General features: G+C 42.0%; 2 protein-coding genes across 2 annotated transcripts in view; both read right to left on the bottom strand.

The window, feature by feature from the left end:
- The window catches only part of LOC311040540 (inactive dipeptidyl peptidase 10-like), a gene marked incomplete at both ends in the record, with an annotated part of 104,540 nt that extends 73,091 nt beyond the window's left edge, over positions 1-31,449 (bottom strand). The window contains 3 exons of the mRNA XM_084050871.1: positions 9,577-9,672; positions 11,727-11,841; positions 31,378-31,449. Coding sequence (XP_083906997.1) covers positions 9,577-9,672; positions 11,727-11,841; positions 31,378-31,449 — 283 coding nt within the window. The remainder of the gene's footprint in view (positions 1-9,576; positions 9,673-11,726; positions 11,842-31,377) is intronic.
- A 12,594-nt stretch (positions 31,450-44,043) lies between these two features.
- LOC311040461 (sodium/hydrogen exchanger 2-like) lies at positions 44,044-63,965 on the bottom strand. Its single transcript, XM_084050765.1, has 13 exons — positions 63,262-63,965; positions 61,654-61,979; positions 59,726-59,863; positions 55,513-55,763; positions 54,217-54,434; positions 51,347-51,546; positions 50,246-50,335; positions 49,980-50,050; positions 49,632-49,799; positions 48,725-48,845; positions 48,446-48,562; positions 46,757-46,844; positions 44,044-46,179 (listed from the first exon to the last, which is right to left on the bottom strand). The coding sequence occupies exons 1-13, from the start codon at positions 63,533-63,535 to the stop codon at positions 45,776-45,778; spliced, it is 2,466 nt and encodes an 821-aa protein (XP_083906891.1). The 5' UTR covers positions 63,536-63,965; the 3' UTR covers positions 44,044-45,775.
- Between the last annotated feature and the right edge of the window lie 8,124 nt (positions 63,966-72,089).

Below are 72,089 nucleotides of genomic sequence, written 5' to 3'. Positions count from 1 at the left end.
CCGCAATCTGCTGATGATCAGGGTCCGGACCCCCAGATGGAAATAGGGCCCTGGTTGGAGTTCTACGATGAAAACAAGTACTATGTTCCTGTGGAGAAGTTATGGGATGCGTGTGACAATGAGACATTAGCGTTTGTGCGACTGGGGTCATTGGAGCGATCACCTTACGCAGGCAGAGCTGAATATGGGACCCTAGAGTGCACGGTCGGAGACTGCGAGGGCAGAAAGGCGGCCCCAGGTCTGCTGGCCACGAGCAAATTGATAAAATGGACACCCAGAAAGTTTCTCCCCAGATGGGGAGGGGTGACACAGTGTGACTATTTCGTGATGAAGCACCTCCAGAGTAGATGGGCGTGGGTCTCATGCTGGCACCCGGAAAAACCCACTGTGGTTGCTGAATACATGGTGTGGGGAAAGACCCCGTAGAGACATGGAGACTATGACTTGGGGTTGAGGGTTTTCGTTTGCCTGGACAGGACTATGACTTGCGCGCGTTGAACTCTCCGTCGCTTTTTGGGGGAAATCCTGAAGAACTCGGAGTACAGAGACAATTTTATTGTAAAAAAAAAAAAAAAAAAAAAAAAAAAAAAAAAAAAAAAAAAAAAAAAAAAAAACCTTTGTAGTGTAATGATTTTGTGTGTATTAATAACTTTTCTTTTGCAGGTGAGGGTGCGTCGGGTATACTAACCTTTTTCTTTCACAGGGTGGTGATTTTTATTATTTGTTTTGAGATTTTGACTCCGCGTATGGAGTACTGGTTCGTGACATGGGTATGAGTTCTATTTTTATGGTGGTGGTTGAAAGTTTCCAGGTAATTGTCCCGTTATGTTAACACGGGTATTGCAGGGAAACTTCTGAGTCCCTTCAGAAATTCATGAGGGGATCGCTTCTGGGGCTTTGGCCTCTTTTTGATATGGGTTTATATGAGGTTGTATTTCCGTCCTGGGTATGACGTTAAAATGCAACCAGTCTTGGGCATGACTATAATCTGCATCCGCAGGGGTGCGGTGTGGTCAATGCTTCAGTTCTAGAAGGGTCATGGAATTATTCCTGGCTGTAAAAGTGATGTGCCTTCGTAGAACCTGAAGCTACAACCTTGTTTTCCTAAAAGGTGTGCTTCCTGGTTCTCCGAAGGTCTTTACTGGGACCTGAGCCCTTGACGAAAGGTGGTACATGTTATCCCTGCGTTCTTGGGGATTTGCGGCCATGAGGGCTCCGGGGGTTTGACCATTGACGTCTTCTCCTTTTCATTTGAGGAGGACGTTGGTGGACATTCCTTCGGGGTTATTCACACGAGGAGTTTATCTCCTCTGATTGGGAGCCTATGACACTTCGAATGGTCACAAATATCATGCATTTGAGCCTTGAAACCGCTGCAACTCTGTAGGTGTGTTGTACAGTAGTGGTAGGTGCAATCTCCTCGAGATATACCAGCGTCGGGGGGAGCACCTATCACTGATGTACGGTGGATTTGACATGAATTGCCAGAGAGGGTGTTGACTACGTCTTAAAAAATTAGACAATCCATGTCAAAGGTCGGCGTTGCTGCCGATTAACAGTAAAGATGGCGTTAAGCCAAATAAATTCCTGTGAAATTCAGGGGTGGGGACTCGAGGAGGTTTGATAGTGGAGTGGTAGGAAGAGTTGTACACTGTACAGAGATAGGAAAAGCAAGAGGCCCTGGTAGGAGGGAAATTTTTGCTGACCTCTGGGAGATACTTCTAGAGGTTGGTTAGAAGGCCTCTGAATAAAAAAGTAACAAACGAGATAAAATGCTAAAAATCGATAAAAGAAAAAATAGGAGAGATCCTTAAAGCAAGCGCCGACAATGTAGTTGTCTGAGTTAAGTATGCTGTTCTTGGAAAGATGGTTTAATCTTTTATTGATAAGTGAATCATTGACAATCAGTCTTCTTCTTTCACTCATTTGGATGAGCGAGGTAGATCGTTTGTATTTTTGACCTTGTAGATCGGCTGTTTTTCGCCGAAGTATATCTTTTGTATTTCTGACCTTGTAGATCGGCTGTTTTTGCTGTAATAACTATTTTTGGTTTATAGGCTTGTAGATCGGGTGTTTTTGGCGGTTGTGGGGACTGTGGAGTTTAGGCTGGTGAATCTATTGTTTCCACCGGGCTGAAGTCTATAGTCTTTATAATCGTGGAACCATTGGGTTTAACTTTGTTGATCTGCAATGTTTTAGTAAAATAACACCTGGGCTCCCAAGAGGGTATTAAAAGTCCAGGGTATGGGGAATCGTATATAATGGGCATTTGTGGGCATTTGTGCTATTACCCCTGAGTAGGCAGAATTATATGACTTCTGCATAGGTTGACAGGTTCATACATTGTTTGCAGGCAACCATATATGCTTTTGCTGACTTTCTCTTTTCTGTATGCACAAGATACAAACCACATGTAAGGTGTTAGATGTACTGGAACATTTGTCTGCGAGCCAAGAGGCCCCTGTTTCCTGTTAGGTTGGTATTGTCTCAGCTACCTGAGGTAGCTGAGACAATGCAGGCATGCTTTATGGTGTTGCATGCAATGCAACCCTCTAAGAGGAGATAAGGTTGACCATTTCCCTTTGTGAGTCATGACAAGTTAATCTGTGGGTCTCCAAGGCAGGACGAGGAAGTTGATTGATAATCACAAATTTTGCTGTGTTTGCTAAAAAAGCCCTGAGAGGAGGGGTGGGCATATAATCCAATTTCTGATGCGTTGGCTAAAAAGTTTCTTGAGTGACCCTATATGGGTAATAAACATTAGTATATGACAGGTGAAGAGGAGGATCACAGGGTTCCACATGAAGTAATGTCTGGCACATGTCTGGGTTTTTGGGTATAAAGGTGCAGCCCTTTCAGAGGACCCGACACTTGCTGGACCTTTGCGGGCTGGACTCTTGCTGGACAACTTTATGCGGTACTCTTATGGACAGATAAAAAACTTAGAATCTGAACGGAGGGGAGATGAATTACTTTAGTGCTTAAAGGGGGGACATCCTGCTTTTCAACATAGCCAGTCCTTGGCTGTGCAGGTAGTATTAAATATTTGGGTATCCAAATTTTGTAGTAAGGGTTATGAATTAAAATTTAAAAGTATTATTTTAACATAGATCCTTCACTTTACCTTATTTTAAAATAGCTTTGCATATTTCAAAATTTTTACAGGTTTTGAGTTTATGTACTTCAATTTTGTGGAAATGATAGAAGTATAACAGATATTTTTCTGATTATGTGCCTTCTGTAAATTTCCTTTGCTTACTTTGATCCAAACATGACATGAGTTGATCTTATTGTAAAGTTACTACTTTAAGTTAAACCTTTTTGTTACTGGAACCTTATTAAGCCTTATATTTGGTAAATAAATAAAAAGCGTGTAAAAGTCCCTTCCAGTCCGCCTCTCCTTCTTTTCTCTTAGTTAGCAAAACAAACGGACCTAGGTTAGGTTTTCTTCAAGACAGATCGTGAAGCCCCTGTTGGTAAGTTGACTGAACCTGCACCACGGCAACATACCTACACATTCTATACACACCCCATACAGGTAGAGATTTGTAACTGATGCTAAAGTTGATGCCAACGTTTGATGCAAAGCTGGGCGGAGTGATGTATTGAGCAAATGTTTTAGGAGTGCAATGTTTTGTATGCAATGAATTGTAAGCATTTAGGTGTATTGCAATGACGGTGTGCTATGACAATGTGCTGAGAGTTGGCAAGGTGGCTTAAAGAGTGAGATGGTTTGCATGTGTTGACTCATTATCCCTGTGTGTGACTGTACGTAAGAGTGAGTGAAGGTCTGGGTAGCAGGCCATGGGGATGGTGGGTTGGTGTAACGCATGAGTTTCAGTGCATTTCTCTAGTCAGAGGAGTAGGATAGGTTGTTTCAATGGTGTCTTTTGACTGAGTGAAGGTCAAATTGATTTTCTGTTGAAGCTGGCCAGTAAGTGTAGGGGGCCCCTCTGCCCCCTGTCTTTCTTATAACACAGTTATCCTCATATCCACAGTTTTGTCTTAAGTCGGGGACTGGGTATTGTGATAGTGGATCTGGTTATTAAAGAGCTTACGGATGGTGACCAGACTTAGATCAAAATTTAGCCGCCATTTCCCCGGAGGCCAAGGGCCTGCTAACACGGTCGAGTTTGTTCTGAATTCACCATGGCGCAGAAAAGGTAGTTCTCGCGTCGCCGCAAGTAAATATACAGTTTTCTACACTTCTGTGTGTTGCTTGTTTTAAAAGGTCCCTGAGTGAAGGGGGCCTCCTATCTGTTGTACACCGCTCCAGTCGTGGTTCTGGAATGGTTAATAGAATAATAAAACAATTAGTCGATCATAATTCGACTAAGAGATTGGCAGTCGACTCAGACTCCCCTGATTAGTCGACTATTCGAATAATCGAGGTCAGGCCTACGCTGTAGTATAGTTTACAAAAAAACACAAAAAAGGTAAAATATTTAGATAAGAGGTTTCTGCCCGACAACAGCGATATGCAACCTGAACACACAAGTCGGTTCCTGAAAGCAGTGGTTCTCAAAGTAGGGTCTGGGGTCCCCCCCATGGGTCCTTGAGAGGGTTTCAGGGGGTCATGTAAACAGTTGGGTATGAATCTCTGTTCGGAATGAGTTCATTCTGAATGAATAAATATTGTCCATGTAACCGCAGCCATTGTGAGCTTGTAGCTATGTTTTTATTTTAGTTTTTGTGACAGATAGAAGTCAGTTAAGCTCAAATACGCGACGCGTCGTGAGCTTGTAGGTCTGCTATTTTCGGTGCGCGACGCCGTGGTGCGACGGAGCATGACTTATAGGCTTCACTAATTAAAGGCGCTGCTAGCCATCAACTTCAGAAACCTCTTATCTCCAGCGTTTCGAGCGTGTAGATCTGATACTTCTGCTATTTTTGGAATTTGAATGATCCTGAAAAGTGACCGTTTTGGACATAATATGAGGTTTCCCCCCGACAAGACGAACAAATAAACAAACACATCAAAATGGATTCTGTGTAAGGTCGTTTACTGTGTGTGTGTGTGTGTGTGTGTGTGTGTGTGTGTGTGTGTGTGTGTGTGTGTGTGTGTGTGTGTGTGTGTGTGTGTGTGTGTGTGTGTGTGTGTGTGTGTGTGTGTGTGTTTGTGTGTGTGTACTACGTGTGTACGTGTGTACTACTACACGTGTGTGTGTGTGCGCCAGCCGGTGTCTATAATGAGGAGCCACATGCCACAGGTCCAGCAGTCATTATTATGATCTCCCTACGGAGGGAGAGGACACAGCAGGCGCTAGTCTCTGTGTCACATTACAGGACAGTGACACCATCTGTCTGTCTGTCTGTCCCCTCTGTCCTTCTGTCTCCATGTAATGTCTGTCTGTCATGGATCTATCATTTCATTGCCACATTTAATGTATTAAAGGACGACTTCACCCATTTTCAACCTATCCTCATATAATTGGTCCTCACTAATGTTCATGATTATGGTACCATTTCTTTTCTCAAAGGAGGGCTGTGGACACTTCAGAAACCCACCTACCAGTGACATCATCGTTAGGCAGATTTGTTTTTGTCAAACAAGATTTATCACCCAGTACATCATTACTCTTCTTTCAGTCAGTCACTCAATCACTCTCTCTCTGTTTGTCTCTACTCTCCAATCTGTCTATTTCCCCATCTTGTCTCTGTCTCTCTATCACACACACACACACACACACACACACACACACGCACGCACGCACACACGCACGCGCGCGCGCGCGCACGCAACCTCGCTAAGCAGGCAGCCCCAAGACGGGCCCACATCAATTAACCCTTAAAGACCGGGAACGCATCTGTGTCATTTTAAGATTTCTTTGGCTACTCAAAAATAGCACATCTACAAACTCATAGCGAGGCGCTCGTAGATCTGCTATTTTAAAAGAATCGTGAAAATGTGTGCAACTTTTTGAATATATATTTTTTAAAGCGAACATTTTTTTTAACTCTGTTATAACTTCCGGGGGTCCCTGGATCAAAATATTTTGACATGGGGGTCCACGGCACCCCCGGCCAAACACATATCATTTTTGAGAACCTGTGATATTATAGCAACATACGTTTTTTCAAAAAACCTGTTAGGATTTAGAAGACATTTGTAGAATCCGCCAGAAGCAAAGATTTGAGTTACAAATGTTTGCTTTAAAATATATTTATATATTCAAAGATTTGCACACATCTTCCACGATTCTTCCCAAAAAATAGCAGATCTACAAGCTCATAGCGCGGCACCGAGTGCCCCGCTATGAGCTTGTAGATCTGCTATTTTTGAATAGCCCAAAGAGATCTAAGAATGACAGAGATGCGTTCCCGGTTTGAACGGGTTAGCTACGCCTCCTGTCTGGTCTGTCAGCGATGCAGAAGCTGCTGGCATGATGATGATGATGATGATGATGATGATGATGATGATGATGATGATGATGATGACGACGGCCGGGGTCCAGCCTCGCCATGGGAAGACAGACTAAGCTCTGTGAGCGTTGCTGCTCGTATAAAGGGGCTGATCCCACGCCACACTGAGACGCCATCTGTGTCTCGAGGGGCCTAGCCGTGTCTCGTGGGAACTTGGTCGAACAGCGCGTGCGCACACACACACACACACACACACACACACACACACACACACACACACACACACACACACACACACACACACACACACACACACACACACACACACACACACACACACACACACACACACACACACACACACACACAGCGGGGTTTTGCAACAGGTGCCATTTCAGTTATATTTAAAAAGAATCTCTGCAAAAAAACAAATAACAAACATGGCAGAAACCACGTATTTCCATATTTTTTTTTTGTAAATTAATGCTTTACTTCTTCATACTACAGTGTCACACAAAAGTAGCAAAAAATAACTGATCTACAAGCTCACAACGCATTGCACTAAAGTGAAAGCGGTTACTTTCCTCTTCTACCCCGGATTTGAACCCGGTTTCCTGCGCAAGTGCTGAATTATTTTCTTATTTACCATTGAGCTAATAGAGCCTGCCTGCTTGCTCAGGTGATAAATGTAATCTTCAGACCATCAGGTAAAAATGTATGTCAGATCCTGTGTCTAGGTGAGACATGACCTTTAACACGATCTAAATGTCATGTCTCTATAGAAGAGCAGGGAGACTAAATACAACCACCCCAATTGTATAAGTTATATTGTATTAACATACTCTACCATACAGATTGGACACAATTACATTTTATTCATAAAAATAGTCTGTCTGTGTATGGGGTTCTATAAATATTGAACAAAAAGTATTAGCAAAAGTTTGTGACTAAATGAGAACTACATTGGATCCATTGAAACCCTATTTTAAAAAAACAAAGTACTGCAACAGTTTTGGACATACAAAACAATAGTAGCGAAAACTGGGAAATTCAGACGCAAGATGAGCCTTCCTAAGCCAGAGCCTAAGTGTGTGTGTGTGTGTGTGTGTGTGTGTGTGTGTGTGTGTGTGTGTGTGTGTGTGTGTGTGTGTGTGTGTGTGTGTGTGTGTGTGTGTGTGTGTGTGTGTGTGTGTGTGTGTGTGTGTGTATGTATGTATGTATGTATGTACATACAGTATACATTGTTTTGTAATAATAATAAAGACCTACAAAGTAACTAATAATTGTAGTGGAGTAAAAAGTGCAATAGTAGAAATAAAAGTACTACAAATTGAAAACACTCCAGTCAAACTTGTACTTAAATAAATAACTTTTTTTTAAATGTACTTTCCACCACTGACCTCCACAACACTGTCTGTCTGTCTGTCTGTCTGTCTGTCTGTCTGTCTGTCTGTCTGTCTGTCTGTCTGTCTGTCTGTCTGTCTGTCTGTCTGTCTCAAGAATGAAAACTTCACATGCAAGCTGAACCATCTATGCGCTCTCCTTCAAAAGGAGGGGAAAAAAATCGCTACATTTTTCGAGGTGAGGAAATATAATGGAAAAAATGTCATTGATTTGAGCGACTTTGAAGTTGTGCTCTTCTTATCCATTCAATCCGGGAAAGCATCTGAGTCATTTTATATATATATATATATATATATATATATATATATATATATATATATATATATATATATATATACTCAGATCCAAATATTTTGAGATGGGGGTCCGCGGCGCGGCCAAATACAAATCATTTTGGGGGTCTTTGACATGGAAAGGTTTTGAGCACCACTGATAGCAAACGGTTAGGATTTAGAAGACATTTTGTAGAATCTGCCTCAGGTTTCTGCCTGACAGCAACGATTTCCACTTTATGTGCTCCGTCGCACTGGGGAAGGGCAGCAAATTCCAGTCTATCTTTCTAAAAATCATTTCTTAAAGAAGCACTTTCATTCACCCATTCATCCCCCTCGTCTCCAGATAATTGGTCCCTCAAAAATGTTCCTCGGTTGGAGATGGGTGAAGTGGTCCTTCAAAAAGTCTGCAGCAGTGTTTGTCTGTATGAGTGACGTTATTACACGAGGAAGGACATTTAAAAGATCGACCTCAGACTTGGCTGTCTGACTGAGCCACCAACTCTTTCAATCTCATCAAGTCGCTCCCTTTAACAAAAAAAACGGGTCCTCATCCGTTTCCATTCCCGAAAAAATATGTCAAAATATCTTTTATAAAACATATTTATGAGTTTTCGTTTCTGCTAAGCAGCAAGATAGGCTTAAACTAAATTGATTTACAGTAGGCCTTAGTTATGTGACTGCAAAGGTGAAACCGAAGTGGGGTGAGAGGTGACAAGCGCTTTGTTTTCTACTCATTTTTCGCACTGCTGATGTACTGTACATATACTGTTGAAAGACCTGGTAAAAAGTAATTGAAAAAACTATTAGGAGGGCAGTATGAGTCACCAGAACCAAGGACGGATGTTTTCGATGAATCTAACATGGTTAAAATGGAGTTTGAAGTTATAATGGGTTTGTATAGGAAGTGTCTGATAAAATTAATATCAAATAAATACTGAATCAAGCAACTTAAAAACTGTTTGGGGTGCTCACAAAAGACGTTTAAAATGACCCCAATCATGTTTGAAAGTGAAATATCCCCTTTAACCACTTGAACCCCAACATCGCTATTCTGGGGGGGAACATTTGCCAGAAATATCTGCATTTTCTGGCGAAGAGATTTATTAGAGTGAAAAAAGGGTGTACCAAGTACAGTTACAACTCAGGTCTGTTTTACTAAGCATAGAGGGTTAGCAGTAATAGTAGTAGTTCAGTCAGATAACTCACGAATAGATTGAGCAGGGAGATAGATATATAATAATAACCCCCCATGGGGAACAGAACCAATAGCAGAGCCTGCACTGGTGGTGCTGGGGTGGCGGTGGGAGCAAACAGCCGCATAACAACAAACCAGGACCACATAAAGCGGACGGAACGCAGATTTAGGTGAGCTTAAATAACCCGCCCAATAGGTCAGCTGATTGCCACGTCAGTGTATGACGTATGCGTCTTGCCTAACACTGTATACACCCACATAGTAATGAGCATGTGTGTAACCTCTCGAGTGTATACTGCCTGAACTAACCTCGCAAGCTACGTAATCGTTAGTACTCACCACTGATCCACTTGGCTTCAGGGTCATGGATGGTGAACTCTGGTTTGAACAGGTCGTCCACGGTCAGCCTGGACTTCCTGTTGTCTGGGACCTCCGCTGACAAAAAACACAGACAGCAGGTTTACACTGAAGTACTACTACTTGTTGTTAACTAGTTGTACGAGCTCTTGTTTTATTATTGTATTGTTTTATTGGATCTTCTTTAGTCAATACATTTATTTGTTCTAGCTCTTGCTCATTTGATTTAGCTATTTGTCTCATCTGTTTAAGAAAGTAGGTAGCTGATATATTGCACTTTTACCTTAGTGTAAGGTATACTCTTGGTTGCCTTTTTTAGCAGAAAATGCACTTAATGCTTCTGGTGATTAGTAGTTTCGTTCCCTACCCATGTTGAATGCACTTATTGTAAGTCACTTTGGATATGTAATGTAATGTAATGAAGTAAGGTCAAGTCCGGTTTAACTATTACATGGGGTGTGGGGGGTTGCATATCGTCACTGTCGGGCAGAAACCTCCTACTGTATCTCCATATTTCAACGTGTTGTGTTTTTTTTCGTAAATTAACGCCCCACTTGATCATACTACAGCGTCACACAAAAGCATCAAGAGTAGCAGATCTGCAAGCGACGCGTTTCGAGCTTGTAGATCTGCTACTTTTGACGCTGTTGAATTTGAATCCTGAGAAGTAACTGTTTTGCAATAAACAAAGCAATAGCCAGCACTCCGAAGTCAAGCGTCAAGCCTTCCTCAGCGTGTATGAGTACACGCTGAGGAAGGCTAGACGCCGAAACGTGTCCGTGTGTGCTGTGCTGTCCGTGCATATGAATTAAAAGTACCAGAAGGACCTCGGAGTGCTGGCTATTGCTTTATTTATTGTGAATCTTTGTGAGCCGTGCACCCGCAAACTGCACCATATACAGACTGAAAGTGCTCGTTGTTATTTTCTAAAGTAACTGTTTTGGACATATGAGGTTTCCACCCGACAGAGACGATATACAAATTGTATATGTACACACCTATTGAAACAGAACAAACAGACACTCAAAACACTGTGCGTGAATCTGAGTTTTAGCGCAAGCTTTCGGTCGTGTGTCCTTCTTCAGGCACACATGGAGTGAATGCAGCCGTACATAATAATAATTAGGGTTCAATGCAAGACACCTGTGTCCAACATTCCATTGACTACTAGATAGACAGGGAGCTGTAGTCCCAAATGTAATGTACGACAGAGGCCATGCTCAGCATGAAGGGAATTGTAGTCCTAAACCTATAGTGACTACAACAGCCTTAGACTCAAGTGTGTGTACACCTATTAGAAGATTATTATAATAAAAAGGTAGGGTAAGTGATTTTCTTTAGTTAAAATAAGTGTTAAATAGCTCTATTCTGATAGTACTCATTGCTATAGAGCAGTGGTTTTCAACCAGTGGTCCAGGGGGTCCCCAGACAATGTAATAGTTAGTAAACACATTGACCCTTGTGTGTCTGTAACTCTGAGAGTGTACAAATGGAACCAAATGGACCCTTACGGGCCCATTTGGTTCCATTTGTACACTCTCAGAGTTACATTAACACTGATGATGATACTACAGTGTAGATTGGGACCCCCAAGGAATCAAAATGGTTGAGTCCCTGGCACATCTTTTCAAATGAGGGTCCCTGGGGAAATATCAGTCAATTTGGGGGTCCTCGACGCAAAAAAAGGTTGAAAACCACTGCTATAAAGTGTTTGTTCAGTAACAGGAGTCTCCATGTCTCTTCTGCTCTTTATTAACCAGAACTCAGACAGGATACAGATTTAAACAAGCGATATTAGGAGTGAAGAAAGGAGCAGACACAATTGGAACTGGAACACTATAAAAATGAAGCTGATAAATGGGTACTCTCTCCTGATTGGCTGAAATTGTGCAACCCACCTGAAAAGGTATTTTCTGTTTATTAAAGTGCAGCGCTACAAGCTTGTAGATCTGCTATTTTGGGATTTTTTAAAACATTTTTGCAAATACTTAAATATATATATTTTTAAAGCGAACATTTGTAACTCAAACCTTTGCTTGGGGGAGTCCCTGGAACAAAAATATTCTGAGATGGGGGGTCCGCGGCCGGCCAAATACATATAATTTTGGGGGGTCCTTGTACTACCGTCGTACCTGGCGTGAGGACGACCACCGACATGGTGATGAGAGAGCAGACCGCCACGATCACCAGCAGAGAGATGGCGATCCCCTTCCAGTTCCTCTGGGGAGGGTTAGGGTCCACAAACTGCTCCTGGAAGAAAACGCACAGATTGATGGGACAAAAACAGACAAGATATTTCAAAGTTATAGCAGTGGCGTGCACAGACATTTTGAGGGGCAGGTGCTCAAGTAAATTATACTTTTTTTGGTTTACTTGGTCTGCTCTTTTTTCCCTCTACACGTATACCTCTTTGCCAAAAATAGCCGATCTACAAGCTCACAACGCCTCGCGTTGCGAGGCGTTGTGAGCTTGTAGATCTGCTATTTTTGGCTAAAGTTCTCCTCAGAAAAGGGATGCTAGGTTTCGAGTGGTTATGGTAAAAAGATAAATCATATCACATAAAGATTTGGCGGACCCCCTGTAGTAACTCTGAGGACCCCCTAAGGGTCCCGGACCCCCTGTTGAAGACCCCTGCTGTAAACTGAAAAAAAGGGCACTTCTGGTCAAGAGGGCAAAGGGCAGGTGCTCTAGCACCACCTAGAGTCTATCTGTGCACGTCCCTGAGTTATAGAAGCCAGGTAGTTAGTCACAGCAACAACTTCATATATCGTTAGTGTCGGGCAGACACCGCTTACCTCTTTTTGTTGTTTTTTCATAAATTAATGCCATACTTGATCATACTACAGCGTCACACAAAAAGTTAAAAAGTAGCAGATCCACAAGCTCGAAACGCGGCTCAAAGAGACGCGTTTTGAGCTTGTAGATCTGCTACTTTAGCCGTTTTTGAATTTGGTTAGGTTTCCACCCAACAGAGACAATATGCAGCGAATAATGACGTGTGACGAATATTAAACATATAAATACTGCAAATTTCCTTAGAGCCTGTGAATCTTTAACATTTAGGGGGGTGTGACAGGCTACAAAAAAATACCTTTGAAATCACAAGGTCTTTCCACAAAATGACATCAATCCTGTCTCGAAAGAACATTGCTTATCCACAGCATCTGCCATTAATGTAGCATTAACTTAGAGTTCCCTTTTCAGCGAGTTATGCAAACCGAGCGGTTCTTGCTCAAGGACACCTGGCTGCTGGCGGTGGACACACGTCGGCTCTCACGGGGATTCGAACCTGTGATATTCCAGTCACACCCCTGGCTGCCGGTCAGACAGATGTCATCGTCGTCACGTTCTCTGACAGCTGGGGGGACTGGCGTCCTCTGACCGGCAGCTTAAATTAAAATGTGAAAAGGCGTGCGAGGACACGGTGGAATCATTCCATTGGTTATTTATTACGTGGCTAAAAAAAAGATGTGCCGTGGAGGTGTGGGAGAAATTCATAAGAAAGAATACAGAGAGAATACAGTGAGGTTTGTTTACTTCACATTTGCTTTGGCAATGTGAACGGATGTTTTCTCACGCCAATGAAGCTCCTTTGAATTGAATTGAATTGAAACAAAATATACTCTCTCGCCATGCCTTTCGGCCTGGCGGAGACAATGAATTGAATTAAGTGACAGACAGACAGACAGACAGACAGACAGACAGACGGACATATTGTGACAAATATAAAGGCTATTCCAAATTCACCCAACTCCAAATTCACAACAAATAACAAAAACACGGGTACATTTTTGACTCTGTCCAGGCAATCCCCTAGAGGTGAGAAAGCCAAATGTTCATGGTTGGCAGCAAAATATAAGTATAAAAAAGTAAGATTTTGATAGTGCCACAAAAAAAGGAAGAAGTTTTGAACAACCGAATAGAGAATAGTCAAAGCAAAAAAAAGAAAAAAGAAGAGAATGTATCCTGGCAGACAGGGAGAAATAGAGAGAGAGACAGAGACATAGAGAGAGAGAGAGAGTGCACAAAAACAACAGACAGACATTGAGCATGAGAAGAAAGAATGACAGAGAGATAGAGTTGACAGTCCCTGGCCACTGTGTACAGTGTCTGTCCACTGACTCCTGCCAACACTGTAGCAACACACACAGACGCGCGCACGCACACGCACACGCACACGCACACACGGCCTCATCTGAGCCTCACTTCCCTCTGCCCACCTGTCCTGGAACAGTAGTGAATCCACATCTAAAGGGCCCTCCACACCAAGCACAATTGGCCCAGTAAGTTCTCAAATGTTTCCGTGCCAAGGACCCCCAAATTGATATACTGTATATTTTGCCCACGCGGATGACCCATCTGAAAACGTTCTGTGCCAGGGAGGGACCCCCAGAAGAGAAGATTTGTGTTCAAAAGTATTCCAAAATTTCCAAACATTTTCAATATTTTTCGAATATTTTCAAAAATAGCAGATGTACAAGCTCGCAGCGCGGCACAAAGTGACACGCTGCGAGCTTGTACATCTGCTTTTTTCAGCCATTTTCAGCTCCATCTCTTTAATCAACAGAAAATGTCCAGATGGGTTGCCAATTTAAGCCAATCAGGAGAGATACGCCATTTATCAGCTTCAATTATATAGTGTTCCAGTTCCATTTGTGTCTGCTCATTTATTTGTGTCATCACTTAGAATTTCACCTGTTTATCCTACTGAATCGGTTCTCTCTCCTGATTGGATAGGATTGGTATCCCGTTCTGACAATGTATATTTCCTGTTTACTAAAGATCTGCAGAGATGGGGAGACTGAACAAACACTCTATAGCAATGATTACAATCAGAACATACAGTATACCGTCAGTATAAGCTATGTGTAATTGTTGCGTTGTGAGCTTGTAGATCGGCTATTTTCAAATAGCCTACATTTAACCCATTAAGGCCTGAGTCCGATTCTTAAAATGTTTTCTAAATCCTAACAGTTTTTTGGAAAAATATAAAAAATACAAGCTCATAGCGCGGCACTCGGTGCCACGCTATGAGCTTGTAGATCTGCTATTTTTGAATAGCCAAAGAAATCTAAAGTGACACAGATGCGTTCCAGGTCTTATAAGGCTGAAGTGGTTAATGTAGGCTATGTTTTGTAATAATAATCTAAATCTACAAAGTAACTGGAAAAGTTTTCAAATAATTGTAGTGGAGTAAAAGTACAATATTTGAGAGAGAGAGAGAGAGAGAGCCCCCCTGTCAAAGGTCCAGCATAGTAGGCTACTTAATGACCAATTGAAGAGACAGCTATAGGCAGAGACCTAATTAACATAAACGACCACTGGGCTTCACGTTATATTCCATTATGCAACCACACTGAATATATGGGACTGATAATACTGACATGATATAATGGCCACAACGCCCACTCATATAGGCCTATTAATACTTCAATGGTTTTGCAATGAAAACCACAACATGACACAACTTTTTCATGTATTTGGCCGTGGACCCCCTATCTGAAAATGTTTTGTCGAAATGTGTCAAACACTTTCAAGATTTGAGTTAAAAATTAGCTTGTATATCTGCTATTTTTTGAACAACCAACGTATTAAAATATTGATAAAGGAGTTAAAATGACTGTGACGCTGCAGTAACACATTTTGCTGCGGACCTTAAGGACCCCAGAGGAACCCCACTTTGAGAACCACATATCTTTAAAAATATTTTGACCAAAATATATACATTTTTATTTGAAATACATTTTCATAGTCCTTACTCCATGTATTGAGCATAGGCCTACAACATGTCAAATATAACGTGATTTAGTCAATATGTGATAGTTTTCTGTGGGGGGTGCAGCTGGGGACAGTTGGCTGCATGGGAGTCAAAATGATCGAAAACATACATTTACAAAACTGTTGCTGTAGCTACATATTTAGTCAACGTTTTGCCATGGTTCACATGACACTCGTCTGTCTGACACTCATGTTTCAGGGCTAGTCAACTTTTTGACAGTAAAAAAAACATGGACCCTTATATTTGTATAGGTAGAGTTGTCCAGACATTATGGGTTTGTATTATTTTACGTCACCAAAACAGCAGGACAGTAAATAAATCCAACCATGATACACAATTAAGTCTCAGGTTTATGACCCCCAACAGTGTCAGGTATAGGAACTAACATTACAATGTTAAGCAAGGGAACTGAAAAAAAAAAATAATAATAATAATAATAATAATAATGAAAAAATAATAATGAAGAGAATGCTGTTATATAGCCTAAAAGTAAAGACATACATAGCAGGTGCTATTTTTCATTTGATTTGATTTGATTTATTAGACGTGTTAAAAGAAAAAGAAACGGATGAAAAGACAATAAGGTCAGTGACTATTATGTCCACTGTGGTCCTTATTGGTCTGAGAAGCAAAACATTGATAATGGTCCTGGATAAACGTATTGTTTACATTAAAGGTGTAGTGAAATGAAAAATATGTTTTTCACACTTTTAGAGCATATCCGTGGTCATCATATGGGCATACCTAACAATAGATGCCAAAAAAAATGAAAAAAAAACATTTTTGTGTATTTTTACATCTAAAGTCCCTAAAAAGCCAATCTTAATTACTTCCTGTAAACGAAAACGTGCTGCGTGATGACATAACTCGACCTTCGTGAATATAAATGAATCTTGATTACATGCACCTGTTTGATTCCCATAGCTGCACGTTCTTCAAACACAGCTGATTTTAATTACAGAGATACTCCGTTTTGAATCTCATTGAAGATGAGTGTATTACTCATTTTAAACTTCATCTGCACACTAAAATATGTATCTGAAAACATTATAAGTTAGAAATAAGCCAGGTAGTAGCAAACGCGCTTCACTGGCCGTCTCTCTCTCACTTGTAAACAAACACTAGCCGTGTTGCCCACGGCTGAAGTGATTGAGATCCAACGTCCCATAGCCTGAAGGGATGGGACCTTCTGATTGGATTAGAGTCGTTGAGCCGACGTTTCGGGCTGAACCTTCAAAATAAAATGTCCGAAAATGTCACTTCAGTGCGTCTTTAAACAAGGCTACACGTGTTTAACGTATTTGGGAAAGGCTGCAGTCACTCAAGTTGATTTGGTCCACCTGATTCGCATCGCAGACCTTAAACCAAGGCAGTCATTTCCCTCTATCTACCAAAATGAGTGTCGTATGGTAGTCTTAATTACCTCATCAGGTGCGTCTTTCTGCTTCTTCTTTTTGGTGCTTTCTTTAGAAGCGGTCATTGTTTGTAGACACACTGTGTGTGAATCCCTCCGACTCTTCAGACAACCTGTAGTTTATCCTCTATACGAGACGCGCTGCTGACTGACTGAGCGACAGACAGACAGACACCAGGACAGATCTTTATGAAATCATATAACGATCAACTGAGCTTTTATGAATCGAGTCTTTTTCTTCCCCCCGTTGTTTTGGTCACGACTCATCCAACCAGACCGCTTCTCTCTCTCTGTCTCTCTGTATGCATGCGTGCGTGCGTGCGTGCGTGTGTGTGTGTGTGTGTGTGTGTGTGTGTGTGTGTGTGTGTGTCTCTCTCTCTCTCTCTCTCTCTCTCTCTCTCTCTCTCTCTCTCTCTCTGTCTATGCACAGTACACCTGTCCTTTATGTCTGTCTGTCTCTGGGGATTCTTATGGTGCTGATCTGGAATGATCACCAGTGTGCATGTGCATGCATGTGCGCCTTGTGCCAGTGTTAGCGTCCTTGTGTGTGTGCGTGTGTGTGTGTGTGTGTGTGTGTGGTTATGGTTTATTTGACACCTCTATCAGCCGGGGTCAGCACTCCCCAAAGCACCTCCTATAACCACAGAGAGATCTTAATGCAAACCGATAGGTGTCACTGAGAAGAGAAGACCCTCAAGACATCACTGCTCTACCATGCTGCTTCACTGTACACCTCTACCACTAGATATAAATAAACTGAGACACAGAGAGAGACAGAGAGAAACAGACAGAGACAGAGACAGAGAAACAGAGAGAGAGAGACAGACAGACAGACAGACAGACAGACAGAGCGAGTAAGAGATAGGAGAATGAGACAGTAAAGAATTATTGAGAGTAAAGAAATAGTAAAGAGAGAGAGAGTGAGAGAGGATAGAGAGAAAGGCAGAAGCAGAGAGAGAGAGAGAGAGAGAGAGAGAGAGAATGACAAACAATGGCAGATGAGCATGGGGACACAACAAAAGACACCGCCAGAAGATATTTGTCTGCTCTTGCACGCTTCATTTTTTCTTTCTTCATTTGTTATTATTAAAGAGCTCATATGTAGCTAGAAGAGAGCCAGATCTATTCTTTGTCTTAGGAGGATGGACACAGAGGGAGGTGGGGAACGAGGGATGATATGTCAGAAAAGAAATGATGCAGGCAAATGAGGAGGAGGGCGGGAGACAAAAGCTATAGATCAAGAGAAGAGATTCATCTCCTCTTTTGAAGAAAAGAGGGGTGATATGAGGAAATAAGAGAGTGGGCACAGAGAGAGAGAGAGAGAGAGAGAGAGAGAGAGATATGCATAAAAGCAAAGATCCTGCAGGCTTGGGTTTGGACTTGCTCTCTCTCTCTCCCTAGTTAAATATTTAACAGTTGGAACTAGAAACCTCATGGAAATGATCTATCAGTCTCTCTCTCTCTCTCTCTCTCTCTCTCTCTCTCTCTCTCTCTCTCTCTCTCTCTCTCTCTCTCTCTCTCTCTCTCATCTCTGGCGTTCCTTTCCTCTGTCTACAGCCTCTATTTATCAAAGGCAGTCATTTGTCATCAGTCAGTGGTGGAAAAAGTATACTCCATTGTTTTACTTAAGTGAAAGTATCAATACCATTATGTAGAAATACTCTGTTACAAACAAAAGTCCAGTATTCAAAATTTGCTTAAAGTACCAATACTCAATATGCAGAATGTCCCATTTCACTTTTTTTTATGTATGAAAATCCTTTGAAAAGCAGATCTACAAGCTCACAACACACCGCGTTGCGACGCGTTGTGAGCTTGTAGATCGGCTACTTTTAAATAGCCAAAGTATTTATGTGGGGCTGAGGTTAATGTATGCTTTGCAATAATAATCAACATCTAACTAGTAACTAAAGTTTGCACATACTTGAGGAGTAAAAGTGCAATATTTGCCTCTGAGATGTAGTGGAGTAGAAGTCTAAAAGTATTGAAAATTGGAAATACTCCAGTAAAGTAAAAAGAAAATACATCAAAATGGTACTTAAGTACAGTACTTGAGTAAATGTACTTAGTTACTGTGCACCCCTGTTCTCCAGTACACCAGTATAGCTCTGACCTATGCTGGTGTCTGGGAAGTTCACTCACGTCCCCAAGGCAGAGATATCTGTCCTCTCCATTCTCTTTGGAGCCGTCGTTCGTGTGCGTGTGCGTGTGCGTGTGCGTGTGCGTGTGTGTGTGTGTGTGTGCGTGCGCGTGTGAGAGCATACAGACAGCTGCTCTGGCTTGTGAATTCCTGTGGGGATGCAGGTCCTTTCAAAGCACAGTAGAATACACCAGGACACCCCATAGACCCCATGACGTTGTGGTGGAGATGCTTTTATCCAGAGTGCTTCACATCTGCTGTATACCATCAGTGTTTTATGGTCGCTGTCGGGCAGAAACCTCTTATCTCCCTTTTCTAATTTCTTGTGTTTTTTTTTCTTCCGTAAATTAACGTCCTATACTTGATCATTCTACAGCGTCTCACAAAAGTATCCAAAAATAGCAGATCCACAAGCTCGAAACGTGGCGTGAAGCGACGCGCCTAACTCTAAAGAAATTCTAACTCTAAAGCCTAACTCTAAAGAAATCCTTTTTAACCATGAAAATGTAGCTCTAAGTGTAAGTTCGATAAGGAAGATATCTCTCTCTCTCACACTTTCATCTTTATTGCTGGGGATGAATGCTCCACAAACATCCTTTCATTCACATCTTGGAGGTGTGAGCACTTCTAGACAATCAGCAGTCAGCCAATCGATTGGCGATTGGGCTCCGCCATTAAATATAACTGCCACTACTTCTGTCATTCTCTTTTCAGCAAGCCACGACGATAAACACTAATGATGATGATATACAGTGTAGATTGGGACCCTCAAGAAATCAAAATGGCTGAGTCCCTGGTATATCTTTTCAAAAGGGGGTCCGTGGGCTAACATGTGTCAATTTGGGGGTCCTTGACACGAAAAAGGTTGAAAACCACTGGTCTATTAAAAGCTAATCTTATAGTCTATGTCTAATCAGCGAAATGTTTGATCTTTAATTCAATAACAACTTTTTGTTAGCAACAACTTGTTCTCTTGGAACAAAAAGTTCCTCACAAAGTGTATTTCTCAAATTCTGCTATACGCATTGGGACATTTGGCGCACGCACGCGCACACACACACACACACACACACACACACACACACACACACACACACACACACACACACACACACACACACACACACTCTCTCTCTCTCTCTGCATGCTCTACTCTCATCTTTCTCCATAATCTACCATCAGAAACCATCACATAAAGCAACAACAGCATGAAGCAGTAAACATAGCAAACATTAGAAGTGTGATGTGCTGCACTTTCCTCAATGCCTTCCGCAGTCATTCATCACTCAAAGTGATTTGAATGAAACCTTGAAACACATGTTTTTCATGGCAGCAGCCAAGGTCTTCTGAATGTCATGGGCATTTATAGGAGCCAGCCATCAGACACTGGAGAACTGGAGAACACTAGTCTGAGTTTAACACTGATGTAAAACTATGTGTCTGTAAATGCATTTCTTTCAGGGATGGAGGATAAGAATCCTTTTTTTTCTCACACAGAAGTGTGTATTTGCTAAATGTTTGTATTAAACTGTGCAATTTGTTCGCACGCACGCACGCACGCACGCACGCACGCACGCACGCACGCACACACGCACACACGCACACACACACACACACACACACACACACACACACACACACACACACACACACACACACACACACACACACACACACACAGCTTGTGTCCTGACACACTTGGCCTCCCCCCGTGGAGCTGTGTCTGTTTCTAAGCCCCGCCTCCCCAGGGAGCTGTCAGATGCTCTGGGGAATCAATCCATGTCATCAAAACACTGACATTTCAACACGTCTGATTAGTGTCCACACTGTACAGATAGAATAGAGCAGTTGTTCACGTCAAGGACCCCCAAATCAATACGTATTTGGCTGTGGGCCCCATTTGAAAATATTATGTGCCAAGATTTGTGTTGTTAAAAGGTTTTTAAAATGTTACCAAAATAAATCACAATTGTAGGCCTACGTACATCGGCTATTTTCAAATAGCTGATGTACAGTTTAAAGCAGTGGTCCAGGGACCACCAGTGGTCCTTGAGGGGGTTCCAGGTGGTCCCCAGCTAAATGATGGAGAGTTGGTAACCAAATGGACCCTAATAGCTCTTTAACTCTTGAGTGTGTAAAATATTAATTTCATTTCATTTTATGCTCTCAAGAGTTACATTATTGTTAAACATCTGCATAACTTAATTAAAGAATTGTTATTTTGATCAACGTTTGCCTGTTGTCTCTCCTATGATACCGCATCAATACAGCAGAGGTCTGAGAGTCTAGATCTCATCAAATGGTGGTTCCGTAGCACAAATGCCACATAAATAATGGACCTTGATATGGAAAGGGTTGAAAACCACTGGTTTAAAAGGTGTCATGGCCTCTGTCCCTCCCATTTCCTGCTCCTAATTCCCCATCAGGCCAGACTCCTCTCCCTTGAAGCCTGGATGAGCCTGTTGCCCAGAATGCCCTCACCTGTGTGGACCAGCTGTGGCTCCGTTTGTCACTGACTAGGCCCCGTTCAGACATGCAGCACAGATCCAGCCCAAATATGATTTTTCAAACAAGATCAGATTGGTTTTATGCAGTCTGAATAAGGCTATGGGGAAGATGATTCAAATCTGATTAGCATGCAGCCCTGGAGTTGGGCTGCTAGTCTAAACAGGGCGGTTAGGCGGTACAGTTACTGAGTGTTTGGCTTGTATTCTAGTGTTGTGAGTGTGCTGTTGTGTGCAAGTGTGTTCTGGTCTGTTAAAGGTAGGGTAGGTGATTTACTTTGGTTAGAATAAGTGTTAAATATAGCTCTATATTCTGATAGTACTCATTGCTATAGAGTGTTTGTTCAGTAAAAGGAGTCTCCCATGTCTCTCCAGCTCTTTATTAAACAGAAAATACATTTTCAGTGCTCTCTCCTGATTGGCTTAAATGTTGTCACCTACAGTACCTGAAAATGTACTGTAATGTATATTCTGTTTACTAAAGAGCTGGAGAGACCCCTGTGACCGAACAAACGCTCTGTATCTGTAGCAATGATTACTATCAGAATATAGTACTGTACTTTAACCTTTTTAACCAAAAAATAAAAAATACCAAAACAATATCACTTACCCTACCTTTACGTTGTTAATTGTAAGTCCGTTGTTGACTTAATAAAGTCCAGTTTATTATGACCTCTGTCTGTCTCCTGCGTTCTTGTTTTGAGTTTCCAGTGTTCCTGCACTGAAGATCCATGCAAAAAATATCCATCCAATATATGCTTGTATTTTAGGACAACACCACAGACCAGACACTGAGTGTAGGTCCCTACCGATGTTTTACATTTTAGGCACAGAGGTGATGGCTGTGGGTTCATATTATGTCTTTTATTATAGGAGAGATTTGTAAACTGCTGCAGTGCAGTCCTAACACGGTTGCAGACAGACATTTTCTTTACAAGGCCCCCATATGACATCCCATTCATCCTCATCAATGTTCACTCCTAATTCATTGTGCCATATCTGGGTGACCTTCAACACATCATCCGATTCCCGGCAGAGCAGGTTATAAAAAAAAGGGGTTATGGGTATTTTGGTTGGACCTAGAAGAAGTAACTGCTCTGCCTTACTGATGCTGTGGCATTAAATACCACAAGTTGTTTTTCTGGTAATGAAATGTCGAATTTGCATCAATTATTTACATAAATGAGTTTTAAAGTTCAAGCTTTATTCATTCTTGGGGTGGTGGTGGGGTATTAGTACTTCCCAAGCTTATTTAGCTTTTCTCTGGCCGGATCATACATATGGCTGATTGCCTTGCGGTTGAGGTCTAAGTCTGAGACTGTAAGAATGGACCCTTATGAGTCCACTTTTACTCTTAGATTGGTTGGGGGGTGCTGTCCTACTGTTCTTCATTCAAAATGGGTATTTTGGTTGGACCTAAAAGTAGTAACTGCTCTGCCTCTGATGCTGTGGCATTAATGTCAAGTAGTTTTTGTCTCCGCCAGGCCGAAAGGCATGGCGAGAGAGTATGTTTTCCACCCCGTCCGTCCGTGTGTGTGTGTGTGTGTGTGTGTGTGTGTGTGTGTGTGTGTGTGTGTGTGTGTGTGTGTGTGTGTGTCCGTCCGTCTGTGACCAGCTAATCTCCGGCACCGTTGTCTTGATCGCAGCGAAACTGTGCACACACACTCCCTGGATGCCAATTCAGAACCTTTACCCCAATTCTTTCTCATGGCCCTTTTATAGCGCCACCAGGAGGCCGATTTGTGCAAAACATATTTTTTGTTTTGGTAATGAAATCTCAAATGTACATTAAGTATTTACATGAATTAGTTTTAAGGTTCAAGCTTTATTTGTTGTTGGGGTGGGGTATTAGCATTTCCCTAGTCTCGCGTCACCAGACTACTATTCCACAATCTCTGAATGCTATATAGAGTCTGGGACTCCACTTCCCGAAAGCTGTGTAACGGAAGTTGTTCAGACCGGAAAAACATTCGACCAATCACGACGCGGTGCCCGCGGACCTGTAGTCCTAGTGGAAACAGAACCGAGGCGGAAGCATAGTCATAGGAGCGGTAGATTCATGTTATTTGTGATAGGATTGTTTATCACAGAAAACTGAGAAAGGTATCATGGAATTAACGCCGAAAAAACTGTGAAAGAAGACACTAGTAGACATAAACGATATTTATGAGATTCGTTGATTCCAGTCGGACTCATTTGCGCCACTGCACAATGCTGAAACGGACGTGGGTAGGGGAGGGGCATCCGCTTTCCCCTTACACATGATCAGAGCTTCCGAGTCCCAGACTGTATGTCGGAAACATTTGTAAATTGTGGGAGGCAACAGTCTGGCCACGCGAGACTAGCATTTCCCAAGCTTATTTAGCTTTTCTCTGGCCAGAGTCCATACAAAAGAAAGAACAAAATAGAAAATGATCTAGACACCAGGTATCATCAGACTCAATGCAAGGCAACAGAAAAAAACAGACTCAACAAGGAGTATGTGGCTTGTAGATAATGTAGATATGTGATCATTTGTTTTTCTTTTATTGAAAAACAAACACACAAGGACCGCCAAATACACACCAATTTGGCGGTCCTTGGCATGAAAGATTTGGGAACCACTGCTATATAATACAGTGTGTTCTTAATCTGTGTCCTGAGCCAACAAAAAGACACCACTAGAGGGCAGTCTGACAATGCGAAGGACCATGGTATGCCCATGGAGGGATAGGTCTGATTCATATTTTGCTGTACAAAGATGTCGATCTACAAGCTCACAACATGTCATGGATGTGACACATTGTCTAAAAATAACTGATGTAAAATGATGTGCATAGCTGTACTCCCGGGTTTCCATAAAGTCGTATACCCTCTGGAAACCAATCAATTCCAATCAATCTGCAGTAGATAGATATGAACTGGAAACAAATATCAAGATGTCATATTTCAGTGGTTCTTATTTTTTATTTATTTTGATGCTATATTAACTCATTTTGCTGGGAACCCCTGGAACGCCCCTCAAGGACCCCTGGGGGTCCCCGGGACCCACATCAAGAACCACGAGAACCATTAGATCTGCAGCAGCCTATACCACACCACACACAGTCTCTGAAATAAAAACTGTGCCACACTGCCCTCTGCTGATCGAGACGAGTATCTGCATTCAATGAGAGGCACTGTGAGCTCAGCTATTTTCACAGTTTTTGCCTCTTTCTTTGGTAATATTTCACAATTTGGCAAATTTTGTATAGTATGGTTTGTTAGTTTCTTTTGACGTAGTAATAGGCTTATTATTAGTTTATTTTTTAAATTTTAGAGGTATTAAAAAGTCACTAAATTGTCACTTTAGAACTGTGCAGATACCCTGTATACACTTTATGTTGGTTTGTTTACTGTTTAGTAAGAAAACAATTCTTACATTAATCATATGGGAACGCCCCAAAATCATTTGGGGACCCCCCTGGGGGTACCGACCCCTTGCTGTACAGTAATTAGCTGTGATGGATAAGGAGCAGGCAAACAAGTTCAGCAAAACAATATTAAAACAATGAACTGAGTGATGTTTCATTCAGGACCATTTTAGTATCTTTGCATTAAGCCCTTGCTGTCAGGTGGAAACCTTGTATTTCAAAAAGGTTTTCCTTTTAAAAAAAATATTATTTGAAAATAGTGAAAATAGCCGACCTACGAGTTCACGTGTTGCCGTGCGACGCGCTGTCAACTTGTAGGTCGACTATTTTCACTCCTTTTGTGCGACAATCTCTGACGAAGTATATGTGTTGACCTGGCATCCTGATCCTATAGTTTGTATAGTTTCAACGTAGGCCTACATTGAAATGTTTAGACTGATGCCATAGGTTATTGGTTTACCTATGATCCTAGATTACCGAGGCACTACACTATCTAGACCAGGGGTGGGCAGCTTTGATGATAGAGAGGGCCACTATATTTCCACACTCACTCCAGGTGGCCACATTGCATATACTGTTGGGCAGACACCTGTAATGTCCATATTTTAACTTTTTTCGTAAATTAATGCCGTACTTCACCATTCTATGTCACAGAGAAGTAGCAAAATTAGCCGATCTACAAGCTCAAAACGCGTCGCAGCGCGACGCGTTTTGAGCTTGTAGATCTGCTATTTTTTGCTGGAAATCAGGAATCCTGATTTCTTTTGTTGCTGTTTTTGATTTGGAATCCCGAAAAGTAACATTTTTATTTAATTTCAAAGTAAGTAATTAAAGCGAGACATGTTTGGAATTGTAACAGCTGAAATCAATAATATATCAGTATTCTGATATTAACCTGGGGGCGCATTAAGTGAGAGTGGGGGCCGCATGTGGCCCCCGGGCCGCCAGTTGCCCATGTATGAGCTAGACTGTAATAGATGTATTGGTGTTTACCTTGCTTATTGTAACTCGCTCTGGGATTAAGAGCGTCTGCTAAATGCCTAAATTGTGAATTGTAAGTAGGGGTTATTCTGCGAAAAAACATACAAAGTTATATGGAGATATGAGGTTTCTGCCCGACAGAGATGATGTGCTCTGTGTGAGTGTGCGTGCCTGCGTGCGTGTGCGTGTGTTGTTATTAACCCACACTGTAAATTCTACTTCACTACTACTTAATAAGCCCAATATGTCCACATCCATTAGGAGATAAAAGGCTTACAAACCACTATGCTACCATTTCATCTCTCTCTCTCTCTCTCTCTTGTTTCTCTCTCTCTCGTTCCTCTCAATATTTCCATCTCGCTCGCGCTCTTTCTCTCAGTGATGGAGTGAAGTAGAATTATCAATACCACAATGTAGAAATACTCTGTTACAAGGAAATGTCTGGTATTCAAAATTGACTTGAGTAAAAGCACAAAAGTATTGGCATTACAATAATACCTACTAATGTAGGGTAAGTGATATGTTTTGGTGTGTTTTTGTTAAAAGGTTAATGCACTATATTCTGATATTATCATTGTTTAGAGTGTTTGTTCAGTAACAGGGGTCTCTCTGTCTCTCCAGCTCTTTAATAAACAGAAAATACAGTACATTTTCAGCTAGGTGAAAAAAATCCAGCCAAGCAGGAGAGAGTACCCATTTATCAGCTTCATATTTTTTATAGCGTTCCAGTTCCAATTTTGTCTGCAAATGTTGTTGTGTCATCACTTCCCATTTCACTTGTTTAATCTGCATCCTGTCTGAGACAATCACACAGCAGCACTCTACCTTTAAGTGTTTAATGTATGTTTTGTAATAATAATCAAAATCTGCAGTAACTGCAGTACTTTCTGTTTGAGCCGAACGCCAAGGAAAATAAAAGCCTGGGTCCCGAGGCTACTGCAATATTGCAGTAATCTGCAGTAACTAAACTTTTCCCATAACTGTAGTGGAGTGAGAGTACAATATTGCCTCTGAGATGTAGCGGAGTAGAAGCAAACATATTGACAATAAGTGAAAATACCTAATAATTGTATTTTTTTAAGTACAGTACTTGAGTACATGTACTTTCCAGCAGTGCTTCCTCTCCCTCTCTCGTTCACTCTTCTGAGAGCTGACCCCCGAATCTCCAGTCAAAATGATTGACAGCATGGAATTCATAGAAAGCGCATTCCTTTTGAACAAACAGCACATATTTGACAGCCAGGGTCCTCGGAGAACGTACAAGCCCGTCTGTAAGCCTTTCTACTGTGGCCCCTCTGGAGAACGTTATGAACCATATGAACCATGTGAACCCAGATAGTGCCTGCTTTTACTTATATACAGTATATTGTAGCGTTTGCGGTCCCTCACAGCTGACTCACTAACGCAGGAAATAAAGGGAGGAAACATTGACTGACGCTTTTACCGGAGAACCGGGTTTCATTGCCCTTTTAGACAGGCTAGAACTGGGTTGGGAGAATGCCGAAAAACAACAAAAAGGCTGAGTCTCTCCACACACTGTGTAACAATGGTCTCTCTGCCACTTCCTTGTTCTTCTTCGCGGGCTTTCTTCTTCACCAACCACCTTTCCCCATTGTTTTAATTTCACCCCTTCTCAGCCTGACCTAAACTGCATACCTGAATTAGGCACCTCTCCTCCCCCCATCAAACCCCCCCACAAGACTCTGTCATTATTCCTGCAGGGTCGCTACAATATATTCTTATCTAAATCTACATATTGGCTGGATCAGAACTCCAAAATATGCAGTGGTTCTCAAACTTTTTTCATGTCAAGGACCCTCCAAATGAAAATGTATTTGGCTTGCGGACCCCCATCGGAAAACGTTTTGTGCCAGGGACAAGATTTGTGTTCAAAATGTTATTGAGATTGTTTTGGAAATTTCTCAATGAGCCGCTCCCCATTGATTATCCCTTGCATATTGTTGCAGTGTCGTGCCAGTGTCGAAATATGAACATGTATTAACAGGACATGTTACGCAAACCCTCACAGAACCAAGCGATGAAAATCTATGTATGGTAGGCTATATGAACACACACACACGTGGCTGAGCCCACTGCATTATGGAGTTTGATAAATAATAATGATCAAACGCCTTCGAATTACAAGTAACTTAGCAACAGCCTGGATGATGGAGAGTGTCTTGAGAGCCGAGAGAGAGGCAGACAACGTGGGAGAGAGACACTGAGAGAGAGACAAGAATGGAAGGAAGGCACTTGCAATGGGCCTGCATGGTCTACAAGATACACAAAGACACCCATGTAGCTGTCAAACTACTTCACAAACGTCAATGAAGTCCACAATCAAAACACCAGAGGTAGCTCCACTAAAAACATCCAACCCAGATTTGGCTCTAACAAGGGGTTAAACTCGTTCTACTGCTATATGCCACAAAAGCGCTCTAAAAGAGCACCTACAGGTGGCTGCAATTCAAAACTGGCCCCTGTAAAAGTCAAAGCCTAGAAGATGCCAGGTTCATTTGTTGACCTGGCATCCTATAGTTTGTATAGTTTCAACGTACAGATCTTTTTTTTTTTTAAATATATATTATTCTGCTTAGACTGGTGATAGGTTCTTTGGTTTACCTACGATCCTAGATTACTAGATTACTATTTCTATGCATTTGATGTATTACCTCCTGTGCTGTGCTTACTGTATCGCCTTGGATTAAGAGCGACTGCTAAATGCCTAAATTGTAAATTGTAAATTGCAAAGAGAGAAAGAGAGAAAGAAAAAGAGCAAGAAAGAAAGCATTGAAAGTAGGCCGGTACCACATAGGTTAATGTGTCTTTCTTTAACCTTTGTTCACCACTGTAGAGCGAGCGTGGCGGCTGCAGCATGACTGATGTTCATGAGGTTACATGTCCTGCTCATGCTGCAGTGTCCGTGTGGGAGGAGCCACAACCACTTGTTACTGTGCTGTTGATCACCGGCAGTGTTGCCATGTCTGGGCTTGTTTTCTAAGACCTGGTTGATTATTTCTCTCACAGAATCTGGCAACACTGCTTGTTACTGCTGTTGGTCAACAGGGCAGCTCCACACTGGAGCAGATGAGGGTACAGTACCTTGTTCAAGGACACCTCAGCGTTGCTCGTTGACAGAGTTTTTAAAATTAATAGATTTTTTTCTTACATAATGGGTCAACAACATGTCAACATTGTTGTTTAACCACTTTCAACCTGGAGTGCCCCGTGGTCTATCTCTACACTTTGTTTACAATATAGGCATTTAGCAGAGTGACTTACAATAAGCAATATAAACAGAGTGGAACAGTGTTGCATATCGTTGCTGTCAGGCAGAAACCATGTATCTTCATATTTCAAATTATTTATTTATTTTCTATATTAATGCCCATCATCATACAAGAGTGTCACACAAAAGTACAGTGAACAAAGCAGATCTACAAGCTTGTGAGCTTGTAGATATGCTATTTTCACAATTCGTTTTTTTTAAAGCAGATAATAAAAAAAAGGATCAGGTTTTGGACATACAAGGTTTCCACCCGACAGCGATGATAATATCGTCTCTGTCAGGTGGAAAAACCTCATATGTCCAAAACCGTGACTTTTCAGGATTCAAATTCCAAAAGCAGCAGATCTACAAGCTCGAAACGCTTCGCGAAGCGACGCGTTTCGAGCTTGTAGATCTGCTACTTTTGATGCTTTTGTGTGACGCTGTAGTGTGATCAAGTAGGGCGTTAATTTATGAAAAAACACAAAAAGTTAAAATACGGAGATGATAGGTTTCTGCCTGACAGTGATGATAATATGGTGGATATATTGTCGGAGGAGGATTGTGTGGGATTAAGCTGTACCGCCACGTCTCTTCCTCCAGAGTGTGAGGAGTCTGCCAGCAGCCTACAGTATAAGCACCGCTTTACATAATTTGCCAGTAATAATAATGAAGGTTCCTTTCTTTCATTCTGTCTCATCCTTTGACTTCACACTGTACAAATCAGCTACGAAACACAACATATGGACATTTACAGAAAGGTATTTTTCCTAAAATATATATGTATATAGAACAAAAGAACTATTAAAGAATAGATTACCGGCATAGTATGAAACTTTGCCCTGTGTTTACATAAAAGAAAGAATACAATAAATATATTTGTTTTAACCCATAATTACCCTCTATGCCAGTAGTCATCAGCCACTGGAGTAGTGTGTGGTGTTTACCTGCAGAAACCAAGTGCCCTCGTCATATTTAGGGTGTTAACACTGTTTGTTTTGGTAGCCCCAAAACATCCCTGTCTACCAAAACAAACAGTGAAAACGCCAAAATACAGCGAGAGTGTCAAGTGTGTGGTACAGTAACAGGAGGTGTAGGACTCAAATGCAGAACGACAGATACAGGCCGAGCAGTGAATATTCAATGTATTTCTCAAAAACCCCACGCTGGGAAATCACAAGGAATCATGGACAAAAAAAATATCAATGACTTGTAAAAAACATGGGACAAGAACTAACCACACCAAATACCACAACGAACGAACTGACAAGGAATCTAACACACAGGGGCATATACAGTTTTCAACCAGTGGTCCGGGTACCACCAGTGGTCCTTGAGGGGGTTCCAGGTGGTCCCCAGCTAAATGATGGAGTTGGTAACCAAATGCACCCTAATAGATACAGTAGATCTTTAACTCTTGAGAGTGTAAAATGAATCATTTTACGCTCTCTAGAGTTACATAATTGTTAAATATCTGCATTACTTAATTAAAGAATTGTTATCGTTAGCCTGTTATCAGACTCTCCTATGGTACCAACAGCATGGAATTGTGGACAAAATCGTATCACGACAACAAAATATTCTAAATCTTAGGTCTGAGAGTCCTAATCTCATCAAATGGTGGTCCATGGCTCAAATGGCGAATAATGGCCCTGATATGAAAAGGGTTGAAGTAGACACAGGTGAAATCAACAGACAATCAACATTGGGATAGGCTAGGGGACTGAGAGAACACAGGTGTAAACACTGGGAATCACAGGGACTGGTTAGACAACACACGCGCGCCCGATGCGTAACGTACTCACTGGAAACTTTTCCAACAGTTTCTATCCCTTATATATATATATATATATATAGCCTACAGTCGATCGATTTCAAACGACTACATATCAAAACACTATTAATTAAAATCTATTAATTTATAACCTAGAGAGTGAACATGACATGGAAACCAAATGGACCCTTCATTGATTGTATTGGCCATTGGTTTTCAAAGTGGGGTCCTTGGGGGGGGGTACCCAGCAAAATTGGTTAATATAGCGTCACAATCATTTTAACCACTTTAACCATATACTTTAGCTATTCAAAAATAGCAGATCTACAACCACAACAATATTTCTAGAGCCAGGGGGTCCGCAGCCAAAAAAAAACATAATTTTGGGGGTGCTTGACATGATAAAGTTGGTAAACCACTGGTATAGGCTACACTCTTGGAGTTAGACCCAGCATGCGAAAGAAAATGAATGTGATGAAAGCAGCGATGTTGGGTGAAAGGAGGTAAAAACAACAGACATGCTTCTTCCACCTTTACATCCCTGGCTGTTGGCTGGTACTCGATGTGATGATGGTGATGAGACACGCTCGCTGTTTGGTTCATCTCTCTCTTCTCTGGTTTCCACCGAATTATATGAACGCTCCTTTTTACGCTCCTATTTGACGCTCCTTTTTACGCACGGCGGTGACTGGCTTCACGGTAATAGAATAACTGACTGTATGGAACACAATGCGTGCATGTGGTCTGATAGTGTGTGGGCAACAGGCGGATCTCTGGTTCTCCTCCACGGCTCGGTTAGAAGTTTATCCGCCTTCTCTAAGCAGAGGCAGTTAAGCTACGGCACTGTTTCCCAAATAGTGGGTCGAGACCCATGTTTGGGTCGTGGACCAATTTGTATGGGTCGCAAGTAATTATCCCCTTTAAAAAATACATATTTATTTCATTTATTTATGTTTAAATCTTTTGATATATATATATATATATATATATATATATATATATATATATATATATATATATATATATATATATATATATATATATATATATATAATATCAAAAGATTTAAACATAAATGAATTCCAACATACTTCAGAAGTGATCGATGAATAATGAATAAAATGAATCAAAACATTTCCATACATAAATAAAACAACGTTTAAGAAGTACCCAGTGAAAATAGCAGATCTAGAAGCTCAATAGTTTGGGTCCCAGGCAATTTCTCTTTTGGGTCTTGAGCTAAAAAGTTTGGGAACACCCCATGGCACAAATATTCAATGATGGGAGTAGGCTATCATATTTTTTTTATTTAGGGTAAGTGATATATTTTGGTTAAAACTAAAAGTTTTGTATTAAAAGGGTAAAGCACTATATTCTGATACTAATCATTTCTTTAGAGTGTTTTTTTTTTCAGTCACAGGGGTCTCCCCGTCTCTCCAGCCCTTTAATAAACAGAATTTATCAGCTTCATTTTTATAGTTCCAGTTCCAATTTGTTCAGCTCATTTCTTTGTGTCATCAATTCCAATTTCACTTGTTTAATCTGTATCCTGACTGAGGTCTCTATCCTGATTGGATACAATTGGTATCCTAACCTGAAAATGCATTTAAAGAGCTGGAGTGACATGGAGACTCCTGTTACTGAACAAACACTCTTTAGCAATGAGTACTATCAGAATATAGTAATATCAATACCCTATTGAAGAAATAGTCTGTTAGTTACATGAAGTACAAGTTCGGTATTCATGATTTACTTGAGTAAAAGTACAAAAGTATTGGCATCAAGATGTATTCCCAACAAGCCCTACAAGCCCACAACACTTCACTTGTGAGCTTGTAGATCGGCTATTTTCAAATTGCCTAAGTAGGTCTGAAGTGGTTTTGTAATAATAATCAAAATATACAAAGTATAACTAAAGTTTTCAAATAAGTATAGTGGAGTAAAAGTACAATATTTGCCTTTGAGTTGTAGTGGAGTAAAAGTCAAAAGAATGGAACATTGAAAGTAGGCTACTCCTGTAAAGTAAAAATACCTCAAAATTGTACTTAAGTGAATGTACGTAGTTACTTTCCACCACTGCAAATACTAATATGGAGCCTATATGTTGCAAGATGTACCATATTGGCCAAAATATGCTTGAAGTAGCCTATAGAGACAAATATGTTTGAACATGGCTATATATTATATATTATTATTATATTATATTAGGACCCTGTTGGTGATACTATGATCACAACGTATTGGAGATAACAATATGTAAACCTATAGGCTAACAAACAAACACATCTGAATATATCCATCCTATTATGTTCTGTATGTCTAAATGCTAATAATAATAATTGAGTTTCAATGCATGGATCTGGTACAGACTCTAAACAGCCCCCCCCCCCCCCCCCCCCCCCCTCTGAGCCCTCTCTCTCTCAATTCAATTCAATTGGGCTTTATTGGCATTAGAAACCATAAAAAATGTGCATTTTCTGTCAGAAATAGTACATCCACATAGGAAAGGTTAACTTGGGACAAACGTTTGAAAGTGAATGACAGCAGTATTTAAATGTCATGCATTCACTTGGTATGAAACCTTTGGGACAAATCGCAGCACATTTTTTCAAATGTCTCTCTCTCTCTCTCTCTCTCTCTCTCTCTCTCTCTCTCTCTCTCTCTCTCTCTCTCTCTCTCTCTCTCTCTGAGCAGACAGACATTCAAATGGTTGTAAAAGCAGGATGTTAGGATGGCTGCCAAGCACTCCCACTCCCAGACTGTTTTTTACCCCCCCTCCCCCGACACACACACACACACACACACACACACACACACACACACACACACACACACACACACACACACACACACACACACACACACACACACACACACACACACACACACACACACACAGTGCACATTTCTTATAACACATACAGTATTGCATAAGCTCACTTGTCAAGAGATGTTCAGTTTGCTTCATGTATATTTAGCAGTGAATGAGGGAGTGTGTATAATAGGCTACAGACAGTTATCTGTGAGACTTTGCCTGTTGCTAAAGACACATTGATTGGCTGAATGGAGATGCATACACAGTGGCACACTGGTTTGCAGTGGTGTAAAGTAACTAAGTACATTTACTGAAGTAAGTGCAATGTTGAGTTTTTTTTTTTTGCTTTACTTGAGTATTTCCAATTTTCAGTACTTTTACTTCTACTCCACTACATCTCAGAGGCAAATATTGTACTTTTACTCCACTACAATTATTTGAAAACTTTAGTCACTAGTTACTTTGTAGATTTTGATTATCACTACAAAACATACAGTAACCAGTGCCACTTCAGCCATATACATTTCGGCCATTCGCGACACATTGTGAGCTTGTAGATCTGCTATTTTCAAAAGACTTTTATACATTTTATACATTTGAAAAAGTGAAATGGGACATTCCGCACAATGAGTACTTTCTACTTTTGGTACTTTAAGTACATTTTGATACCAATACTTTTGTAATTTCACTCAAGTGAATTTTGAATTCCGGACGTTTAATTCTAACGGAGTAGCTATTGCTACATTGCAGTATTGATACTTTTACTTAAGTAAAAAATGTGAGTACATTTTCCACCACTGCTGGTTTGTTTGATTGATTCATTGAATACTTTATTACCATGTTTGCAAAAAGTACAGAGGTACAGTTAATAATGCCAAAAGGATAACACTTTCCATTCTGGTCCAATGCATTCAATTCATCAAAACATATAGAGACATACAAAACCACAACAAATCATCAATACTAGGAGTCCATGGCCTCCAAATGGGACCCCCTGAAATTAAAAAGGCAAGGCAAGGCTAGTTTATTTGTTTGTAGAGCAGCACATTTCAACAACAAGGCAATTCAATGTGCTTTACATTAAGCAAAGGAAACACTAAAAGGTTGAGAATCACTGCAGTGGCACGTTCTGTGTTTCCATGACCTTATGAATATGAATGTATATTGTGTGGGATGTGGTATGTATCATGGGTCTCGTGATTAATTGATCGATTCCAGCACAAAGCAGAGGAGAATCTTTCAAAATGGACATTCAGCTCTAATGAGGCGTGCATGATGAGATGAGATATTTATAGAATGCAGGTGTCAGAGCAGTTAGCGGCACACAGCAACAAGGATCATGGAAACATGGGAAAGACACATGCTTTTTTTTGATTGATTGAATACTTTCAGTGGTGGAAAAAGTACTCAAATGTTTTACTTAAGTAAAAGTGTCAATACTGCAATGTAGAAGTATACTCTGCTAGAAGTAAACGTCCGGAATTCAATATTTACTTGAGTGAAAGTACAAAAGTATTGGTATCAAAATGTACTTAAAGTACCAAAAGTAAAAGTGCTAAAATGTTTAAAAATAGCAGATCTACAAGCTCACAACGTGTCGCAATGCGATGCGTTATGAGCTTGTAGATCGGCTACTTTTGCTACCTTTGAATTAGAATCCTGAAAAGTAACAGTTTTTGGACATATGAGGTTTCCACCTGACAGAGACGATATATGAATGCATACATTCTATGAATAAACCATGATAAACAACATGACATTCCTGTGGTCTTATGTGTTTATTGTAAGCAATGACTTTCTCTCTGTGGTGAAATAATTTGAATGAATAGTCCGTCCATCCCCTCCAGTTCACCCAGAGATGCTCGTAGGCCTGCGTCCTGCGTCGCTGACGCACCATATTGCGAAAGGACGCATTCATGACAACTCTAGTGCGTCCATGGGACGCAGCTCCGATTAGCTCCGATAATATATAATATTTGTCAGCTGTGATCTACATGGACTCTCTCGGTTAGGCACCGTTGGTGGAGAAGTATAACTCTCCGGTTAGACACCGTTGTACTGGAGAAGTATAACTCGGTTAAACGGCGTTGTGTGGTAGAAGCAGCAGCACAGCCCCTCGCTGTTAGTCTACGCTACACACACAGAGAGAGAGAGAGAGAGAGAGAGAGAGAGAGAGACGGCATGAGGACCTGCTCTTAAACGTGTTAAAACGTCTTGGATAGACCACTGTCTGGAATAATAACTGATCATCATACATACAGGTCTACTACTAATCTTTGTTGCTGTTGTCATCTTAAATTGACCAGCCAAAGTAAAATCCCCGATTTTAGAGTGTTCTCCCACTTGCTTGGAGATCAGAGTGAGTGGTGGATTAACGCATGTTGCCAATCAGCTGTGGAAAGACTGGTGATGCGAGGTTAGTGTAACATTAGCAGGTTAACGATGGCTCGTTGATCCTATGCATTTGACCCTGATTTGACCACAAAGGCAAACAAAAGCACTAATTAATGGCAGCTGTAAGTAACCGGTTGTCTATCGTCTGTGTCTTGTGTTGTTTAATAGGCAACTGGATGTTTTCTGTAGCTTAGAGATATCATAACAATTAATTCCCTGAAGAGGGTAGACCCTCTCCCTCATGCTAAACTTAAAGTGACTTATAAGGTTCCACTTCTCCTCAAAAAGACAACTTTATTTTCCTTTCTCAATGACAAGCCTAATAGTATTATTGCATGTTGACTATGTGCAATAACTGCAAGCCAATGTTCATAGGCATTGTCAGTATTTGTCTTCATTATTTCTTGAATTCCTATTTCTTTATTTGCCAATACTTCCACTGTAAGCCAGTGTTTTCAGTCTACACAATAAATAGTAAAAATAAATTCTACATTCATAAATAATACAAAATAAAATAATAATAATGATTAAAAGGTTCTATGATTAAATGTATTCTATTGGTCAAAGGTATGTTAAATCCACCTGTTGCCCACTACTAGTATTTCTTACCATAAGGTGTGCTAATACTACAGAATCATATACATTTGAAAAAATATATTTATGATTTTTTAATATATGTATATATATCGGTATCGGTCTTGAAAAGCAGGAACGGGTCGCACTGATCTAGATCTGCTATTTTCACAATATGTATCTGTGGAACTGAATCAAACTAAATTAAGTGCCTCAACTCCTAATTCCTCAGGGTGGGGGGTCCCCAGTTAAAATATGATTATTTTGGGGGGTCGCTGCCTGAAAAGGTTGAGATCCACTGCATCAGGATATAATGTACACAGTCACACACGCATAGAAGATATAGAGATTGGAGATCAAAGAAAACGATAGGGGGGGGGACGTGTAATAGGGGACCCATAAAATGTCCCTGGGACCCATCTAAAAGACCACCCTTGCATCCCAGGACCCATTACATTGAAAACCTAGCAACATCACTGTTCACCCCGTACACCTTTTATTAGTCATGCCATTAGTGGTTCTCAAACTGTGGGTCGTGACCCCCCCCCAGCGGGGTCCCGAAATGGGGGGGGGGGGGGGAGGGGGGTGGGGGGGTTGAGGGGTCCCCAGATGATTAGCTTAATGTGTAGCATTGTTTTCTCAATCAACTGTAAACAAACCGACATACAGTATAAGTGTAGGGTATCTGCACATTTCTAAAGTGACAATTTAAGGACTTTTAAGGCCTCTAAAATGAAAAAATAAAATAAATTATGAATACAAAATGAGATCATCAGGAGAAATCAACAAGCTATGCTATAAAAATTGTCAAACATTGGCCAAATTGTCAAATATATACCTAATACAGAAGCAAAAATTGGAGCATGTACTGTAGATTGGCTATCTGTGGAACAGAGTCAAACTAAATGTAATGCCTCAACTCCTACAATTCCAAGTGCTTGGCAGGGTGGGGGGTCCCCAGAGTTCAAATATGATTATTTTGGGGGATCCCCAGAGTTCAAATATGATTGTTTTGGGGGGTCCCCAGCGTTCAAATATGATTATTTTGGGAGGTCCCCGGGGGGTCACGGTCTGAAAAGTTTGCGAACCACTGAGCTACATGGACAAAGACACCAAAAGAGGTAAAGGATATAACGGGGCCCCAGAGGACCTGAGTTTGGAACAGCTAGTCCAGTGGTGGGTGATATATCCTTATACATGATATGAATAACAATATGGATTCATGTGTACTCTTTCAGATGCTATACTGTATGTTTACTCGGTGTGCAGATGAGTACTGTAGGTAAGATAGATAGATAGGCATGCAGAGGGACAGATGGACATTTGGGCACATCTCCAGTGGGAGTTTACAATAAAGTGCATTCTGTTTCATGGCTATATGGACACTATCTGCATTAAAACTGGTCTGACAGGGTATTGTATATCAGCCCTGTCTATGTGTGTGTGTGTGTGTGTGTGTGTGTGTGTGTGTGTGTGTGTGTGTGTGTGTGTGTGTGTGTGTGTGTGTGTGTGTGTTTAGTATAATCGTTTTGTATTTTTGGTATAATTTTTGGTATAATAATCGTAAGTCCATCTTTTATTCTAACTTGTAGCGCGACTAGCGAGACTAAACTAATTGAATTGCGTTATGTTGGGGAACAAAAACAATGGTATGCCAACCGGAAAACCCACGACCAGAACAAATATTTTTTTTCTTCCTTTTTTCTCAGTTGTAGAATGAATACCAGGCTTTCCTACATGGTGGAAAAGCCTGGTGACACGAGGTTAAGTAGGAGGTGAGGACAGACTGATGGCATCGTGTAGAACTGGATCATCCATAGCCTGTGGCCGGTTGAATTCTGCCGCAGTTACGCTCTTAACGGTTAACTCCTCTTTACTGTCGAGTCGATGTTGGCTTCCCATTTGAGGTCCCTGGAGATGGTGACTGACTGTGTGTGTGTGTGTGTGTGTGTTTATTTGTGTGTGTGTGTGGGTGGGGGGTTTGCTGGGCGTGTTGACGTTCTTTATTGTGGCGTAACAGTGATGGAGTGCCCGTTCATGTCTGCTGGGACATGTTATGTGTGCTACCTGCAATTGGGTCGCTCGTGTGTGAGGTTAGCCTTGTTAAAATCAGCGCCGAATGGCCATGTGTAGCCTAGAATGTCCATGCAGGCCTTGGGGAGGAAGGTAAACACCACACCAATGACAAATAAAGGAAGCTAATTCACACGGAGAATGAAATTGGTTTGTGGCAGATGAAAAAACATGATTGCGAGAAGGGAAATTTGCGGGGGGGAAATGCTATAGGGAGCGAGTGTGCATATACTCCCCTTTTCCCGAGGCACACCAGTGGGCCTGCATGCTTTCCACGAGTCCCTCTTGTGTTTCATTCACTCAGGGACAGGACTAGACCAGGGCTCCCTTGACAAGAATGTCTGTGTGTAATATATTACAAAGAACCCAGTGTAATGCCCATCTCTATTTTGGGCATGTCAGTAGCCTACATGAAAATGCTCAGATATTGTCCAAAATGTTCCCCGAATTTCAGATCCACATGTCCCATATATGTGTGGTTTAAAAAAAGGATTTTATTAAGCCAGCAACTTCCTCGCCGACAGGACCCATGCATGCACGTTGAGTTATGGGGATAGCGCTTCATTTGTTCCTCGTTAATTTAGTGAGGTAATGCTTCAAAAAGAAATGAACCAAACAAAAAACACGGTTTTGGTGAGGAGTGGCTCTTTAAGTGAGTGAGTGTGTGTCTTTCTCATATAGGTCATTCTACTGGGATCACCAACCAGAGACAAAAGGAAAAAGCAAGCAGAGCTACAGAGGCAGATGACCGTGGTGTCATTTTGGTGGTACGAGCTTGTGTGTGTGTGTGTGTGTGTGTGTGTGTGTGTGTGTGTGTGTGTGTGTGTGTGTGTGTGTGTGTGTGTGTGTGTGTGTGTGTGTGTGTGTGTGTGTGTGTGTGTGTGTGTGTGTGTGTGTGTGTGTGTGTGTGTGTGTGTGTGTGTGTGTGTGTGTGTGTGTGTGTGTGTGTGCGCGCGCGTGTGTGCGTACCAGTGGTGGAAAGTAAATAAGTACATTTGCTTACATTTTGAGGTGTTTGTACTTTACTTGAGTAGTGCCAATTTTACTTCCACTCCACTACATCTCAGAGGCAGATATGGTACTTACTCCACTATATTTATTTGAACATTTAAGTTACTTTGTAGATTTTGATTATTATTACAAAACATACATTAACCACTTCAGCCCTATACATTTCGGCAATTTAAAAATAGCCGATCTACAAGCTCACAATGCGTCACGATGCGATGCATTGTGAGCTTGCATGTAGATCTGCTATTTTCAAAGGATTTTTATACATTTGAAAACTTGTGAAATGGGACATTCTGCATAATGAGTACTTTCTACTTTTGCGACTTCAAGTACAGTTTGATACCAATACTTTTGTGCTTTTACTCAAGTAAATTTTGAATTCTGGACTTTCACTTGTAACAGAGTATTTCTACAGTACATTGCAGTATTGATACTTTCACTTAAGTAAAAGATGTGAGTACTTTTTACACCACTTGAGCGTACGTGCGTGCGTATATGTGTCTGTATGTGTATGTGTGTGTCTGTGTGTGTGTGTGTGTGTGTGTGTGTGTGTAAGTTGGTATTTCCAACCGTCGCAAGATGCATAATCTGTATCTCTCAGCAGGGCCTCCCCTTTAATTAAAACCCCAGCGCTTTAAATGTGAGCAGAGCCCGCTGCTCGCTGCTCTGATGAACCTCGCGCTCACAAAGCTGACATTTTGCTGTGTCACACACGGCTAAACGCCACAGCAGGGCAGTGGTAACATTTCAGAACAATTACGCTTAGTTCAGGAGTTACGGGGTATATACCAGCGTGGACAGCTCCCGTACGGGTCATGTCACGATCAGGGGTCATCAATATGTCCGTACACAGACATATGTGTCCGTGGCAAAGACTTGGTCTCGTCCATGGTGAATTTTAGATTTTCTTTTTACACACCATTATAATGTTCTTATTTTGATCATAAGACCCAATTACTGAATGTCAGTCTCCAGGTTTTCGTCAGAAAATGTATATGACACTGATTTACTACGTCACTATGGCACATTAGGAGTCCACTAGGACAGTGGTTCTAAAACAACAAAAAAAAGTACAAGTGGTTCTCAAATGTTTTATTCGCAAGGCTCTGAGAGCGTACAAATCTAACCAAATGGACCATTTGGTTCCATTTGTACACTCTCAGAGTTACAGACCTATTATGGTCATTCAGGGATAGCTCTTTATGTGTTTCTTCTGGTAATATTATTGTCCACTCATTTTGTATGTCTGTAGCAAAAGTGGAATTTTGACCAAAATGTCCACCACAAGCCAGCATGGTGATGACCCCTGGTCACGATGGCATACACAAACATTTAGTTGCTGTCGGGCAGAAACCTTTTATCTCCTTATGTTATACTTTTTTTTGGTAAATTAACAGCCCTAATTGATCATACTGCAGCTTCACACAAAAGTATCAAAACGTGGCGCGAGCTTGTGGATTACAAGACAAATCGATCCACAGGCTCACAACGTGTTGCGTATCCGATGCGCTGTGAGCTTGTAGATTTACTATTTTCAAATTCAAAAGGCAATTTTTTTAACGTTTTTTTCTTTTGCAGTGGACCATTCATAATGAGTATGTGGTTGGGATCTAGGTGCCGTCTGTGGGTGGGGTGACAGTTCCGTCTCTGCCAGCTCACAGGCGCACCTGCAGCACATTGTGTTCAAAGTTAAGTGGAGGTACAGGTGCTGTAGAGCAGTGGTTCTCAACCTTTTCAGGAAGTTACTGCCTGGTAACTCCCTGAATACCCATGGTAGGTAGCATTAAAAATGTTCGGTGCTAACCATGAGGCTGTAACAAAAGGTAATGGTGAGATCTGTAACAAACTGTGACGGTGAATAAGCTGCAACATAAAATAATGGTAGAGTAGAATAATGAGAAAGCGTATGATCAGAACATAATAAATATGTAATCAGGAAAAATAAAACAATATTGAACATGTGAGGCTGAAAATATATAAGTGGGAAAGGCAGTCTCCGTCTCAACCACAATCATTCTAAACCTGCTGTTCTGCATACAGCCAGCCAGTTGAAGAAATTGCAGATTGAGGCTTTTAAACCTTTGCTTCCTTGACATCTCCAACCATTATGGTTTCTATGGAATATGCTTCTGAACATGTATTGTGTTCCTAGTTTGACCAATTCAAATACTGTTCTCTTAAAATAACTTGATATTATTACTGCAGGGCTCAACTGTACCAGCCATATGGGTTAGTTATGGTTATGATACTTGGTTGTACGCCATGTGCACACCGAAAATAGCTGTTCTACAAGCTCACAAAAGCGACGCAAGCGTGTAGATCGGCTATCTTCGGTGTGCGCAACCAAGTATAAATCATTATTTAGAGAAAGTCATGGGAATGACCTGTTGGACTCTATGGAATCCAAATGACTGAAAACAGCCGTGGCGACTGAGAATTTTAATCTATGAAGCGGTCTGTGGGGTTCGTGGCAGTGGTTCATTCATTTTGTCGCGATGCGTTTGGTCTGCATATCGTTGCTGTCGGTCAGAAACCTCCTGTCTGTCTCCATATTTTACGTTTATTTTTTTTGTAAATCAACGCCCTACTCGATCATTCTACAGCGTCACACAAAAGCATCAAAAGTAGCAGATCCACAAGCTCGAAACGTGGCGCGAAGCGACACGTTTCAAGCTTGTCGATCTCCTACTTTTGCTATTTTTGAATTTGAATCCTGAAAAGTAACAGTTTTGGACGATATACACTTGGATTACCCAAATTCTGTTGGATCAAACGTATATGCTTTAATAAAGATATGGCTTACTGAATGAGGGAAAAGATATAGAGCAAAGGAAATGGTATATATAAGTGTAAATCTCCTCTACGGGCGTTGTTTCGGGGAGAAAAATACTTGACATGTACATTTATTGAACAGAGGTGATTTTTTCCTGAGGATTTCAATACGCCAGGGACCTTAAGCATTAGTGACTCGATAGATTGACATTGCTGTCACAGGATGCGAGGCTCAGAGTGAGTATATGTATGGATGTATGCATTTGTAGTGTTCCACAGTGTTGCCATGGATGTCTGCGTATTCTAAGCGACTTTGGGCTTGTTTTTCTGTTAAATCGCTTGTAGATATTGGTAGTTGTTTTTTGGGCTTGTTTCTAAAGTGTAGTTGCTTATTTGGGCTTGTTTCCTAAATGTTTAAACCAGTGATTCTCACACCTTAACCTCAGTAAAACGAATACAAGAACCGCTGGGGGGGCGAGTGGTCCGCGAAACAAATGGGGGCGAGTGTTTTGGGGCGAGCGTTCCAGTTACCGCCACAATGAGCATTTGCTGTTTATTTTAAAATAGCAGATCTACAACGCGTTGTGGGGTTAAGTTTAGGAATAAGGTTAGGGTTAGGCATAGTTTTACCAGGAATAAGGTTAGGTTTAGGCATAGTTTTACTGAGGTTACTAGGAATACCTGGTGGCAACCGTGTCGAGGTCGCCGGATTTGACCCGGGGTGAGCGTGTTTTGGGCCGAGCGTTCTTGTATTCATTGTGGCCTATATGGTCGCTTCTTTTAGGCTTGTTTTCATAGACCTGGTTGCTTGTTTCTCTCGCAAAATATGGCAACACTGGTGTTCCCTCTTCCATTTAACGAGCACATCTTTCGCTGGCTGAGGAGGACACACAAGTGCTATTAAACTGAGGAGATAATGGCGAGGTTGCTGTTGTTCATTTCCTACCCTTTCACTTTCTCACCGTCCGTTTCCTTTCTCTCCCTCTCTCTCTCTCTCTCTCGTTCTCCTTACAGTTCTGTTTTCTCTCTCTGTCTCTTGTGAGTGAAATCAAAAAAGAAAAACAATTATAATCTAAAAACTGAGGCAAGCCACAGTTCCACCCGAAAGACTGGTCTGACTAGCTTCATACAACTCCCTGGAAATGTGCCTTTCTCTCAATTTCTATTGTTTCCAACCATTAGACACAGCATGACAGGCTCTGGCCCACCGTGCTGCATAGAACTGCATTTTTATGTTTTACATATATTCCTTTAAAGCAAATAAGACATTTATTTTTGGGAGTTTTTGTGGTAATTCATACATCGTTTGGCAATATTGTGTGCTGAAAATAGAGCTGATCTACAAGCCCGCGACGCTTTGTCGTGACGCGATGTCTTGTGAGCTTGAATATCTGTTATGTTTGGCATGCAACCAAGTATAAATCAGGCTAAATCTACGATCGAGTGGCCAATTATTTCTCCAAACAAAACAAACAGGAAGAAGTAGGCAACTCTCAGATCATATGTTGTGTTTAGTACGGTTGTGATTGTCATAAAACATGTATTTTATGCTTGCAACATCATGTATACGTGTCCAAAACATTTATTATGAATAAATACATTCCTCCCTGGTTCACATTTGCACAGTTAAGAAAAAAGTGCATCTTTTCCCAAGTCAAATATAGTATATTTTTGGGTGGAAAACTGTTACTTTTCAGGATTCAAATAATATAAATAGCAAAAGTAGAAGATCTACTTTGAGCTTGCAGATCTGCTACGATTGATACTTTTGTGTGACGCTGTAGTATATGATCAAGTAGGGCATTCATTTACAAAAAAAACTAAAAGTTAAAATATGGAGGTAAGAGGTTTCTGCCCAACAACAACCATATGTATTTACAGGAATACAAAACAGGAGCGTCGATTCTTATGTTGAATAGAACGCAATAAAAGCAGACAGGCAGGCAGGCAGACAATAACGACGTGTCAGTCTATGATGTCAGTCGCCTATGACATCACTGCTATGACGTCAGCACTGTGACATCAGTCATCTCCACATTTGGACAAAGTTTCAGCAGTGACTCCCCAGTATGATATTCTTCTCTATGTAACTTTCCTCTTCAACCCCGGTTCTGAACCCGGTTTCCTGTGCATGTGTTTACCTTTGAGCTAATAGAGCCTGCCTGCTTGCTCAGGGGATAAATTGAATCTTGACCATCAGGTCAGAATTCGTGTCAGATCCTGTGTCTAGGTGAGACATGACCTTTGACCCAATCTAAATGTCTCAATAGAAGAGCAGGGAGACAAAATACAACCACTCCAATTGTACAAGTTAATATTGTATTAATATATTCTACCGTACAGATTGGACATTTTATTCATTAAAAGAAAGTTACTTGGTGCTGCTTTAAATATTTGAAAAAAAGTATAAAACCTATACAGTATGTAAAAAGAACATTAAATTTGACGGACAGACATACACATACAGAGTGACAGACAGACCCTCTTCTAGACGACTCTACCCCTACGGTGCCATGCCGTAAAAAAGACGCATGCGCACACGCACACGCACACGCACACGCACACGCACACGCACACGCACACGCACACGCACACGCACACACCCCAGTGGTGTAAAGTAACTAAGTACATTTATTCAAGTACTGCACTTAAGTACGATTTTGAAGTATTTTTTACTTTACTGGAGCATTTCCAATTTTCAGTACTTTTACTTCTACTCCACTATGTCTCAGAGGCAACTATTGTACTTTTACTCCACTACAATTATTTGAAAACTTTAGTTACTAGTTACTTTGTAGATTTTGATTATTATTACAAAACATGCATTAACCACGTCAGCCCTATATACATTTCAGGCATTTGGAAATAGCCGATCTAATGCGATGCGACGCATTGTGAGCTTGTAGATCTACTATTTTCAAACGATATATACACATTTCATACATACGTCATCACAAAACTTGTGCTATGGGACATTCTTCATAACGAGCACTTTCTACTTTTGATACTTTAAGCACATTTTGATACCAATACTTTTGTACTTTTACTCAAGTAAAATTTGAATTCCGGACTTTTACTTGTAACAGAGTATTTCTACATTGCCGTATTGATACTTTTACATAGTAAAAAATGTGAGTACTTTTTCCACCACACACACACACACACGCACACGCACGCGCACGCGCACGCGCACGCGCACACGCACACGCACACACACACACACACACACTATAGTACGTGTGTGCATTCAGTCACTGTTGTTGTGCAACAAAACAAACACACAACAGCCTCTCAGGGCCTGTGATGTGAACGGCCAGACCCCTGTGACGATGAGCGTCTAAGTAAGGGGTCCCCTCCCGCCCCCCGGTTGTCCTCCCTGGGGGGGTCCTGGTGGTCCGGCGCCCTCCAGGAGGAGGGTGGCGGCAGAGGGGGAGGTCTGACCTCCTCGTCCCCTCCTCCTCCCCCTCCTCCCACTGACCGTTCGGAGAGCCGTCTCCTGGGAGCGGGCACCGGCGCCTTCCTGCCCCTCGTGGCGCCCCCCGGGTCCGGCACCACCTCCCTGAGGGTGTCCAGCCTCCTCGGGGGGGCCAGGGAGCGCGCGGAGGAGAAGGAGGAGGAGCGGGGAGACGGATTAGAGCGGCCGGGCCCGGGCCGGAGGCGTTCCGACGGACGGTCCACTTGGTCGGCGTTTTGGTCTGTGTGAGGATGGAGAGGATGAGTTAAAGCAGTTGGCTCTAACTCTAACCAGCATACACTTGGTTGCGTGCTGAAAATAGCAGATCTACAAGCTCACAACGCGTCGCAGCGCGACGCGTTGTGAGCTTGTAGATCTGCTATTTTCAGAGCGCAACACCTGAGCGCAACCAAGCATAACATGACTTGTCTTTTAGTTCTACTGGATCTTCTCCACTAGTCCCTCCCTATAACATTTTAGTCTAGTTTTCATTTGTTGACACGATTGTCAATATATTTAGTTTTAGTCATCGTAGCTTAGTTTTTAGCTTTGTTTTCGTCAGTGAAAAAAGTTAGTCGACGAACATTTTTCGTCATAGTTTTAGTCAACGAAATCAACACAGGTTAGGTTCAGTATTCGACCTTTCTAAGGAATCACGTCATGTCTTAATCTGGGTATTTACTGAATCGTGTTCATTTGGTAAATTATTTTGTGTTGTGTCTCACCTGGACCTATTCGTTATCACTTTGACTCCCATTGCAACCGAAGCCGTGTCATTTATGTACATGTGTGAACAAGACAAACAAGACCAAACTCACCATGAGAGGATCCTCTGAGAGGGAAGGCAGACTCCAGATCTCCACCGGGCTGAAGAGAGTAGTACTTCTGAGATTTGCTGAGTGCCCTCTGGGATCAAAAAAGGTCAAACATTGTTCCGGTCAAATTTCGATGTTCAGACATGTTCCTGTGCCATCAAGAGCATGGTGTGTACTCCCGATTTGCTCACAGACGATGATCATTGTCAAATCTGTTTGAAATGTATCCAGATGATTACACATCACTACTGTCCGACTGGGACGGGAGCTGAGGCTTGTCCACGTGGCAAGAACACAAATGTCTATATGACGTGTCTCGTCTTCCAAGACATGACCTTTGACACAATCTAAATGTCTCAATAGATGAGCAGGGAGATAAAATACAACCACCCCAATTGTATAAGTAATATTGTATTAACATACTCTACCGTACAGATTGGACATTTTTTTCATTAAAAGAAAGTTACATGGTGCCGCTTTAAATATTTAAAAAAGTATAAAACCTATACAGTATGTAAAAAAAAACATTACATTTTCTACCTTGGCGCTATACTGGCAGCGTGCACAAGGAGAAACATGGCACTGATCAGTCCAGTGGTTGGCAAGACGGACAGACACACACATACAGAGTGACAGACAGACCCTCTTCTAGACGACTCGTCTCGGCCCCTACGGTGCCATGCCGTAAAAAAGACGCATGCACGCACACACACCCCAGTGGTGTAAAGTAACTAAGTACATTAAGGCAGAGGGGACAGGAACGGCCCGAATGGGAGCCAGCAGTACTGTGGCCCTGTGGGGGGCCTCAGGCCTGGAGTAGGAAACCACTGATCTGAATCTATTTACATCATGGAGGCATGTGTCACTATCACCATCTAGTGGGGGAAGTTCTGAAAGAACACCACTATCAGCTTTTACTGTATTATTTGAAAGGAATAGATTCCTATTCTACCAGGTAGTCCATTGAATGCATCTGGTATTATTAAGGTATTAAGGTATTAAGGTAGGGTAAGTGATATTTTTTGGTTAAAACAAAATATTTTATGTTAAAAGATTAAAGCACTATATTCTGATAGTAATCATTGCTATAGACTATAGAGTGTTAACAGGGGTCTCCCTGTCTTTCCAGCTCTTTCATAAACATAAAATACATGTTCAGGTAGGTGACAAAATTTGAGCCAATCACTTCCAAATTCACATGTTTAATCTGTATCCTGACTTGAAAATGCATTATCTGAGCTGGAGAGACATGGAGACTCCTATTACTGAACAAACACTCTATAGCAATGATTCTATCAGAATATAGAGCTATTTAGCATTTATTTTAACCAAATAAATTCACTTACCATACCTTTTAAGCTATGCATCTGGTTTATTTATGACCAGAGTTGGGGGGCCCTTGGATTTGGAGATGAGACCCACTGATGTTCTGAAAGGGCTACACCAACACCAACAACTGTGTAATCAACGAGCCAATATTTCTCCTAAAATCTCACCCTAAACAGTATAAACTTCTCTGTGACTTGGCCAAGTCATAGCATGTAACATTTCATTCTAGGGTGATACAGTAAAAGATTGAGAACCACTTAATTAAATGACAATACATCACTCACAATACAAGGTCTAATGTCTTAAACTTGGAGGGATGTTGCCATGCTCCAAACCTGTCCCTCTCCATTTACAATCACTTACAGAGTCACGGACGCTTCCGGAGCGGAGGCTTCTCCTGATGCTGGGGTGTCGGCGAATCAGGATCTCCCTGGCTTTACTGTTGTCGGGCAGGTTGTGTCTAGTGCTGTAAGCAATCGTCTGGGGAACATAAACATGGTCAGACTCAGGAGGAGAGAGTACATAATAGAAAGAAACAACAACAAAAAGATATTGCATTGCCCACTGCTGTTGTCTCCCTTACAGTAGCCTAGTATCGTTCTGGTCATTACGTCCCAACGGTCCCATACTCATCAGACTCACCTTCTGACGGATGTTGTACATGTTATTGGCCAGGATGTCGTGCATCTTGCTTATGTCGGCCGCCATGAACTTCTTCTTGGGTCTTGCGGAGTCCTTTTTCGCAGCGTCCTTCTTCTCTTCACTGGCAGGAGAGAGAGAGAGAGAGTAGGGATTAGTAATGGCCAAGTTCAATAGCCTGTTGAAAACGGTGTCCCTTTGAGCAAGGCACTGACAAGTTCCCTGTTCAACTATTCTAAAGTCATTGGGGACACTAACATAATCGCCTCTGTTGGGTGGAAACCTCATATGTCCAAAACTGTTATTTTCAGGATTCAAATTCAAAAGTATCAAAAATAGCAGATCGACATGCGGCGCGTTTCGAGCTTGTTGATCTGCCATTTTTGATTATTTTGTGTGACGCTGTAGTATGATCAAGGGCAGTGGTTCTCAACCAGTGGTCCGGGGACCACCAGTGGTCCTTGAGATGGTTCCAGGTGGTCCCCAGCTAAATGATGGAGAGTTTAATTTTACGCTCTCAAGAGTTAAATTATTGTTAAACATCTGCATTACTTAATTAAAGAATTGTTATTTGGATCAACGTTTGCCTGTTGTCTCTCCTATGATGGTACCACATCAATACAGCATGGAATTGTGGACAAAATCGTATCCAACGACAACAAAATATTATATAAGTCTTGGGTCTGAGAGGCTAAATCTCATCAAACGGTGGTCCGTGTCTCAAATGCCGAATAAATCAATTAAATGGACCTTGATATGAAAAGGGTTGAAAACCACTGAAGTAGGGCATTAATTTACGGGGGAAAAAACAACAAGTTAAAATATGGAGATAAGAGGTTTCTGCCCGACAACAACAGCGATATTGTAAATGTTCCAGAGTGGCACAGTGAGCCAGTTGTACAGTACTTACTGCAGTGAGACAAGAGAGGGCGCCGCGCTGATGTCTCCCACCCTGGTGTCCAGCAGCTCTATGGCGTTCTGCAGCTCCAGCTTCTTGTAGAGAGACACGATGCTGGACTCTGACTTGCTGTCCCGGATCAGGATGAACCTCAGCACATTGTCATTGAACTTCTTAAACCTGACAGAGAGAGAGAGAGATGTTTTCATATATATATATTTTTTAACACAAATCTTCTCTTCTGGGGGTCCGTGGTACAAAACATTTTCAGATGGGGATATATATATATCAATTTGGGGGTCCTTTTGGGGGTCCAAAGTTTGATAATAACAGATAATATAAAGAGCGTAAAGTGTTTACTTGTCTTTCCAGTAGTAATGGCTCCACTGTCCACACAGGTCCTCAATGCCAGATATGGTGTGTTCTATCAGCTACACACACACACACACACACACACACACACACACACACACACACACACACACACACACACACACACACACACACACACACACACACACACACACACACACACACACACACACACACACACACAGGTCAACTTTGGACTACATGACAGAGAGATGAGTGAATGAGAAGCAGAAAACAAAGTGAACTGTACACACCCTGTTATGAATCTCCATGTTGATGGATTTAATTTCCTTGTTGGTCCTTCGTAGGTTCATGTACTCGATGATAGGACGAAGACTGATACCCTGTAACATTACAAATCAATATTTAATGGAGTAGTTCACCCCAAAAAATACTTTAATTTCACACCCCATGAAGCATTGAATTCATGGAGATTATTTTGTTTTTCTTGCATTCCGAAGCCAATTATTTGATGACCAGCGGAAAGATGCAAAATGTATCCAGAAGGAGACTCAAAGTAGACTCTTTGAGTCTCCGCTGGTCATCAAATTATACTCCCAGGAATGCGACAAAAACAAAACAATCTCTATGAATTCAATGCTTCATGGGGTGTGTGTAATTGATAGAAAATTAAAAAAAATTGGGTGAACTTGTAGATCAGCTATTTTTGAGCGACACTGTCGTACGACAACGTTTAAAATAGGGCATTCATTTATGGAAACACACGTAAACACAAACTGTGGATATTCAAGAATAGCCCGCTCTACAAGCTCACAACGGTGCAATGTGTCTTCTCTTATGGGAGTCCTTGGCACCATATTTTCAGATCGGGGGCTTACGGCCAAATACATATACATTTGGGGGTCCTTGATATCAGTGGTGTAAAGTAACTGAGTACATTTATTCAAGTACTGTACTGTACAATTTTGAGGTACTTGTACTTATACTGGAGTATTTCCAATTGTCTATACTTTTACTTCTACTCCATTACATCTCGGAGGCAAATATTGTACTTTTACTCCACTACAATTATTTGAAAACTTTAGTTACTTTGCAGATATAAATGATTACATTACAAAACATATATGAACCACTTTAGCCCTATTTTATACCTAGGCCATTTGAAAATAGCCGATCTACAAGCTCACAACTGCGACGCGTTTACTTTTGGTACTTTAAGTACATTTGATTCCAATACTTTTGCACTTACACTCAAGTAAATTTTGAAATCCGGCCTTTTACTTGTAACAGAGTATTTCTACATTGCAATATCGATACTTTTACTTAAGTAAAACATTTGGGTATTTTTTCCACCACTGCTTGATATGATGAAACCTGGCCGTATGCAGTGATACCTGTATGAAGACGGTGAAGATGATGAGGGCGATGGAGGACGTGACAAACAGCTCTCTCCTGTTGATGCTGTTGGGCAGGGTGAAGGCCAGGGCGAAGCAGATGGCCCCTCGCAGGCCACCGTAGGCCAGGCCAAACTGGTCCTTGTAGGTGAAGGAGATGGTTTTGAACGGGTTGATGATCTGGGTCAGCACCAGAACGCCTGGAGGAGGGCAGGGGAGACGAGAGGGTTTAGAGAGGAATCAACAGTTATTGTCACATCACAGGTTTATGTGTAAAGATCAGTGTTGGAAAGTAACTAAGTACATGCACTTAAAGTACCGTACTTAAGTACAATTTTGAGGTATTTGTACTTTACTTGAGTATTTCCAATTTCCAATGCTTTTACTTCTACTCCACTACATCTCAGAGTACTTTTACTTGTTACTAATTGCAGTGGAGTACTTTTACTCCACTAAAATCATTTGAACACTTTAGTTACTAGTTACTTGGCAGATTTTGATTATTGTTACATACACTAACCACTTCAGCCCCATAAACATTTCGTCCATTTGAAAACAGCCGATCTATACAATCTCACAATGCCTTGCATTTTCAAAAGATGTTCATACATTTGAAAACTTGAAATGGGACATTCTTCATAATAAGTAGGCAGGAAGTGGGAACGTCTTAGTGGACACTAAATGGAGATGACATTATAAAGTGTGACTCCCTACTCTCCTTCAAAACCGACATAAAAGAGCTGTGTGCAATTTGCAACTGGACCTAGACAATTAAGTCTTCTAGCTCAGTGTTTATCAACCTTTTTGGTGCCAAGGCACACCTGGCATAGCCAAAATATCCCAGGGCACACCTAGAATTTAGCGTCTTCTGGCCCTGGGTGCATCTCGTCTTTGCTGGTGGAGCTCTCATCATCTTGTAGTAATAATACTGAGTGCCAAAGCATGTACCCTGTGCCCCTTTTATACAGTACCAGGTAGGACAACATATTTGCATTCTTATGGGTGATGGTCGCTACACTGAATGGACTCGGGCGTGGCTGTGTGTGAAACGGATGATGGCCGTATCGTTTGACGGACGTCGGACGATCACCGCTATTGTTCTCGAGGGGCTGGGTTCACACTTTCTTCAAACGGCGCGGCACACCTCAGCAGTACTCGCGGCCCAAAATTGGGCTCTTTGCCAGGGTTCATAAACACTGTTCTAGCTTGCCAAAAGAAATGACCACCCCACTATTTTATGTAAATATACTTTTACTGCTCCTATATTGATGATCTATTGAATAGTATTGTCTTTATATGTCTTGATGAATTGAGTACACAGGACCACAATGGAAACAGGCCCTCAAGCCTTTTTTTTTGTGTTATCCTTTTAGCGTTATTGTATAATCGTACCACTGTACTTTTTGCAAACTTTTAATAATGTATTCAATCAATCAAAACAGACAGACAGACAGACAGACAGACAGACAGACAGACAGACAGACAGACAGACAGACAGCTGTCTGTCTAACACAGAAAACATTCATTCATATTAATTAAAATAAGTCATTCATTAATGTAGATCCACGACCACCACCAGAGGGCGCTATTATCCACTTTTAATGCATTTTGCCTCACAATGCAACTCAACGCTCAGGGTGTGGTGGTAAAGATGAACCACAGGAGGGCGACATGGAGCCGTTGTCCTTTCTGAGTGACAAAAACAATGATGAAAACAATGGCAGATCTACAAGGATGTGGGCTTGTAGATCTGCTATTTTTAACACCATCTTACGACGGTGCATACATATATCTGTGGAAAAGTAACCTTAAAGTAAACCAGTAGTTATATAATATAATAGAACTACTAATTCATTAATTATTTTAATGAATATGAATGAATGTTTTCTGTGTTAGATAGACAGACAGACAGACAGACAGACAGACAGACAGACAGACAGACAGACTGCTGTCTGTCTGTCTGTCTGTCTGTCTGTCTGTCTGTCTGTCTGTCTGTCTGTCTGTCTGTCTGTCTGTCTGTCTGTCTGTCTGTCTGTCTTTTGATTGATTGAATACTTTATAAACCGTTTGCAAAAAGTACAGAGGTACAATTATACAATAACGCTAAAAGGATAACACAAAAAAAATATTCTTTTACTTAAGTACATTTTGTAACAGAGTATTTCTACATTGCAGTATTTATACTTTTACTTAAGTAAAACATTTTATTACTTTTTCCACCACCGGTAAAGGTGTGGGTGAATTTTCTTTTTTTCTGTGCGTGCTCCATTCATTTTGTAGTTTTTGTGAGAACTACAAAGGCAGAGGTAGAGCGAGAGGAGAGCAGGAGAGAAAATAAAAAATGGGTAGAAACATTTCAAAATCAATACATATCGGTTGCTGTTGGGCAGAAATATTTGAACTTTTTTTCTTTTTCGTAAATTAACGCCCTACTTGATCATACTACAGCGCAGGGACGTGCTGGGCCCCTGATTCAGCCTGGGAATCTCAGATAGAGGCCCGTAGGGCGCACGGCCAAAGGCTGCGGAAATAGCCGATCTACAAGCTCGCAAAGCGACGCGTTGTGAGCTTGTAGATCTGCTATTTTCAAATAGGCTATGTATAAAATAGGGCTAAAGTGGTTAATGTATGTTTCGTAATATCATAATTTATATCTGAAAAGTAACTAGTAAGTAGTAACTAAAGTTTTCAAGGAATTGTAGTGGAGTAAAAGTACAATATTTGCCTGATGTAGTGGAGTAGAAGTAAAAGTATTGGAAATTGGAAATACTCAAGTAAAGTACAAATACCTCAAAATTGTACTTAAGTACAGCACTTAAGTAAATGTACCTAGTTACTTTCCTCCCCTTCCTCCTCCTCCCCCTCCTCACCCAGGAACCTCCAGACGAAGGCGAACAGCAGCGTGAACAGGATGTAGGCCCAGTTCCACTCGTGCTCCGTGGTGATGGTGACCACGCCCAGGAAGAAGAAGACCAGCGTCTCGGAGATGGAGGCCAGCATCTTGACCACGTGGCGGATGGTGGTGCAGGAGCGCTGGGCCACGTTCTCCTCCACGTAGTACTTCATGGTGAGGGCACAGACCACGATGCTGCAGGGGGAGGAGGAGGAGGCATGCAGGAGGGTCACAATTTTTACGTACCCATTAAAGCAGGGGTCTTCAACGTTTTCAGGCCAAGGACCCCCTAGCTGAGAGAGAGATGAAGCAGGGACCCCCCTCTATATCGTATACAATTCAGATTAAACCTTTTTTGTTTACTTGGTCTGCTCTTTTTTTCCCTCTACACCTATACCTCTTTGCCAAAAATAGCCGATCTACAAGCTTGTAGATCTGCTATTTTTGGCTAAAGTTCTCCTCAGAAAAGGGATGCTAGGGTTCAAGTGGTTAAGGTAAAAAAAAAAAATCTAATCACACAAAGATTTGGCGGACCCCCTGTAGTAACTCTGAGGACCCCCTAGGGGTCCCGGACCCCCTGTTGAAGACCCCTGCATTAAAGGGATATTTCACTTTCACACAAAAAAAAAAGTCATTTTATCGTCTACTCAGGCTTTTGGGAGCACCCCGGACAGTTTTTAAGTTGCTTGATTCAGTATTTAGATATTTGATATTCATTTTATCAGACACGCCCCCTTCCTATACAACCCATTGTATCTTCAAACTCCATTTTAACCATGTTAGATTAATCGGAAACGCCCGTCCTCGGTTCCGGTGACTCATCCTGCCCTCCTAATACGTGATTTTGTGTTTTTTCGATTACTTTTTTCATTTAATTTATTTTATTTTATTTTTTATTGTATTTGATTGTTTTCATTTTCCCAAAACAATTTTTAAAATAAATGAAAAAAGTCATTTAAAAAACACGGTCTCCTCACGTATGGACAATGTCAGTCACCGGAACCAAGGACGGGTGTTTCTGATTATAACATGGTTAGATTAATGTTGTATGTTGTAATGTTGTAATGTTGTAATGTTGTTGTTGTAAAATGTGTTGCTTTTAAATGTGAACATTTAAAAAAAAATAAAAAAAATAAAAATAAAGTGCAGTAAAGTAAAAGTACCTCAAAACTGTACTTAAGTACAATACTTGATTAAATGTACTTAGTTACTTTCCACCACTGGTTGCTTGTTTCTCTCGGAAAATCTGGCAAAACTGTGTTTTTCCACTCACGCCATGATGCTGGAGATCATGAACAGCTCTGCCACCAGGTAGGCCAGGTAGCTGTAGAGGAAGACGAACAGCGGCTCGATCTGCCGCACGTTGTTGGTGAAGCGCGTGGTGAAGGCCGCCAGGAAGCCGAACAGGAAGCCGAAGAGCACGCCGCCCACGCCCACCACGAAGAAGCGCGCCACGCCCAGGAAGACGTCGGGCGACTCCACCACGGGCATGTCCGCCACGAAGATGAACATGTTGTACAGGACCTGGAGAGAGAGGAGAGGAACATGAGAAGATGATGATGGTCGTCAGTGGTATAAAGTAACTAAGTACATTTACTCAACTGTACTTTTTGAGAATGTTTTACTTTACTGGAGTATTTCCCATTTTTTATACTTTTACTTCTACTCCACTACATCTCATGGCAAATATTGTACTTCTTCCAATTCTATTCAGAAAGCCATACAATGTGCCAATAACACCTCCCGCTCTGATCTCTTATCTAATGCACCAAAAACTAAAAAAATCCAAGTCGGGCTTGTTTCTGTACTGAATATAACCACTGTGCTTCACAAATCAAAAAGATACTCAACAGACACTGGCATGTGCTCCAAACAGAGCCATCTGTGAAGGACCTCTGAGAATCCCCACCCCTTGTTGCATTTAGGAGAGCACCCACAATCAAAGGTACAGTCATGTACAAAAATATGGTTCAAAAGAAGACCACATGGCTGACAACAACTGGAATGTATAGATGTGGTAACTGTGCCTGTTGCAACAACACAACAGACAAGAAAGCATTCAATCATCCCCACACTGGAAGGAAGATTCCCATTCCTGAATTTATCAATTGCAAATCGACACATGTGAATTACATGCTGTTATGTCCCTGTGGTCTAGCATACGTAGGACAAACTAAACGACCCCTCAAACAAAGAATATCAGAGCACAAAACTGCAATCCGTACAGGAAATATGGACTATGCAATTGCAAAACATTATGCAGCAAATCATGGTTCACCCGCTTCATTACAATTCTGTGGGATTGAGAAAATTGTGATGCCTATCAGAGGGGGTGATATTCTAAAGAAACTGGTCCAGAGAGAAATGCAGTGGATATACACATTCAACACTGTGACACCCAATGGACTTAATGACGATTATAGCTTAAAATGCTTTTTGGGTTAAGAGTGTTTGATGCCCCTGCACTGTTTATTGGATGTGTTACTTTGTTACTTTATGATATATGCCTCAAATTACCTGTAATTGCCTGTGTTCTTGCATACAAGTGCATACAGAGCAAACCGTACACACCAGGGGAATACGCACACACTAACAGAAACTAGTTCAACATTCTCACAGAGCAGGTTTGACTGGAGTCCGACAATGTGAAGCATTCTGACTGATCTGATGGTTGAGACTACATTTACACTGAACTCAGAGCTGGGGATATGACACTGTAAACTCCTCAGTGTTCATTTAACCCATTAACCCATTAATATCGGGAACGCATCTGCGTAACCACTTTAACCATTATTTTATACTTTGGCTATTTTTTTTTTAAATCTTGAAAACATGTGCAAATCTTTGAACATATTTTCTTTTTTAAAGGGACATTTTTTTACTCAAATCTTTGCTTCTGGGGGACCCTGGAACAGCATATTTTGAGATGGGGGTCCGCGGCCAAATACATATCATTTTGCGGGTCCTTGACATGAAAAGGTGTGAGAACCACTGATATAGAAACATAAGTTAAAAAAAAAGAAAAACAACTGTTAGGATTTAGAATACATTTGTAGAATCCCCAGAAGCAAATATTTGAGTTAAAACATTTTGCTTTAAAATATATATATATATATTCAAAGATTTGCACAAATTTTCACGATAAAAATAAATAAATAGCAGATCTACAAGCTTTTTCTGAAAATACTTACTGTATGTTGCTATAATCAGTGGTGCTCAAACCTTTTCATGTCAAGGACCCCCAAAATTATATGCATTTGGCCGCAGACCCCCATCTCAAAATATATTGTTCCAGGGACCCCCAGAAACGAAGATTTGAGTTAAAAATGATCGCTTTAAAAAAAATATATATATATATATTCAAAGATTTGCAAAACAATTCACGATTCTTTTCAAAAATAGCAATCTACAATCTACAACCACAGAGTGCCGCGCAACGAGCTTGTAGATCTGGTATTTTTTAATAGCCAAAGAAATAAAAAATGACACAGATGCGTTCCCGGTCTTAATGGGTTAACTCTGACAGTGTTTCATCTGTAAATAAGGTATGTAAATATGGTCACCTTACTTACAGGTCAAAAACTGAGACCCTAAATCACTTAAATCTTTTTTTAACACCCTGTCAGATGTAAGAAGGGGGATCTCCAAGGAAAAATGGTTGTGAACCACTGATTTGGATAATTTTACTACCTGAAAATACCTCATATATTTTCATCTATTGACAAATCTAAATTACATTAAATTAAATCAAATATTTCACGATTGATGATGTGCAAGTATATATTGCAGCCATATAGTATACTAATCCATAATGGATTGCTCATGGATACATACAATTGTAAATTGTAGCTTGAAATGTAACTAGAAAAAGTGCTCCTCGGAGCACATGTCTCCGCCAGGTCAGGTAGGTTATTGTGGCCTCCTGGTGGCGCTATAATAGGCCAATGTGAAAAGGGTGACATTTCTTCTTAGGCCTTTCACGGCAATCGGACACTAAATTCATCATTTGAGGCATTTTGTTCCAAAAATGTGTTTTGCTAAATCAGACGTGCTGGTGGCGCCATAACAGGCCAATGTGAAAAGGGTGGCATTTCTTCCTCGGCCTAGTGGGAATGTGCGTGCAAAGCTTCATGGAAATCACATTCTGCGTTCATGATTTGAGGCATTTTGTTCAAAACGAACCAATCCTGCAAACTTTGGAAGCCAATCTTAGGCAATCAGGATTGAATATGGGAAATCGGACAGAGCCATGTTGACCACATGACTATAGAGATACTGTGTACCGATTTGTGTGATGTTTGGACAAAATCTCTAGGAGTAGTAACAAAAAAAAATGTTTTTCACAAATCGCCTCCTGGTAGCGCTATAATAGGCCAATCGAAAAAATTGGGGCCAGAGGTTCTGAATTGGCATACAGGGAGTGTGTGTGCACAGTTGCGCAGTGACCAGGCCAACGGTGCCGGAGATTAGCTGCTCACAGACAGAAGGACACACACACAGACACCACGGACAGGGTGCAAAACATACTCTCTCGCCATGCCTTTCGGCCTGGCGGAGACAATAACAACAACTTAAGTGATCTCAAAAGATCTTGGAATATTTGAAGGTGTTGTCATATTATCAGACATTACAGTACATGATCTTTGAATGGTATGAAGTTCAAATGAGTCGTGGTTTTGTGTGGAGGGAAAATTATGACAAAAGTATATTACACTATTAGGTAATTTATCAATCTGCGGTTATTATCAGTCATGCTATTAGCCTACTGTCCAATATGTAGTAGGATACTACATTATACAATAGTATATTATAGTATTTACATTCACATTTTCACGTTGTCAGCTTGTAGATCAGCTAACTTCGGTGTGCGACACTGTATGGCGCACCTCCAAGTAGGCTATACTGTAAATCACCATTAACGACAAGTGAAAGCCAAAGCCCCTGAGGTGTAACCGGGCCCTGTGACTGAAACTCCGGCACAACAAAGACAGGCGGATTAGGTCTGTGTGCCTTGGAGAGAGACACCCACCCACGTTCCCTTCAGCTGTATACCTGGGAAACAGGACGGACCGGGGAGAGGGGACATACACAGTGTTTACCATTTCAAAGGAAAGCGCCTACTTTTGACACACAGGGCACACCTTTGTTTTGGAGCACTTGAACCCCGGCATCCCTATTCTGGGGGGAACATTTTGCCAAAAAATAGCTGTTCTACCAGCTACAAGATGTTTGATGACCCAGGTCCCTTTGAAGAAGAATAGAGGATTTCTGTTGTCCAGTGTATTAGTCGGTTAGTTAGTCTAATCAGTGGTGTAAAGTAACTAAGTAAATGTACTCAAATACTGTGGGTCGGCAGTGGCTCAGGGGTAGAGGGGCCGGATGGCAACCGCTAGGTTCCCAGTTTGATCCCGGACTCCCCCAGTGCACGCACGCACGCACGCACGCACGCACGCACGCACACACACACTTCTCCAGCGCTCACTCACCACAGTGACGGCGTCGTTGAAAAGGCCCTCTCCGAATATGACGATGTACAACTGCTCGTTGACTCCCACGTCCTCGAACACGCTGAGCGCTGCCACGGGGTCCACCGCAGCGATGATGGACGCGAACAGCAAGTTCTCCTGAACAAAAAAAACCCAAAGAAAATTCAATTCAATTCAATCTTTATTTCAGACTCCAGGTCCATATCACATACAAAATGACAAAATACACAACGATAAATTAGGTTAACAGACAGATGGCTGGCATTGTGCCATCTTGGTACCCTCACCAGCAACCGTAAAGCATCGTTGTACAGTATGCAACTTTCAGTTTTTGCATGCTGCTAGCCTTGCAGTCACTCCACAGGTGAGCCGTATGCAACGGTGTACAGAAAGCTTTAAAAAGTGATACCTTGACCTCTACAGAGCACTTGTGAAATTTCCGCATTAGTACGTTTGCCTCGGCATACAGTTTGCAGCGGTGTCTATGGATGTCTTTGTCATCTGTGAGATCATCAGAGATATAAGGTCCAAGGTACTTAATCTCACTGCACACAAGAAGAATGTTGCTACTGAGGGAATACAGCCTTTTTATCCTCTTTACTTCGCACAGTCATGATGCTATTCTTCTTGACGTTATACTTAATATTAAAATCAATGCCATACTGGGAGCAAATCCTCAGAAGCTGTTGTAAGCCTGCACTGTATGGGGAAAAGATGATTAAATCATCCGCATACATAAAGGTGAAAAGAAAAGAAAAGAAAACATGAGGCTAAGGGAACAATAAAATAAATATACAGCTGATGGTTATGCCTAATTCTTATCAATTCGTATCCCACGGCATGTATCACAGTGAAAATATCAGATCTAGGCTACCTGTAGATCCGACATTTTTGGCATGGGACACTGTTGTTCCAATAATGCAGTAGTTCTCAACCATTTTCGTGCCAAGGACCCCTACATTGATATATATTTGGACCCCCAGAAGAGAAGAGTTACGTAAAAAACGAAAGAATTCAAACACTTTTTCACAAATGTTCAAATATAGCAGATCTACAAGCTCGCAGCGCGGCACAGAGTGACGTGCTGTGAGCTTGTATGTCTGCTATTTTTGAATGGCCAACATATAAATAGATCAAGTGGATAAAGTGGTTGTGCTGCGATATTAACACGTTTTGCTATAGCGTCCCAATATTTATATTTTTATTTTATCTTTCAGAGAGACTCCAATCACCGGGGGTTTCATTCAAAGTGTGTGCAGCCCACTACCTGATTAGCAGTGTCCTTGAGCAAAAACACTTAGCCCCAGATAGGGCTCTGAAACCTTGTCAGAGGTGTTAACCGGCAACCTGCCCCTAGGGCTGGACGCTATAAACACTTGAGAAAGTAGAAGGTAGGAATTTCAATTTGCCCTACTACGGTATGGATAGGGCACAAAAGTGTACTTAAGTGCAGTACTTGAGTAAATGTACTTAGTTGCTTTACACCACTGACCACTATAAATAACTCAGGGAGCGGGGAGTGAACACTTTACACCATTATTTCTCAAAGTGGGGTCCGGGGACCCCCAGGGGTCCTTGGGGGGGGTTCCAGGGGGTCCCCAGCAAAGTGTGTTAATATAGCATCACAATAATTATAACCTTTTATACTTTGGCTATTCAAAAATAGCAGATATACAAGCTCATAGCGCGGCACCGAGTGCCGCGCTATGAGCTTGTAGATCTGCTATTTTTGAAAGATCCTGGAAATGTGTGCAAATCTTTGAATATATATATTTTTAAAGCGAACTCAAATCTTTGCCTCTCGGGGTCCCTGGAACAAAACATTTTGAGATGGGGGTCCGCGGTCAAATACATTATCATTTTGGGGGTCCTTGCCATGAAAAAGTTTGAGAACCACTGCTTTATACACATCATCATCAAACCGGTACCTGCAGGTTGATGTCCTGGACGCCGAACACCTCGATCTGGCAGATGGCGTAGAGGGACAGGCCGATGCCGATGCTGTTCCACAGCGTGCCCACCACGGCGAACCACACCACCGTGCCCACGTTCTCGAAGAAGGCCCGCGTGGGCATGAAGTAGCCGTTCTCCAGCACGATGAGCGGCAGCATGTAGAGGAAGAAGATGTTGGAGTCCAGCATGGCCGGGGGCTCCTCCTTGACCGCGTGCATGATGCCCCCCACGACCAGGCCGATGGAGATGAGCAGACACGACTCCGGGATCCAGATGGTGATCTTATGGTAGACGTGGAAACCTTTTTTTGGCGGAGAGGAGAGGAGAGGATTTTGGCTATATATATATATATATAGATCAATATATATATATATATATATATATATATATATATATATATATATATATATATATATATATATATATATATATATACATATATAGATCTATATATATATATATATTTATATATATATATATATATATATATATATATATATATATATATATATATATATATATATATATATATATACATATATCAACATACGCTTTTCAGAAAACACTTAGGATTTAGAACAGTGGTTCTCAAAAATAGCAGATTCACAAACTTGTACATCTGCTATTTAAAAAAAGAATTAAAGCATTTTTTTTAAATCTCTTCGTCCCTGCATTAAACATTTTCAGATGGGGGGGGGGGGGTTCACAGCCAAAAACATATCATTTTGTGGGTCTTTGGCACGAAACAGTTTTAGAACTACTGATTTAGAAGGCATTTGTAGAATGGGCCTCAGGTCTGGGATGGGATAATTCAAGACAAAACTCAGGGCTCTTACTCTCATCCTGCACCCTGACCTATATTCATTACAAAAAACCTTCAAAAGTCTTGAAATTGTGTTGTTATCTGACAAAAAGTATTTGATGACTTTAGTTACTAGTTACTTTGTAGATTTTGATTGTTATTATGAAACATTAACCACTTCAGCCCTATATACATTTTGGCCATTTGAAAATAGACGATCTACAAGCTCACAATGCATCGCTATGCTGCTGCCATTGATACTTTTACTTAAGTAAAATATGAGTACCACCACTGGTAAACACACGCAAGTCTGTTCTTGAAATGTTTGATCGGGTCAGAGTGTTTTTTTGATGGATCATTGATTTATAGGACAGATTTTTTCTATTGGGTTTAGGACACTGCAATGGCAATGGCCATTGCCTTTATTTTATGCTGTTGACATAATTATGTTTGTGTTGTTTGTTTAGGCTTTAGGGTCATTGTTTTGTTCTTGACTCTTGTTCAGCTTTTATTCTGTTACTTTTTTTTACAGTTCACACACACACACACACACACGCACGCACGCACGCACGTCGCACGCACGCACGCACGCACACACGCACACACGCACACACCCACCCAGTACATTTTGATGCCAATTACTTTTGTACTTTTACTCAAGTCATTTTTGAATTCCGGACTTGCACTCGTAAAAGAGCATTTCTACATTGCAGTTTTGATACTTTTACTTAAGTCAAAAATTCGAGTACTTTTACCCCACCACTGCCTGCTGTATACATACCAATTTTTGCAAAGGACGCCAGCAGGATCCACAGCGTGAACTCAAAGGGAACCTGGACGCGGAGGTAGTCCATGGTAAACACAGGGAGGTTGGCCTTCTCCTCGTTGGGGAAGGCCTGGGGAGCGTCCTGGATGGGCTTCACAGGGATCGCCACCACGTGTGTGACCTCTGTGGGGGTCACGCTCCGTCTGACCTCGCATCTCGCCCCCACGCAGCAGCACAACAACAGGACGAGCGCGCAAAAAGCTGCGCTCCCTCTTTGCCGTGAAATCATCCTCTTCGTGTCCACAGGCGTTGTCAAAGTAAAAAAAACAACTATTGGCCTTTTTGAGGCATTATTTTAAATAGGTTATGTGTAACAGTGAAAACGTTTTTTTTTTTTTCCCTCAGCTCCAAGAGACCTATAAGATTAGTTCATTACTTTGAATTATGCCTCATAATTCTACTGTAGACGTAATACAATCTACAATCTACAATCAACAATCAACAATCCACAATTTAGGCATCTATTCAGAGTGACTCACAGTAAGCAGTAATACATGAAATGCATAGAAATAGTAATCTATAGGATCATAGGTAAATCATACTTCTGTGTGGTCACTCCGTGCCGATTCCTTCAGTCCCAGTCCATGTGAAGAACCATTCAAAATGACATTGCAGAATTGTGTGAATAAGCTCTTGTCCTTAATAGCACTCCCATTACCTGTAACACTAGTTGCAGTTTTGGTGGTTGTGGACTAACCTGATTGTCACCTTCATGCCTGTGTGTGTGTGTGTGTGTGTGTGTGTGTGTGTGTGTGTGTGTGTGTGTGTGTGTGTGTGTGTGTGTGTGTGTGTGTGTGTGTGTGTGTGTGTGTGTGTGTGTGTGTGTGTGTGTGTGTGTGTGTGTGCCTTGCCCACTGAGGGAGGAGTCCAGACAGGAGTGGGTGTGGCTTCTGGTAAAATATCAAGGCCAAGAGTACACTAGCTTACATTGTGCTGCTGTATTTCTAATAGTGGTGGAAAGTAACTAAGTACATGTACTCGAGTACTGTACTTACATACACATTTGAGGAATCTTTGCTTTACTGGAGTATTTTAAAATGTCAGTACTTTTACTTCTACTCCACTACATCTCAGAGACAAATATTGTAATTTTACTCCACAACAATAAATTGAAAACTTTAGTTACTAGTTACTTTGCAGATATAAATTATTATATTATAAAAGAAAAGTAACCACTTCAGCCCTACTTTATATAGAGCTATTTGAAAATGAGCTACAAGCTCACAACGCGTCGCAACGCAATGGTATTGATACTTTTACTTAAAGGACAAGACCACTTTGGTAGAGGTTTCGGTTGTGTAGTTACCTTGCCATGATGTAACTCCAAAGGTGGACAAGAAATTAAAAATAATTGCTCCATTGATTAGAAATTGATAATTCAAAATATGCACCTCATTGACTTACATTGTACGGTAAAACAGCTCTCATAGTCACTCTTTTAAGCACATAAATGAACGCAAACAAAGTTGATTCAGACAATATAGAACATCACAAAACACAGTACTCTTTTTATTAAATACAACTTCCTGTAGATTTTGCTGTTTTTATGTAGAAGAAAACTGGAGTATTTGTAGATCTGGATCTACAAATAGTAAAATCAGCAGGAAGTTGACATTTTTATTTAAAAAAAAGGAACAGCACTGGGTTTTGTGATGTTCTATATTGTCTGCATCAGCTTTGTTTGTGTACGTTTACGTGCTAAAAGAGTGACTTTGAGAGCTATTTTACCGTAGTCAATATCAATGAGGAGCATATTTCGAATGATCAATTTCCAATCAATGGAGCAATTATTTTTTATTTCTTGTCCACCTTCAGGCTGATGACGTTGGTAGGCGTCATCAGCCTGAGAAGGACAGCTATAGTTTTTGGGCTGATAAAGTTGAAAACCAGTGCTGAGGGTGATGTTCAACAACAGCACCATGTGTGGTGTGAAGGGTCAGACCTGTTGTCAGGCTGACATTGAACAACATCGCCACCGTGTGGGGGTTGAGTGAGCTTTCGTCTGGGTGATGGGGCTGCGACTCTTGTCCAAGGGCCCAGCATCCGCCTTTGAAATTGAGTCTATATATGAAGTGACAGTTCATATGAATGGCCTATAGTTTTGCTGTTTTACCCCTGCTGGTGTCAGAAGAAATAACTCAATGCAAGTGGGTGGGTTTTTGCCGAACTTTAGACTTGATTTTATTACCTTAAAGTTAATACACATTGTCATACATACTGTGCTTCTAGTCGCTAGTTTTCAAGTCTTCTTTCAATCATCATGATATGCGTTTGTGGTTAATTATGGTCCCATTTATTTTAAAATGTATGAAAAAGTAGGCCAGGGTATGCTCTAGGAGGGCCAGGATGATTTGATTGACAAGCTACTGTACACAACCAATAGCATTAATTTCCCGCCCCCGCTCTTGATTGACAAGCTACCCAGCCAATAGCATTAATTTCCGGTTGCAAAGGATATGACACGATATAGAAAGATGACGGATTTTGAAATGGCTGAAAAATAGGCTTCATTTACGGTTTGTAGAGTCTATGGGTGTAACGCTGTCCATTCTTTTTTACAGTCTCTGCTGTTGTCAGTGCTGTGTGTGCTGTGGTGCAAAGGGAACTATCTGATGTTTCCGGAGAGATGTCCTGGCCACAGGTTGACCAGACAATACTACACTATGCCTGTCTTTTTCTTAGGCAGAGTAAACCACGTTCCGACTGATGTTCACAAGGGCTTTTTATTTCTCCCAAGAGAGACACCGTGAAAAACTGTGAATGAAATGACATAAAACAAATATATTTTTTAACACAATGAATTTGAAATGTCCTTGTTGGCAGCCATTTGCTGTCATCTTTTTCCATGAAATGTCCACATTATCAATGAAATGTCCATATTGATGAATTGTCCATGTTGCATAAACACACACACACACACACACACACACACACACACACACACACACACACACACACACACACACACACACACACACACACACACACACACACACACAATAACGATGACTGAACAGACCAACAAAATAAACAGGTGACATACCGTGTGCGCCTTCTACACAGAATATCTAGGTTATTTTTCTATCTTATTTATCTGTATTTATATTTTGTAGACTCTTCTTGGCATAGAAAGAGCTCCTTTCACCTCTTAAAATGTTTGTTCTGCCCTGCTCAAACCCAACAGGTGAACTCAATGTTGCTTTGATTAGTGTCAGGTGATATCTGCTACAGCGGGCCACAATGCAGAGAACAGTAGAACTATATCACCATACTCCATACACATACAATACAGTATATTACCCAAAATAACAAATATATTCTATTTTCAGAGAATAATGAAATAAAATACCCATCTCTGAGACAGCTACACACTCCTTAGACCGTCAGTTCTCAAAGTGGTTCTTTGTGCTGCGCTATGAGCTTGTAGATCTGTTATTTTTGAAAAATCGTGAACATTTGTGCAAATCTTTGAATATATATGTATATTACTAGAGGGTCGGGGCGCTGCGCGCCCCTCCCCCTAGCCGCTGCGCGGTGCTTTGTGTTTGTTGGTCTCTATAATATATAAAGCCATAATAGGAGATGTTCCCAATGGAGCTATGCCCAAATATGGAGTGTGTTGTCTGACCTCACTTGGGTCTCGTTGGGCGGTTATATAAAGCCATAATAGGAGATGTTCCCAATGGAGCTATGCCCAAATATGGAGTGTGTTGTCTGACCTCACTTGGGTCTCGTTGGGCGGTGGTCGGCGATGACGCTAAGGAACAACATGGCCGACTGTAATGTTGTGAGTTTGTGTTGGCCGCGATTAATTATGCTGTGAGGGGGCAGATGTGTGCTGAGCAATATGAAGTGGCCTACAGACTGCGCGTTGTGGCGTGTCTTGTTAGTGACATTGATATGTTGTTTTTGTGTTTAGTCCCACACAGTGGCAGGGTTTTTTTGGGGGTTTTGGGTTTAGAAATGTATATATATATACTCAAATCTTTGCTTCTGGAGGTCCCTGGCACAATATATTTTTGAGATGGGGGTCCGCTGCCAAATACATATTATAATCTTTGGGGTCCTTGACATGAGCCACTGTCTTGGATTAAATGTTCACAAGTTTTTACGATTGTTCAAAAATAGCAGATCTACAAGCTCATATAGCGTTATCATTTAACTAAAATCTTTGCTTCTGAGACTGACGTGGATCTTGATGATCCTTTAGCGGTGTCAACGGTCATGAACGAGGCCTCCTCCTCCTCCTTCTGGACCATGGCATGACATGTTATGAATCTAGTATGCATGCTAGTATCATGCTCTATAAAGCGTGGCACTGTCTTGTCAGTTGGTCATGTTCCTCTCTCATGCCATGTCGCACTTGGTCAGGTGTCTGTTCTCAAGCTAAGAATAATGTTCTAGAACATCTGATTCTGATTCAGATTCAGATTTATTATCACTTAGATGCACTGTTTAGGTGTACAGTGTGTGAAAATCTTAAGCTGGGACGCTCTACAATAAAAACAACAACCACTTAAAAAGGATGATAGAAGACTTGAGCGTTTAGGTCGAGTCTTCTATCATGTGCCCACCATCTCCCCCCCCCCCACTCAGCACCTCAGCACTTGTGCATGCACAAACACATTACTCACACACCTGTCACTACCTTTGTCTTTTCAACCTGCTGTTGTCTCAAGTTTCTGCAATAGCTACTGTATCTCTCTTTACAAAATGATGAGATGAGAAGAAAAAAAAAGAAAGAAAATTAAAATCTGGGACCTTTCCCTTTCCTTGCCCCGCATTGAGAGCTGGTAGGTCTGCTATTTTAACCTATGACATGCACAGAATAGGGACCTTTTGCTGAATATCAGACCTTTGACAAACTTCTCTTGGACAGCAATTTGAACCACAGCAGAAAACAGTCTCAGTTTGCCTACAGGTTGATACTTAGCCGAGTTCTGTGGGTTTACATTCTGTTTCTCAATCTCATCCGCCGGGCCATATTGGACCCCTTTGCAGGCGGTTTGGGGCCCACTCGCTGCCACACACTGGTCTGGGCAGGCGGAGGGCTGGAATGAGTTCCGTTGGTCATCTTGGAAGAAGGCACATCTTTGTTAGAGGTGTGGGAGGAGAAACCACTGATGTTGTCGGACGTGGCTGGTTTGAATTGTCCCTCAAATAACTCTGTGCTATTATTGATAGTTGACAGCTTTCCATTCGACATGGAGGGGCAGATCCTTGCTACGGGTACACTGACAGAAAGTGTTGAGGCTGTGGGGCGCTCCTTATCTGCAACAGGTTCCCTGGCAGGTGTGATAGCCATATAGGCACTGGGGGCTGGGTTGTAGTTGACCGAGAGGGTGGGGGGTGGGGAGATGATGGTGGGCACATCTGGCACTTCTGCCACTTTGTTATCTTCTGGGCCTTTGAAGGAAGGCTCTGTGCCAGTCCTCTCCGAATTTGTCGTGTGCCCTCCAGAGCCTACAAAAGGTGATTCCCCCAGCCGGCTGGAGTTCAGCGCTGTGCTGTTCAGGTTGAAGACAGCCATTTTCAGGATGAACTGGGTAGACCGGGGGGCAAAATGAGTTCTGTCGGTCTCTTGGGGTACCAATGCCACCTTGGAAGTGGGCAAGTCTTTGTTAGAGGCGCAAGAGGCGAAACCACTGGTGGTAATGGTGCCAGTGGAGAAGGGCCCAGGGGTCGAGGGGGAGGGCTGGGAAAAGAGGCTTCTGAAGGTCCCCGTCATTGGAGAGGAAGAGTTCAGTGGAGGGAAATGGAAGTGAGCGTGGTTGAGTGAGGGCTGAGACAGAGCGCTGGCCAAAGGCTCTGTGTGAGTGGTACTGAGCCCAGGGGAGTCCTGTCTGTCCACAGGGGATGGTACATCTTCACCGCCTTTAGAAGGAGGACTGTTCTGCTCTGTGCCCTGCATGCCGCCCTCCCTCAGGGATTCGGTTGGTTTGAATGGTCCCTCAAGCTCTTCTGTGCTATTGTTAGTATGAGACATCACTGCTGTCATGATGGGTGTTTCCAGTTGTCCACTCAACATAAAGGCACCGATCTTTGCTACAGGTGTGGGGGGATCCTTATCTGCAACAGGTTCCTTGGCAGGTGTGATAGCCATGGCGCCGGGGACTGGCTTGTATTTGTCGGAGGTGATGGGGGGTGGGGAGGTGCTGCTTTGAAGAGAGTTTTCAGGCAGATTTGGCACCTCGGCCACTTCATCATCTTCTGGGTGTTTGGTCCTCTCCCCATTCATTGTGTCCTCTCCAGAGCCTGCAAACGGTGAATCCCCCGGCTGGCTAAAGTTCAACGTTGTGCTATTCTGGTTGAAGACAGGGCTTTTCAGAATGGACTGGGCAGGCAGGGGGCCAAAATTAGTTCTGTTGGTCTCCAGGGACAATGGTTGGGGCATCGAAGCTGTCTTGGCAGTGGACATGTTTTTGTTAGAGGTGTGGGAGGAGAAAACGCTGGTGGTGGTGAAGTTGTCTTCATGCTGCGACCGGCTGTCCTTGTTCTTGAACAGGGAGAATGAGCCTGTGGAGACCAGCCCAGTAGTAGAGGAGGAGGGCTGGGAAAATAAGTTGTTGGAGACCCCCTGCAGCAGGGACGACGCGTCAGGGATGTGGTTCAGCGGGGACCGATACAGATATCCATCGTGAAAGTTTAGAGATGCCCTGCTGACCAAAGGCTCTGCATGAGCAGTACTGGACCCAGGGGAGTCCTGTAACTTGATGAGGGGTGGTCCCTCTTTGCTGTCATTGGGGGGAAGGGGCTGGTTGTGCTGCTCCATGCCCTGCATGCTGTCCTCCTTCAAGGATTCGGCTGGTTTTAATGATAACCCCTCAAACTCCTCTGTGCTATTGTTAGTAGGCGACGTCACTGTTGTCATAATGGGAGTTCGCAGCTTTCCATTCAACATAGAAGGACCAATCTTTGCTATAGGTGCACTGAAAGTATATGCTTTACATGGGAAAAGGGAAGTGGGACTGGCAGCGAATGCCTTGATGATAGGGGAGGCAAACGTGAACAGTACACAGGGGGGTGTCGAGGTTATGAGGGGCTCCGTATCTGCAACAAATTCCTTGGCATGTGTAGCCATGGCACTAGGGGCGGCGTTGGAGTTGACAGAGGTGATGGCAGGGGGTGGGCAGGTGCTGATCGGAAGGGAGATGGCGGGCAGATCTGCCACCGGGACCACTTTGTCATCTTTTGGGTGTTTGGGGGAGGAGAGCTGTGTGCTGGTCTTCCGTCTCTTCATCGCTCCCCCTCCAAAGCCTGCACTACTGGCTGCAGGCATGCTAGACAGGGCAGGCCCATTTGGGCTAGTTGTGCCTTGAGAAGGGCCTAGGGCCGATTCAGGGATGTCAGGTGATTGTCTTTTGGGGGCTTTGACCGAGTCCCTGAGGGTCCTGTCCAGGAAGCGTCCCGTGGGGGTCTGAGATGGGCTGAAGGAGACAAAGCGGTACATTGGGATCACCAGTGTCTGTACTGGGGGGAGAGAGGAATCCAGATCTTTCTCTTTCCTCTGCAAATGTGAAAGGTCTAGATTTTGGCCTTCCAGTGATGCTGACAGGGGAGAGGAGGCTGCAGATGGGGTTCCCTTAGCAGCTAGTTGAGGGTTTGACCACTTCTTAAGGGACTGTAGCATGCGTCTGGCTGTGACACTGGTTACCCCACAGGGCTGGGCCCTGGCAGGCTTGCCTATTATCTGCCTCTTCATGGGGGCCTGGTGAGGTGTGCTGGGGCGTGGCCGGGTGCTCCTGGCTGCAGCCGCTCCACCATAGGTAGTCTTTCCTGGGTAGAAGGGTGAATCCCCCAGCTGGCTGTAGTTCCGCACTGCGCGGTTCAACAATGAATTAGAAGCCGTTTTTTTCAGCCTGGACTGGGGGTCAGAATGAGTTCTATTGGACCAGAGGTGGGGTATCGATGCAATCTTGGTGGGCACATCTTTGTTAAAGGTGCAGGAGTACAAACTGCTGGCGATGGAGACATTGTTATCTTCATGCTTCAACAGGTTGTCCAGAATCTCCTTGACCAGGGACAGCTTTTTGGATAAGGGCCCAGGGTCTGAGGTGGCGGGCTGGGAGAATATGCTGCTGGAGACCCCAAGCGCTGCTGGAAGGTGCTGGCTGTTCTGCTCCGTGCCCTGCACGCTGCCCTCCTCCAGGGATTTGGTTGGTTTTAATGATCCCTCAAACTCCTCTGGGCTATTGTTAGGAAACGTTACTGCTGTCATAATGGGAGTTTCCAGCTTTCCGTTCGACATAGAGTGACCAATCTTTTGTGCAGGTGCACTGAAAGTAAGCGTTGAGGCTGTGGGGAGCTCCTTTTCTGCGACCGGTTCCTTGGCAGGTGTGATAGCCCTGGCACTGGGGGTTGGGTTGTAGTTGATGGAAGTGGTGGAGGGTGAGGAGGTGCTGATTGGAAGGGAGATGGCGGGCAGAGCTAGCACCTCGTCACGATCTTCTGGGTGTTTGGAGGAGGACTGGGTGCTGGTCCTCTCCCCATTCACAATGTCCCCTCTAGAGAATGTGGACGCTGAATCCCAAACCCGGGTAGTAAAGTTCCACGCTGTGGCATTCAGGTTGAAGAGAATCGTTTTAACTGTGTCTGTTAGTTGACTGGTCCGGCCTGGCTGCTTCTGTTTACTCTTGGCATAGGGTTTAGGGGAGATATGATGAGGTCTTATGCTGACTTTAAGTTTCCCTTGGCCCGAGGTCACCATGACTCTGCTGCTCCATAGCCAGGCAGGAAGGATGCCCTTTGCTGTGTCAACCCATGTCGTATTCTTGATGCATCTT

Source organism: Gymnoscopelus microlampas (genome assembly GCF_963454915.1).
Source record: "Gymnoscopelus microlampas genome assembly, chromosome: 24".
NCBI lineage: Eukaryota > Metazoa > Chordata > Actinopteri > Myctophiformes > Myctophidae > Gymnoscopelus > Gymnoscopelus microlampas.
This window is presented reverse-complemented; position numbering and strand designations above follow the sequence as displayed.

Excerpts from the sequence above, each read along its gene's own strand:
- LOC311040461 (XM_084050765.1), bottom strand. The coding sequence starts at position 63,535 with ATGATTTCACGGCAAAGAGGGAGCGCAGCTTTTTGCGCGCTCGTCCTG. Across the intron at positions 61,980-63,261 it reads GGCGTCCTTTGCAAAAATTG|GTTTCCACGTCTACCATAAG; the intron begins GTATGTATACAG and ends CGCCAAAAAAAG. Across the intron at positions 46,845-48,445 it reads CCGGAAGCGTCCGTGACTCT|AGGGCACTCAGCAAATCTCA; the intron begins GTAAGTGATTGT and ends TTTTGATCCCAG.